Source organism: Silene latifolia, chromosome 6, assembly GCF_048544455.1.
Source record: "Silene latifolia isolate original U9 population chromosome 6, ASM4854445v1, whole genome shotgun sequence".
NCBI lineage: Eukaryota > Viridiplantae > Streptophyta > Magnoliopsida > Caryophyllales > Caryophyllaceae > Silene > Silene latifolia.
The window spans coordinates 103,504,595-103,558,757 of record NC_133531.1 but is presented as its reverse complement, the minus strand read 5'-3'; the positions used below and the strand labels follow the sequence as shown (position 1 = coordinate 103,558,757).

At 39.1% G+C, this 54,163-nt stretch overlaps 2 protein-coding genes across 2 annotated transcripts; both read left to right on the top strand.

The window, feature by feature from the left end:
- Nucleotides 1-29,165: 29,165 nt before the first annotated feature.
- Nucleotides 29,166-32,781, top strand: LOC141587050 (receptor-like protein 7). The gene has a single exon (XM_074408469.1). The coding sequence runs from the start codon at nucleotides 29,273-29,275 to the stop codon at nucleotides 32,663-32,665; it is 3,393 nt and encodes a 1,130-aa protein (XP_074264570.1). The 5' UTR covers nucleotides 29,166-29,272; the 3' UTR covers nucleotides 32,666-32,781.
- A 3,111-nt stretch (nucleotides 32,782-35,892) lies between these two features.
- LOC141588417 (uncharacterized) lies at nucleotides 35,893-41,125 on the top strand. The gene is made up of 8 exons (XM_074409861.1): nucleotides 35,893-36,209; nucleotides 37,000-37,081; nucleotides 37,391-37,586; nucleotides 37,670-37,746; nucleotides 38,291-38,567; nucleotides 38,730-38,774; nucleotides 38,894-39,096; nucleotides 39,290-41,125. Exons 1-8 carry the CDS (start codon nucleotides 35,893-35,895, stop codon nucleotides 41,123-41,125), a joined length of 3,033 nt encoding a protein of 1,010 aa, XP_074265962.1.
- The last annotated feature ends 13,038 nt before the right edge of the window (nucleotides 41,126-54,163 follow it).

Genomic DNA, 54,163 nt, shown 5'->3' with positions numbered 1-54,163 from the left:
AGTAAAGGTCCCAGGAGTCTACATCAGTTTGGAGTATATCCTCGTCTGGAAATGACCAAGTGTCTATTGTTTGTGCGTCATTGATGGGATTGTCTGCGAAAAACTCGGCGACGGCGCGACCTTTTATAACTTTCAGTGGAACGTATTTGAGGTCGAATTCTGAGAGCATCAGGGTCCATCTTGCTAGGTGTCCGTTGAGGACGGGTTTCTCGAAGAGGTATTTGACTGGATCCATTTTGGAGTATATTTTGACGGAGTAGCTAAGCATGTAATGGCGTAGCTTCTTCGTTGCCCACACAAGAGCAAGGCATGTCTTTTCGAGTTGTGAGTATTTGCACTCGTACTCCAAGAACTTCTTACTAAGGTAGTAGATGGCTCTTTCTTCACTTCCTACAGTTTGAGCCAGCATGGCACCCATGGTCAAGCTTTTGATTCATCGTGAGATATAAACCAAGAGGTTGATCTCGTTGTGGTGGCATGAGCACTGGTGGTTTAGCCAATATCTCCTTGATTCGGTCGAATGCCTTTTGACAATCATCATCCCACATGGTGTGGTCCGTTTTCTTGAGTTTCTTGAAGATAGGCTCACAAATCATCGTGAGTTTCGATATGAACCGACTTATATACTGCACTTTTCCCAGGAATCCTCTGACTTCCTTTTCTGTTTGAGGTTGTGGCATTTCGATCAGATCTTTGATTTTGGAAGGATCTATTTCTATACCTCGTTGGCTAACGACGTATCCCAGGAGTTTGCCAGATGTTACCCCGAATGTGCATTTCTGAGGATTGAGCCTCATGTTGTACTTTCGTAGCCTTGCGAAGAACTTGCGAAGGTTCGCAATATGCCCCTCTCTTTCCTTGGACTTGAAAATCATGTCATCTACGTATACCTCAACTTCTTTGTGCATCATGTCATGTAAGAGTGTGGTTGCGGTGCGTTGATATGTAGCTCCGGCGTTGATCAATCCAAACGGCATGACCGTATAGCAATAGGTTCCCCATTGGGTGACGAATGCGGTCTTATGCATATCTTCCATGGCCATTTTGATTTGATTATAACCCGCATACCCATCCATGAAGGATAGTAACGCGTGGTCAGCGGTATTGTCCACCAATATGTCGATGTGAGGTAGAGGGAAGTCATCTTTTGGACTTGCTTTGTTTAAGTCCCTAAAGTCAACACAAACACGGATTCTCCCATCCTTTTTGGGTACGGGTACTATGTTAGCTACCCAGTCAGAATACTCGGAAACTTTGATGAACCCGGCTTTGAATTGCTTGTCAACTTCCTCCTTAATCTTTAGAGCCCATTCTGTCCTCATTCGTCGAAGCTTCTGTTTTACAGGTTTGAAACCTGGCTTGATTGGAATCCTGTGTTCGGCGATATCCCTGTCGATCCCTGGCATGTCTTTGTAGGACCAAGCGAAAAAGTCTTTGAATTCATTTAGGAGGTCTATGAAATCGGCCCTTTCGGTAGAGCTCAAGGTAGTCCCTATCCTAAGTTCTTGGGGTTCTAGTTCGGTTCCTACATTGATGGGTTCGGTGTCCTCTATTACTGGTCCCCCTTCCCCTTCCTGTAGTATTTCTTTGGCTATGTAGGGAGGTATTTCGATCGAGTCTGGGTCTTGGTCATCCTCAATATCATCGTAAAATGCACTGCACTCAAGATAACACAAAGAGTAAGTTTAACCTGATTTATTCATATTAAGATTTGAGTAAAGTTGAAACAAAGAAGCCAACGATCCATGGTCGGTGGCGGCAAAGGACAAATGGTTGGGGCATTTCCGAACTATTGTGACTACTCGAGGCTAAGCTAGGAGAAACAAAGGGAGTAGGGATGACGACAGGAGGAGACTCTCTAATGACTTCTCTAGACTCCGACTCTGACTCCGATTCCGACTCGAACTCATCGTCTTCTGGTTCTCCTTTGAACATCTCTCCTTCTCCAGTGGTGAGCTTGAAGAGTCTTCCTTGATTGTTGGTCTACTTGATTGATTTTCTCCATCCTTTCTGCTGTCTTGCGTTGGTTTCTGTGATTAATAAGGTGGGGTTGAAGCGATCGTCTTGAAGTATCATGGTAATGATCTCATCCTGCGCGGCCCTAACAAATCAATCTTCTCCAAACAATAGGCTAACAGCTTGTTCGTCTAAGCAAGGTGCTTGACGGGTTTTGACGGTAGGAACCGTTTCTGGAGGGATAAAGTAGCAATCGTGAAAGATCTCGATTCCGGCTAGCTTCCTCTCGAGATAATGCCAAGGCTCGGGAAATCCGTGAAAGAGTTCTAGACTTCCTTCTTGAACAAAGTACCCATTTAAAGTAGGGAGATAGGGTCTCATTTGGATTCCCACGTGCTTGCGGTTTTGGACTTGGACAAGCATTTCGAGAACCTCTTCTTTTGTGGGTTTGTACCCTAGTCCAAGTGGTATCCTCTTTGAGTTGCCTTCCTTGTATGGTGCGAAGGTGTTTCTTCGAGTAGGGTTCAAAGGCATTCCAGGGAAGTATCCCTGGGTTTTGAGCATGTGGTTGACCACCAAGTTGGAGTAGGGATCATAGTATAAGGGTGCCAACTCACTTTCTATGACACTTACACTTTGGAAGCCCCCAAGTTCGTATACGGGATCTGCAAGGACTTGATTGTTCGACTGTTTTTCGATTATTGCCTTGATGGGTGACGAAGTGATCGTCACTACTTTGGCATTTAGTGGGATTTTGATCTTTTGATGAAGGGTGGATGTTACCGCTTTAGAAGCGTGAATCAACGGCCTTCCTAGAAGTATGTTGAAGGAAGCTTCGATGTCCACTATTTGGAAGTTAACCTTTCGTTCAATTGGCCCTGTGGCTATGGTTAGGTTAACAAGTCCTACTACCTTTCGTCGTGTACCATCATATGCGCGCACACCTTGATTGGTAGGGGTCCAATCCGACTCTTTCATGCCTAGCTTGTATGCCGTTTTGAGGGGTATGACGTTGACTGCAGAGCCATCATCTACCAAGGTCATTGGCACGTTCTTCTTTAGACAAATGACAGTGATGTATAGAGCAAGGTTGTGACTAGCGCCAAAAGGTGGCAAATCTTCGTCCGAGAAAGTAATAGGATTGCTTAGCTTCGGTGATTCTTGGAAGACCAAGTTGACTACATCTTCAGGAGTGGAGTTATGTGCTACATTTAGTTTGCCCAAAGCTTACAGTAAAGCTTGGCGATGTGGGAATGAGCTTGCTACCAGTTGCCAGACTGAAAGATCAGCCTTCGTCTTCTGTAATTGCTTGAGCAAATGGTCAGTGGAGTCCTCTTCGTTATCATTTGATGTAACAATGTTGGTGGGAGTGTTTTGAATAGTGCTTTGATATGGATGACCTGAGCGAGTTAGGTGGTCTACATCTTGGTCTTCACCATTTTGGACTATTTCTTTGACTAGGGAGTTTTCATGAGATACTCGTCCTCATCGTCGTCGGCCCAAACCCCATTGATTGCAGTTAGTTCCCTCATTCTCATGATATCATCTTCTAGTCGTATGATTTGGTCGACTAGTTTATCAACTACGGTGACTATTTCTTGCATAGTGGTATTTTGAGAGAATATTGGTGGCACATGTTCTTTGGTCGTTGCGTTGGGATTGTGTAAAGTTGTCACCACGTTCTCTAATTCCCAAACTTATCTATCCACACTCCTTGCCCATGTGATGAAGTCGGAAATGGTAGGGGAGATAGTAGAGTAGAGCCCTTCATTCTCGATTGCATAGATTTCATTTTCGATTGGAGAAATGAGGTGTGAGCAATCTAAGGTAGATTCATCACTTGTGATCACTAGAACTCCAAGAGGATTCTGAGTGTTGTTGGGTTTACCTCCCGGTGGTATTGGCAATCGGCCATCTTCAATCATGTCTTGAAGCACATTTTTCAACTTGTAGCATTTTTCTGTGTCGTGTCCCTTACCCCTATGGTATTCACAGTACGAGTTCTCATCCCAGAATTTGGACTTCCTTTCGGGTTCGGGAGTAGGTCCAATGGGTTGGAGTTTGCCTTGCTTCATTAACCTTTTTAGAGCGTTGGAGTAAGTGTCCCCAAGCTTTGTGAATTTCCTTGGTGGGGTACTTTTCTTGGATGGCTCGAGAAGGTTAACTTCATCGGTCTTGCTAGTAGAGCCGTATGAACGACTTGTTGAACCTTGATATCCTCGACCTACCGTTTTGGACAAGAGTCCTTTACGGATGTCATCTTCAATCCTTGTCCCTAGTACGGTTAAGTCCTTGAAAGTTTTGATATTTTGGTATCTCAAATGATTGGCATAGATGGGTTTGAGATTATCCACAAACTTCTCCACAAGGGTAGCTTCATCCGGGCGTTCAACTAGTTGGGTACTAGTCTTCCTCCACCTACTTAGGAAGTCGGTGAATCCTTCTTTGTCATTTTGGGTAAGAACCTCTAGAGTGCGCATGTTGACTTGGATCTCGGCATTATCCGCATATTGTTTAGAAAACTCGATTGCGGCATCCTCCCAAGTACCGACCTTCTTGTGATCTAAGGAGTAGAACCATTGCTTTGGGATAGTGTCAAGAGATGAAGGAAAGATCCTTAAGAACATCTCGGGTTTGATGCCTTTGATAGACATGTAATCCTTGAAGGCACGGATGTGGTTCAAAGGGTTCTCATGCCCCTTGAATTTAGGGATATCCGTCATATTGAAGTTAGTTGGCAATTTGGAATTGACGGCCTCATACTTGCGATTGTTCTCCCTATAAATGTCATCCCCCTTAAGGTACATCAATTGCTCCTCTAAGTATTGGAGTCTTTTCTCGGCTACAGTCATCCCCATGAGAGGATTTTCATCCTTGGACTCATTATCGGAGTCACCTAGTACTTCACTTTCATGAGGAGGCAACCTTCCCTCTACGGCATAAATACGGCCCTCGATGGGCTCAAGGCGGTCATAGACTTGGTCTTGGGTAACTTGCATTTGGGCTAGCGCGGCTAGGATTCGATCATTACCATCTTGAAGTTGGTGGAGGTTTGTTTCGCTGGATCCAGGCATCTTGAAAACTGGATAAGAGATCGACGACGAATCAAAACACGATCGACCATTCTACCCACTTGCTAAAAGAAGAAATGTTTTAACTCGTGAAGTGGGTGTGTGCCACTTGTGTTGGGTGAGTTTTGAAGAAAGACAAGGTTTTTGAAAATGTGTGTCCTAGTCAACTATAGTGTAGTTGTAGGAGTGGACTCGAAGTGAGGTTTTGAAATGGGCTTGTGGCCCGAATTTTGACACGACAAACGGACAGAGTTTTGACCGGATTTTGCGCTAATTGAAGGCTTATTTCGAAATTTTATTGAAAATGGGTTTTGATTTTTGAAAAATCGTCATGGTTTTGTTTAGAAATGGTGATCACGTAAGGGACAAACACTTACACAAGCATTATAACGGGATGCTGAGTGCATTTAAAAGGGTTTTGGTTTAAAGGGTGGGTTGCCATACCGAACCATCAAACCCGAAGTCTGTGGAGAGGCTCGTACCAAACAAGAGTAAGGCCGATTCCTAGTCCATTTCCTCAAGTAGTGAAGGCCCTTGATACAAACAAGAGTAAGCATCATGGTATGGATGACGTCAATCGCTATCCATCCTTAGGCCCAAATAAGAATTAGGACCGTTTAGATGGGACGATTGGTCGAATGGGTTGGGTTGGGCCTAGGAAGGCCGAATAAAACGGTCTAGGAAGACCGAGTTATGAAAACCGACAATTGTCTTGTACAAACTATTCCCTAACCTTGTTCAAGTTTCACCCTTGCTACACGTAAGTGTATTATCCCCAGCGGAGTCGCCAAACTGTGGACAGCGGGCCGCCCACGGGGGCGCTTGGGAGGAAAGAGAAACAAGCGTTTGCATTTGTGTATGGAGTCGCCACCAATTTTTATGGGAAATTGGAACCGTTCGAATATCTCGTGTCATGTCAAGACACAAAGTAGAGACATGAACACTAAGCAATCGTTACCCTTAGCATTCTATGTCTAGAATGACTCTCGTGGATGCCAATGAACACGGGTGCTCACGGAGATCTGGAGTAAGGGGTGAGGGTACGTATTAGGAAGCTCTTTTGATCGAACACCTAATCCCGCCCGCCTCGATAGCGGCCTCTACTAATGATTAGGGAAGTTATTCGTACTTGATATATCGTCGGCTATATGCATGCAATGCAACATCCAAGTTTTAATCCTAGCATGTGAGAATTAATACTAAGTCGGTGAACAATTAATTAGCATACAATTAGGTCGAAGTAGGATTTAATGCTCAATTACATGTGAAAACATACAAGCAATAAAAGAAATACAATAATGAAAATTACAATAATTACATCGGGATAGGTGATTTATGTCGAAAATACCTTTAAAACGGAAAATTTGAGAAAAAGAATGAATTAACGAACAAAACAGAAGGCGATAATATGATTAATAGTCAATTATACGTAAACTAAATAAACTAGGTCAAGGCAAAAACGGAGTTCAGGGACAGAATTCAACCCGGAACAGGCGTAGCAGAGCTGCGTCCTTTGGAATAGGCGCAGCAGTTGCTGCGTCTGTTCCTGACCTGAATTCTGGCTGTGAAGCCGGAATTGCGTGTTGTTAATACTCGCCGGTAAATTTAATGATTGATTAAATTATTTACTCGGATGAAAGTGATTAATAGGTTATTTAACATATGATTAATGGTCATAAAACAATGATAAAACATGAATAAGACGGAATTAAGATGGATTAATTACAGGAGTGAACGATATTAACAAATTGAACAAACTAAATCAATTAATTAGGTTAAATATAATGGATTAATGACGAATATGTGATAAATACGACGAAAGACAGATGAAAACTATATCAAAGACGAATTCCAGAAACTCAATATTGATGAATTGAATCTCTATAACCCGAAATTGAATTTAATGACGAAAACCCGCAAATATTGCTTTATAAGGGATTTAAGTCGGATTTATGATGATTAAAACATGTTAAAGATGATGATTATAAATATACATGTGAAATTGTATGCTATTATGACAAACAAACGAAACAAAAAACAAGAATTTGACGAATTGCAGAGGACAAAGGAAGAAGAAAGGAAGCAGGAACTGCGGCAGCCTCACGAAGAGGCACAGCAGGAACTGCGCTCCTTCAAAGAGGCGCAGCAGTTGCTGCGTCCTTTCTCGACGTTCAGTCTACTGGAAATCTGTAAAAAGAGGTTTTAAAGCATGGTTTAGAATCGGTTTTAATGAGGTATTTTCGACATAAACCTTATAATTGTGATACAATAATTAAAATACAATAAATAAAAGAGAGATTATACACCCTCAGACTTACATGTTGACGAAACGAGAAGGACTAAGATATCGATTAGTGATGCTCGACGCGAATGCAAAGAAAGTGCCCTCGTAAGAGGAAAACGATTAGATTAATTAAGTTGATTGATGTGGAGTTGGTCAAATTGGTCGGTCATGCAAACGAGGCTGGTACTCAGAAGGATCCGAGCTTACGTGGTCGAATGTTCAAGCACGTAGACGCCAAAAAGTAAGAACAAAGGTCTAGAATGCAAAGGGAGAAGAGAAGGGCGGACACTCGCGTGAGAAATATGAGGAGCGAAGGCTCCTATTTATACTAATCACGTGAAGGAATTAGGGTTTCGGAGACTCTTTGGAAGTGAATCTCGGAAAGATATGAAATAGATACGAAAAATACGCAGAAAAGGGCTCGGGAAGAGGCGCAGCAGCCCATCGCGTCTCTTGGAAGAGGCGCAAGACTGGGCTGCGTCTGTTCCCAAGGGGTTTTCTCCTGCGGAAGAAAGATTTCCGTGTTTAAGTTATGGTAGGACGGAAATAATTCGGTTTTCCTTAATATCTTATCTGAATATTACGGGAAATTGTTTACCAAAAGATAAAAATTATGAAATATGGAATAGAAATATCCGGAACATTCGAAGCGATCGACTCGGGATTTAACGGTTATCAGAAAATGAAGACGGTTTTAGGCCCGGACTCCAAATGTACTCTAGATACTGTCAAAACGACCGTATCGGCACGTAGATAACAACTAAGAGGTAGATCTTAATGTTTGAGCAATCACTTGATGATAATCTTACGAACTGTCACAAATCGTTCCGCGTACCAAACATGCGGCCCAATCATCACCGGGTGATTTGCGAGAGGTGCAGAAATGAGGTATCTACATAAATAAGGTTATTTATCAGCAAAATATCTCTTGCCTTAAAACATATAGGTAACATGAATAATAACAAGAAACCTCAAATGATCATACTGATAAACTTAATCTTGACCCCATCAATCCAAATTAAAGTAAAATCTTAATTCTAACAACATTGTCGAGAGTAAGGGTTAGTTTCCGTTGGATTGTGGATTTTTCTAGAAGTGGGGGGTTTAGTTTGTCACTTGGTTGGATAAATTTGAGAGAAGTTTCGAAGACAAGGATCGATCTTTCAATTCAAGGGATGCGATTGTTTTAGATCATGTGTGTGAATAGGGAAGAAAAATAGGGTTCTGCGTGAAGTATTTTGTTTCAAATGAGAAGATGGCGGCAAGACTATTGTTATAGGGGGTGTCATAAGCAGCCCCAGCCATGTAGTATTACGTTGGAATTTGGTTCACATTCAAAGGTACGTCTATAGTTTGACCGGGAGATATAACATTTAACTACCTGTAAATGTTTTTACGTAACTACCATTTAGCCCAACAATGATTAAATTATGGTTGTTATTTTAAAGAAGGAGATTTGTTGCATCATTGAGTTGATTATGCAAAGTAGATATTATTGTTTTCCTTGACCAATTGAAAAACAAACAAGTATTAATGAACAAATTCTAAAAACCTATCAGTCTAAGTATCATATATATCTATAAACTTCATATTGGTTTTATTTTCCTAAAAAAAACGTATTTTATTAATCAAACACTTTTTTATTCTTATGTCAATATTATGTTAAGTGGAATTATTTGTTGGTTATGCGGCATACATAAAATCTTAGACATGAACGATGTACTATATGTCTATATTCCATTTTATTGTGAAATTTATCACACATTATTTTAATATCCGTGCAACGCACGGGCAAGAAAACTAGTTATTTCACTAATTGGAGAATTACAATCCATTGTTCAAGTTGGAGTTTGAAGCTCTTGTTGCCACTATACTATATTTTTTTTTCTAAAAATGCCATTATGAATTATTTTTTTCTATAATTGCCCCTTTATAATGTATTTAACTTATTTGATTTCCATTAGGTAACCTTTTACCTACTTAGCATGTAAACCAAAGCTAACCTTATAATTATTAATATTAATTAATAATATTAAACAAAACCTAAAAAAAAATCCAGCGTATACCTACACTACACTACATGCCCTGTGAAATCCCCTTTGTCTATTTTTAATCAATTGATTTTATGCTGCGTCAATCCTCTTTTCAATTCCTAAATCAATTGATTTTGGCCAAGTGAAGGTACACGCACCATTCTTTCTCTTATAATTGCTTCTTTACATGGTATCACGAGTCTAAATCGATCCTCACGGTCAATCAAATAAAACCCGGTCTTCTATCTTGTTCACGAGTCTCAGTCACGTTTTCCTTCATCTTTTTTTTTTTCTCTTTCTCGTCCCAATGGCTGGTAACCAACTTCAACTCGCCAATTCCGCTGAACCCAACTCACCTCTTACCCTCGTCACTTTCTCAAATTGTATTCAACTCAAAGATACGATGTCCTTCCGTCAATGGCGGTTCCAAATCTGTGCTATCATGAATGGTTTCACTACTACAAATACAGGCAACCACAACGGCCCTTTAACAACGCTTATTCACGAAAATCATCAAAACACGTTGTAGAATTTATTCCGCGAATTTTACCAAACTTAATTACAACGGTTATGTGTTGTTAGCCGTTGTTATTGGTTTTAACAACGGGTCATACTTAAACAACCGTTGTTAATGAAAAAACTAATAACAACGGTTAAATTTTAACCGTTGTTAATGGTTTGGCGCCAAATTAGTGAAAAGTAATCACAACGGTTATATTAGAACCCGTTTTTAATACGTTTTAACAACGGTTGTAGACTCAATAACCGTTGTTATTAATATTATGAAAATCTTAAGAACAACATATTGCTTTATTCTGCTATACGCTACAAACACAAACACAAGCTAATACTGCTACTATATCATCCTCCATTCCTCCCTGATCGTCTCTCTGTCTTCATCTTCGTCACTGTTGTCACGTCTTCTCTCCCTCATCGTGTTTATCAATCAGGTATATATATGTTTCTTAGCAACGCTTATAACTAGATATAGGATTTTTTGGGTTATTATCTAATTTGTTGATAATTTAGCTTAATTGCTTTCCTGAATTTCGTTTATTGGTTTGCCTATTATTGTATTTTCTGAATTAGTTGCCTATTATTACGAATGTAGAATAATGACTCGAACTTGGATGATTGATGCAAATATGAGTGACCGCACCTACAAGGATGGTTAGCTCAATTTTATGAATTCGTTTCGAACAATTTGAAAGGTTCTTCTAGTATTGCATGTCCTTGTGAAAGATGTGGTAATATTAGCTATATGGCTTTTCCGGACGTTAAAATACACCTAGAAAAGTGGAGATTTAGTCGATCCTATACACTTTGGATTTTTCATGGGGAATCATTAGAGGAAGAGAATAACTCGGAAGAAGATGATGTTGAGGTACACGAAAGGCTAATCGATGATCCCGAGTTTGCCGAGTTTTTGAGTTGGAAGAGTTGGAAGTAGAGAAGGTGAATGTTGGGTCTATAGATAATGAAGAGAATGATGATGAGTCCATTGCTTTTGAAGATGTAGGTGATGACACTAGTAATTGGGATGACCTTAACAACATGTATGAGAAGTTGTGTGAGTCTGAAGCACCTCTGTATCCTGGTTGTAAGTTCACAAAAATGTCGGCTGTGGTGAAGTTGTATAATATCAAGGGGGCAAATGGGGTGAGTGACACGTGTTTCACTAGTTTTTTAGCCTTGATAAAGGAGTTGCTTCCTGATGGTAATGTTCTACCTGTTAAGACATATGAGGCGAAAAAACTAATAAGAGGAGTGGGTATGAAATATGAGAAAATACATGCATGTCCAAATGATTGCATATTGTATTGGAAATTATATCAAAACTTAACCAATTCCCCTAAATGTTTGGAGTGGCGTTATAAGGATAAGGAAGGGATCCCGGCTAAGGTGTTGTGGTATTTTCCATTGATACCAAGAGTCATAAGGATTTATGCGAATCCCGATGATGCAAAAATGTTAACTTGGCATGAAACAGGAAGAATAAATGATGGAAAGCTAAGACACTCGGCAGATGGTAAGCAATGGAAATCGTTCGACGCTAAGTATCCCGAGTTCGGCAATGAACCTAGAAACTTACGTCTAGCGCTGTCCACTGATGGAATGAACCCACACGGAAACATGAGTAGCCAACATAGTACTTGGCCAGTAGTGTTGGCTATTTATAACTTACCTCCATATGTGTGCATGAAAAGAAAGTATTTGATGTTGTCGTTGTTAATTTCCGGCCCTAAACAACCTGGAAATGATATAGATGTATATTTGGAACCTCTTCTAGATGATTTGCGATTGTTGTGGGATAGTGGGATAGAAGTATTTGATGCATATAAGAACGAAACTTTCAATTTGAGAGCGATGTTATTGTGTACAATAACTGACTATCTGGCTTATGGCGACCTTTCTGGGCACACAGTTCATGGGAAAGAGGCTTGTCCATTGTGTGGGGAGGATATCGAGTCTGAATACTTGAAGTCTTCTCGTAAGTATGTGTATATGGGAAATAGGAGGTTCTTGTCTCATGACCATTGTTATCGCAAGATGCAGAAAGCATTCAATGGAAGACAAGAACTTCGTCAACCTCCTAGAATTTTGAGTGGGCATGAAGTTTAACAGAAAGTAAAGCATATTAAGATAGATTATGGGAAGAAGAGCGACTCTAAATTGTCTACTCGTGGGTATAAGAAAAGATCCATATTTTTTGATAAACTTCCATATTGGCCCGACTGGAGGTCGCATTGCCTCGATTTCATGCACATTGAGAAAAATGTCCGTGATAATATTATCAATACCCTTCTGAATGTTCCTGGTAAAACAAAGGATAACGCCGCAGCTAGGGAAGATATGAAAATGATGGGTATTAGGCTAGAGTTGGCACCACAGAAGAGAGGTAATCGTACATTTTTACCGCCAGCAGCTTTTACCCTTTCACGGAATGAGAGAAAAGAGTTCTGTGCATGCTTGAATAGAATTAAAGTGCCACATGGTTATTCGTCGAACATCAAAAGCCTAGTGTCGATGCAAGACCTAAAACTCACCGGGTTAAAGTCACATGATTGTCACACTTTGATGCAACAATTACTACCTGTGGCTATTCGTTCCATTTTACCTGAAAAGGTAAGATATGCTATAACTAGATTCTGTCTCTTCTTCCAGTCCATATGCGAGAAAGTCATCGATCCCGATGACGCGGATTCATTGCAGGACCTCGTTGTAACCTCTCTTTGTCAGTTGGAAATGTATTTTCCACCCTCTTTCTTCACTATCATGATTCATCTGACCATTCACTTGGTTAGGGAGATTTTGTACCTTGGGCCCGTGTACTTGAGATACCAGTATCCTTTCGAAAGATTGATGAAAGTCTACAAGGACTATACATCTAATCGGTATCGTCCGGAAGGTTGTATTGCTGAACGCGCTATTTTAGACGAAGCTCTTTCATATTGTTACGCTCATCTCTCCCCTGAGGAGTTGATTGGCGTTCCTAAGAATCGTCATAGTGACTGGATGACCGGAAAAGGTATTAGGGGCCGGGTTGAAAAAATTGTGACACGTGAAATGTTGCATTTAGCACACATGTATGTGCTAAACAACGAAGATGAGGTGCAACCTTATATTCAACAACACAAAGATGAGCTCAAATACGATCACCAAAACAAGACCGAGAAGTGGATTGCGAACGAGCATACGAAGACGTTTCCAGTGTGGTTTAGGAATATTGTCTTACGAGTATCGATCAAACCGGGTGATGACATCTCTCCTAGGTTACTACGTCTTGGTTTAGGTCCAAATGCCAGGGTCACCTTTTACAACAGTTTTGCCATTAATGGATATACTTTTTACACCCGCGAGCAAGATGAGGTGAGCACAATGCAAAATAGTGGTGTGAGTTCAGAATTTGAGGCAATGCACTTTGCTACTTCAAAAGATAAAAAGCCTATTTGGGGAAAATGCCTTTATTATGGTGTTATTCAAGAAATATTGGTACTAGATTACATTGATTTCACAATGCCTTTGTTTCGATGTAACTGGGTTGATAACAACATCCATTGTGTCCGAAAGGATAAGATGGGATTTACGTTGGTCAATCTGGGTAAGGTTGGCAATAATAAGGATGATCCTTTCATAATGGCATCCCAAGCTAAACAAGTGTTCTATGTCACCGATCCTATGGATAAGAAGTGGTCATTGTCTGTAATGTCTATAAGGAAAAGAAGGAGTAGTCCATCCGATAATGGTGATGATGATCAGGATGTCGTTTTTGAGGGAATGGATCAGTCTACCACTGTATCTTATTTCGACGATGTTGACACTGATCATGAGGACACTGAAAGCATCTATATGCGTGATGACCATGGTGAAGGTATTTGGGTTAACGAAGAAACTATGACATCCAAGAAACGCCCCGATCCCGAGATAGTTCATCGAGGACACAATATGCATGCATCTTTGGTGTTGTCTTATTTTCTTGATCTTATTATTAGATGTGGATCTTTGGTGTTAAAATTTCTTTGAATAATGTTGCAAAGATATGGTGCTACTTTATTTACAAATATGTATTGTTACGAGTTTGGACCGTAATGGAATTATAATTTTAAAAAAAAAAAAAAAAGAGGTTCAACAATAACAACGGTTATATTTAAATTACCCGTTGTTAATACTTTCAACAACGGGTGTAGTACCTCTACCCGTTGTCAATTATTTTTTTGACATATTTCATTTTGGCGCAAATTTGGTGAAAATATATTACAACGGGTATATTTTAACCGTTGTAATAAACTTTTGACAACGGTTGGCTTTTATTGACCCGTTGTTATTAACATATAACAACGGTTCTTCTCTGAGCACCCGTTGTCAATAGTTTGTCTTAATAAAAAACTAATTTAGAAACCCATACAGCATGCCATACACAAACACACACAACATTATTAGTTCAACCGTTGGTATCCTGTGTTAATTCTTCTCTCTTCCTCGCTTTTTCCATTCTCGTCGTCGGCCGTCGCCCAGTTTCCGAAGCCCAGATTCCGTTGCCTTCCCTTATCATCCTGCTCGTTCTCTTTATCATCATCATCAACAGGTATGTTCACTTTAATTTTGTGTTTCGTCATTAGGGTTTTAAGACGATCATCATCTTGTTTCTTTTTCATGCATCTGTTTGTTTTTCGTCTTCTTTGTTATCTTTATCATCCCGCATCATCTACTTTACTCCTCTTATCAGGGTTTAGGATTTTAGAAGCTCAATCTGTTGTTTTAAATTTTCATTCCTATTAGGGTTTAGGGTTTTAGATAATACTCTGCATGTACGTTGTTAAGTTGTTCATTTCCAGCTATATCATTCATATTTGGGTTTTAGGATTATCATGGGTGAAAAACGTAAAAGAAGTCAAAAGAATAATGAGCCTGGTGATAATAAGCCTGGTGAGAGAGGTGCTACGAAGTGCAAGAAAGTCCTTGCAGCTATAGCCGCTAAACAGTCGTTCCAAATAACATGGAGTGAGATGGGTTTCCCTCTTTGGTCCAAATGCGGGTCTTTTCTCCAGTTGGATTGGTGCTTGCACAAGACAGTTTGTGTCTATCCATTTAGATGATGTTAGAACTTTGAATCCAAAATTGGCGGAGTTATACTTGGCTCGTGTAAAGGAAGGCTTTATTATACCCGATAAAAGCCATGATGAGTATTTAATGCATAAGGCCGCGGATGTCCACAAAGCGGTGGAGGTGTGGCGTTGCTAGGGATTGGTTGTATGTGGACAAGGCAACGGGGGAGATGCGTAAGAGCCCACCGAAAAACAAGTGTCCCACCATCAAGCAGGAAGAATGGGATCTTTTCAAAAAATGAGAACTACTGAGAAGTTTCAGGTTAAATATCCTCGCCTTTTAACGATTTACCTATCATTTTTTTAATTAATGAGTCCTTTATATAATCTTTTTATTATCTCATCTACTTGCGCTTTTATATAATTATTTGAAGGCCGTTAGCAGAAGAAATCGTGCTAACATTTCATGCAAGAAGGGGAAATTCTATGGTTCTCGAGGCGGTTCTGAGAAAGATAGAAGAGGACCTCGTAAGTAGCATGCATTATTCCCCTGTGAGACTTTATTTTTTTAATCACACTTGGACTTGCATTGATACACATTTACGTGTATAAATGTTACCATGTTAATGTGTAGGTGGCAAAGGGAGTGAAAGAGGTGGATCGGCATGTAACTTATAAACAAGGGCACACGCCTAAAGGATCCCTGTCGTCGCGTGACAAATATGATGAGGAAGTTTTGGCCAACATAGTAAGCATTATTTTATTAAGACGAGTTCATTACTAACTATATTATTTTAGTCACAAATATAATTTGAAGTTTATTTAATATATTATAGGACAACGTATTGAAAGAGGTAGAAGAAGGGAAATTCACTCCCAATGGTCGTAATGACGTTCTTGCTAGAGCGATCGGCCGACCCGAACATCCATGTCGTTTGAGGGGCGTCCCGTTACAGGTTGGAGTAACGAAATATTATGGGAAAACGCCCGGATAAAGAAGAAAAGGAAGACTAAGTCCGAGAAGGCCGACATGGTAACATTTATTCTATTATTTTCATTTAAGTTCAATTCACATGTTATTGTTGGGATAAAAATTGCCGACACATTACATTCTTGGCAAGCACTTGATTAATGGCATCCGTACTACTAAAGCTGAATGTTGGAGGTAAGCTTTCCGAAGAAGAAGTGAAGATGATGGAGGATGTCATTTCTAAAGGGGTAATAATAAGGTACAACAGATTGGTCAAGAGGCCGCTACTACCTTGGCAATACATGAGAAAGAAGTATCGGTCAACGAGATTGAGAAAGATCGGTACCTAATAATGCTTCTGAAGTTGTAACAACTAAAGCCGATCGGGTACCTAATACTTCCTTATTTTTCTTTTCTTTTTTTTGGGTAAGATCGGGGGTGTGTTCACCGCCGGCTCTAATGCTATAACCGACATGGTGCCATTGAATTGGTTAATTTTATTAGGTAAATAATGGGTCTGAAAAGGAGATGCAACTTGAGAAGACGGCTGATGGAAAACAGCATACATCCCTTTCAAGTCAGTTCCCTGTTTTCAGTAAGGTATGCATGAAGTGTTTAATTAGTTAAATTTATATGAATGCTGAAGTTTTCGCAAAAATCGGCCCGAGACAAAGCGTTTTGCAAAATCTTTTGAATTTGAAGCGTTTTTGCAAAGATATAATAATGTATGTGTATATTCTTCAGGCCGTAAACAAGAGGCCGTTATTCTTGTTGACCCTTAAACCGAAAAGCCACATGTGCGTGTTGGCGGGGTCTCGTAGAAACCAAATCTGCGAAGCAATGAAAGCGTAGTTCATGGCGAAAAACTTTTGCCGAATCATAGAATAGTAGAGATAATTACAGTCTTTCCAGGCCATGAAAACTTTCAACTGCCTGTCCCAATTCATGACGACATTACCATTCTGGGAGATGCGCTTGGAAGTTTCATCCAATGGCCTGAAACTCACATCTACTTGGCGAAGATATCTCCGCCGCCTCAAAGAAATGAAAGCGTTGGGGTTAGAAGAAATACCTTTATATATATGTTACATTTTTAATTGTTGAATGTTTTTATATGTTAAATTTATATGTTATTTTTTTTTGTAGGGAACAAAAAAGACGGCTTTGGCGGATAAGCCTAAGTCCACAGACATGCCAACGACCTCGACTTCACAACAACTTGATGAGGTATTTAATTAACTTCTCCATTTTTTTAAAAATTAACCTCGCTCCCTTTATTTATATTTTGTCTGTATTTATAAAAAGTATGGTAATTTTGTGTAGGGGACAAAAAAGACTGATAAGCCTAAGTCCCAGTCTTACTTGCTACTACTACCTCATCATTGAAAGAGCAGGTTGACGAGGTATTTAATTAAGTACGCTTTTATTTTTATTACTCCAACTAGGATATGTTACCTTTGGATTTTTTATTATTTTAATTATCTACTACATGTGTAGGCTGGTGGTAGTAGCACAAAATCAAAGACTCATTCTTTCCGGACTGAAAGTTAGGAGTTTAAACTCCACACAATATAAAGGGAAGGATTACATGCAAAAAGTAAGAACGGTGACGATGATGAGACCGCATGAGGAGGTGGTCATCGCACAGCCACAGAGCAAGTGATAGTTATTCCGCTCGAGGAGGATATTCTAGGGGTTGAGCGCCAAGCGCTTATATCATGGGATCTGCTAGCCGTATGGGCTGGCCTAGACCAGATTGATATATCACACATATTTGTTTGGATGAAGTAAGTTTCTTAATAAATAATTTCATAGTCTAATATTCTGACTACTAGATAGTGTTTTAAATACCGGAATTAATACCGTAATAATGTAGGATATTGAAATTGAGAGTGATCCCCGAGAAGAATATTCCATCTGATCAATACGGATTCCTGTGCCCCTATGTTTTATCTTTATTTATTCCGGATTTCTCGTTCGAACAACGGGTAGATTATATTGCTCAAAGAATTGGCGACAACCAAGAAGCTGATTTTTGACGTTTATAATGAAAAAGGGTAATAAACAAATTAATATTACGTTTCCCCCTACAATTGCATTTTCATAACTAATATATGTACTTGTTAATAATGATGATGTCTCTTGATGTAGGACTCATTGGGTGCTAGCAGCCATCATGCCGACAAGGAATAAAGTTTTCTGGTTGGACTCTTTACATCATCAACCAAGCGAGACTTTTAAGCACTTGATTAATATGTAAGTTTATAATACTGATTTATTTATAATAACATTTTCATTTTTTATTTATAGAAAAAAGCTCTTTCATATTTTTGCCCCTAAAAAAATTAGTTTCTGCCTCCTTTTTTATTTTTTAAAGGGTTTTTTGTCAAACACAACCTTTAAAAAACTTTTTTTTCCAAACACCACCTTTAAAAAAAAAGTTTGTGAAACACAACCTTTAATAAATTTTTTTTTGTTAAACACGACATTTTGGCTAGAGTTTGAACACTTGGAATGGGGTGACTTTCAGTCGATATTTGAGATAGCAAACGAAGTCGATTTGAGGTGTTCTTGGACTCTTTAGAAAGGTGGGAGTACAAGCTTTCCGGGGGTTACTAATACGGTGGTGATAGGTGGCCTTATGTGGGGTATATTGGTGTGTAAAGTAAGGCTGGTCAAGGAGTAAGTTGGAGGTAAAAACAAATCAGAAAAACACCAATTCACTCCTTGACCAGCCTTACTTTACACACCTATAGACCCTAGATAAGGCTACCTATCACCGCCGTATTGATAATGCCTAGAAAGCTTGTACTCCCACCTTTCCAACGAGTCTAAAAACACCTCAAACCGACCTCGTTTCCTATCTCAAACATCGATTGAATGTCACCCCATTGCAAGTGTTCAAACTCTAGCCAAAATGTCGTGTTTAACAAAAAAAAAATTATTAAAGGTTGTGTTTCACAAACTTTTTTTTTAAAGGTGGTGTTTGGAAAAAAAAGTTTTTTAAAGGTTGTGTTTGATAAAAAACCCTTTTTTAAAAAAAGGGCCTTTAAGAAGAAAAGAGCAAACGAGCAGGATCAACCCACGGAAGATTCTGATGCTGGCCCTGATTTTATTACGATAACAGGGGTACGTGCTCAAATACAATAACATTAAGTGCAAAATCTGTGTTTAATACTAATACAATACCTAAAGTTCAAGATTCTGATGTGAGCCTTCTCTCGTCTGTTTTTTTTATGTAATAATAGGCCCCTCGCCAGCCAGATAGCATACAATGTGGATACTACGCTTGTCGGTTCATGTTGGAGATTATTAGGCGAAGATATCTCGTTATTCCAGACAAGGTTAGTAATAATTTAAACATGTGTTTATTACTTTTTTTTTAAATTAGAGCTAATGTTGTCTTGCTTGCTGCTATATATACCATGATGTTGCTAATGTTGTCTTGCTTTTGTCGCTATATATACCATAATGTCTTCTCTTTGTTTTTTCCGCAGTATGCAATCAACCCGTCACAACAGATTGAGCAGTACTCAAGTGTAGATATAGACGAGGTAAGAGACATGTGGGGCAACTACGTCTTAGAATATATTAGAAATGCATGATACTCAGAGTTTAGATCAACTTATTAGTAAATTTTTTGTTGAAGTTAGGGAATGATTAGTTCATGTAAATTCAACTCCTTGTAAGTATATATATATATATATATATGATGCACATTCTTGTTGTGGTTGAATTGAATCTATTGAGTTGATGAACCCAAAGTGTGATTTATCTTTGGTCTTGGTATATGGTGTTCGACATATGCAGGTTTTTGAATGGCATGAAACAAATTTATTTTTTCAAAACATTAGGAGTTTGTAATAAAAACGGTTACTAAAAAAAACCGTTGTGAATACCTTTCACAACGGTTAATAAAAATAACACCGTTGTGAATGACATTCACAAATAACCGCGCATAATATTCAACAACAGGTTTTAATCGAAGAACCGTTGTTAAAAGTCTTCACAATTTTGGAGGTAAAATTACAACAACGGGTATTAAACAAAGAACCGTTGTTACTAAAAATTTTAACAACGGGTATGTACCATAAACCCGTTGTCAAAAGACTTCACAATTTTGGAGGGAAAGTTACAACAACGGTTATACATACGACAACCGTTGTTATATTATTCCCTCCAAAATTTTGAAACACTTTCCATAACGGAGAACACCCAACAACAACGGCTTTTAACCGTGGTGAATACTTTAGACAACGGTTTCACTAAATAAGCAAACCGTTGTAAATACCTTCTACAACGGCCGTTTTAACAACGTCCGCTTTTTGATTTTACAACGGTTTTTACCCGTTGTTATAGGCTGTATCTGTAGTAGTGTTTGCAATTGTTTTCCTATCTTGATGGCACTAATCCCGCACCTCCACAAACTCTCACTGTCCAACTTGTCCCTCCTGCCACCGAAACCACCACCCAAGCAAACCCGGCTTACTCGACTTGGTATCGCCAAGATCAATTGATCCTTAGTGCACTCACCGGTACCTTGTCTTCTCCCATTGCTGGTCTCATCGTTAATGATGCGACATCCCACGATGCCTGGAACACCCTCATTCGCACCTTTGCCAACTCTTCTCGTGGTCATCTTTTGCAAATAAAAGACCGTCTCGACAATATTTCTCATACTGACGATATGAGTATTACTGAATATATGACGGCCATTAAAGCTTGCACTGATGACCTCGCTCAACTCGAGCACCCAATGGACGTTGATGATATCACTGCCAAAATTCTAAACGGCCTTAACCCAACAAAATACGGTTCCGTCATTGATGTTGTTCCTGCCCGCGACACTCCCATATCCTTTGAATCTCTCCACGAAAAATTAATCCAACACGAACTCTGTCTTAAGAACACCCCGCCTGCTCCTACTCCGTTCCAACCATCTGCTAATGCGGCCACCCATTCTCGCTCTCATTATCATAATCAATCCTACCACAAATCTGCCTCTTCCTCTCCTATTCTCCCGACCCCTCCTGCCACCAACGAGTCCCCTGATTTCCCTAAACCGTATCGTGGCCGCTGTCATTTCTGTGATACAGTCGGACATGTTGCTTCCAAATGTCGGCTGCTCCAGAAATTATATCCCAACGTTGTCTTTCCCACCCGTCAATCCCGTGGCCCTCGTCCTCAGGCCAACACCGTTACCCCAACCTCTACTCAACCCCCGCGTTCTTGCACTGTTGATAGCGGGGCCTCGCATCATATTACTGATGATTTAAACACGCTTTCCCTTCACCAAGCCTATGAAGGGCCTGATGACCTTCTTATTGCTAATGGTTCCCCTCTTGAAATCAGTCATACTGGTTCTTTTACTATCCCTTCCTCATCTCGTTTACTTACCTTTTCTAATGTCCTTGTTGTTCCTAAAATATCTCGTCGATTATTTTCCGTCTCGCAGTTTTGTCATGATAATAACGCATATGCTAAATTCTTACCCACTTCCTTTTCTATTCATGACATTCAGACGGAAGCAGTTCTTCTTCAAGGGCAACTCGTTGATGGAATGTATGTCTGGCTTCCCTCCTTACCTCAAGCTCAACTCGCCATTGCCCCCGGCCAATCCTCATGGCATCACCGTTTAGGACATCCCTCTAATAAAAGTATGCAGCTTCTTAATTCTAGATTTCAATTACATGTTTCTTGTTCTTATTCTTGCATTTCTTGTCATATTAATAAAAGTCATAAACTTCCTTTTGCCGAATCCTCGTTAAAATCGTCTGCTCCGCTTGATTTAATCTTTTCCGACTTATGGACGTCCCCCGTTGTTTCTGCTAATTCCTTTAAATATTATGTTATCTTTGTTGATCATTTTACTCACTATATATGGCTCTACCCTCTAAAGCAAAAATCCGACACTGCTTCTACTTTTCTTAAATTCCGTGCAATCATTGAAAAATTCTTCAATAAACCGATTCGACAATTTTACTCCGACAATGGTGGAGAGTTTATTAAAATGACGCAAGGTCTCAATATCAATGGCATTAATCACCTTACTTCTCCCCCTCATACTCCAGAGCATAACGGGTTTGCTGAGCGACGACATAGTCACATTGTCGAGACGGGCTTATCTCTGCTTACCCATGATCGCCTTCCTGTCTCGTTTTGGCCTCACGCCTTTTCTACAGCAGCCTACCTAATAAATCGCCTTCTGACTCCTACATTACAAAATCAATCTCCTTATTCCATTCTCTTCCAAAAAGAACCAAATATAAATAAACTTCATAGCTTCGGTTGTCTCTGCTTTCCTTGGTTACGCCCTTACTCCCACCATAAACTCGAACCTCGCTCTATTCAATGCGTATTTCTTGGCTACTCGAACACACAAAGTGCCTACTTGTGTCTCGACCCTCTCACATCCCGTATGTATACCTCTCGACATGTTCGGTTTTTGGATGACCAATTTCCTTATGTCGATCTTCTTAAGCTCTCTAACTCACCACCACCGATGACTACTTCAGATTGGTGTTCCTTGGCTATTCCCATTCTTCACTCACCTGCCTCCACTGCCTCCTCACCCGTGTCTCCCCTTGGCTCATCTTCCTCCACTTCCCCTGCCTCCACCACTTCCCCTGCCACTTCGCCTGTCACTTCTCCCCACGACATTCCTAATCCGACTCCTCCTCCCATCCCCAATACATCTTCTTCCACTGCCCCTATTCATGCTACCCGACTTTCAAACAATATACGTAAACCGAATCCAAAATATGCTAAACTTTCCACAGTTCCGTCTACTTATATTACTCCAATGACAGTCAAACAAGCTCTCATTGATCCTCGTTGGAGAGCAGCAATGCAATCCGAGTACGATGCCTTAATTCGAAATTCCACCTGGACCCTTGTCCCTCCCGATCAAGCCCAAAATATAATTGGGTGAAAATGGGTATTTCGTATTAAATATAATCCCGATGGTTCTCTGAAGCAACACAAAGCCCGTCTTGTTGCCAAGGGTTTTCATCAAAGACCTGGTCTCGACTATTCCGAAACCTTTAGTCCTGTCATTAAACCTACTACTATTCGTCTTATTCTATCCTTAGCCGTCTCCCATGGCTGGTCTATGCGTCAAATTGACGTCAACAACGCCTTTCTTCAAGTAACCTTGACTGAGTCCGTGTACATGGTTCAACCACCGGATTTCACAAATAATGAGTCTCCTTCTTATGTATGCAAATTAAGCAAAGCTATCTACGGTTTAAAACAAGCACCTCGTGCTTGGTACACTGAATTAAAAAATTATTTCGTGTCCTTTGGTTTTCGCAACTCTATCTCTGATTCGTCATTATTTATTTATGATCGTGCTAACATCCGTCTTTTTGCTCTTGTTTATGTGGATGATATTGTTATCACAAGTCCAAATTCCGACGCCGTTACTACATTTATTTCAGCTATCTCGCAACGTTTCTCTCTTAAAGATTTGGGTCCTTTATCTTATTTTCTTGTCATGGAGGTCACGCCTATATCGTCTGGCATCCACATTAATCAATCAAAATATGTTTCCAATATTCTTGCTCGATTTAATATGCTTGACTACAGCTCCTCTTCTACTCCGATGTTATCTTATTCACCTTTATTTCGTCAAGACGATATGCCTATTGAAGATGCTACTAACTATCGCGCTATTGTTGGGAGCTTGCAGTATCTATCTTTAACACGCCCCGATATTGCTTTCTCGGTAAATAGATTGGCACAATTTCTTACCCATCCGACTGCCGATCACCGGTATGCTCTTAAAAGGCTTCTACGGTTTCTAAAGGCACCATACATCATGGTCTTATTTTTCGAAGAAACAATTCATTTAATTTCCATGCTTATTGCGATGCGGATTTAGGAGGCGATCAAGATAATTATTTGTCTACCACAGGTTATATTGTGTTTATTGGTCAACATCCCATTTCCTGGTCCTCTAAGAAGCAGCGAGCTGTCTCACGCTCCTCGACCGAAGCCGAATTTCATGCTATAGCTGATACAACTTCTGAAGTTCTTTGGCTAAGGTCGCTGCTAACTGAACTACATGTTCTATTGCCCTCTCGTCCTGTGATTTTTTGCGACAATCTCGGTGCAACGAACTACTCCGCCAATCCAATTTTTCATTTCCGGATGAAACATTTGGCCTTGGCTTTTCATTTTGTCCGAGAACAAGTTCAGTCGGCACTATTCGCATTCAACATGTTAACGGTGACGATCAACTTGCTGATACTTTAACTAAGCCGTTACCACGTCCTCGGTTTCTATTACTTGCTTCCAAGATTGGACTCACCCTTCGGCCGTCCAACTTGATGGAGCCTGTTAAGGATATGCAATCCAAAGGCTGCTAGTTCTCCTTATTCTTCTACTTTTCTGTTAATAGTTTGTTAATAGTCTAGTCAAATACAATCCCTAGTTTATAGTAGTTGTTAGCTTGTTTATAGCTTTAGTTAACCTAGTCTTAGTAAGCTACTCTTTGTATAAATTGCTCCTCTCTGTACGTTGCTAATCATCACAATTAATATAAACTTATTCACTTTTTTACAGAAATGACCTTTTACCTCCAGTATGGGGGATTTTTTTTTTTTAGACAAAGGTGTACTATTATAAACAAGATAAAAGTCAAACTTACAAACCTGTTACATTACAAACCTAGGGCCGGTAGAGACCCCCAAACTAGCAGAAGCACAACTAACATAACTAATTTTACAAACAGACCCACCAAGAACAGAAAGACGATGCTTTTTAATCGGAGGATGGTAAAAGTTGTCGAAATGGATTGAATCCTCTTTTCTTTTAGAACACGTGACCATCTCCAAACCTTTAAACCTGCAAAAAACAGAGGAATTTCTAACCATCAACATTGACTTATCCTTGAAATCAGCTCGAACCCGATGCGAACACTGTCGGCTGAAAGTATTCTTCCTGAAGCGGCTCCATGCTCTGCTTGACTGCGTCTTCACAGCTGAGAAAGTTGAGAAAACAAACTGGCTTTGACAAGGCAGGGGGTTGGTAATGAAATTAGCCTTACCAGGCTGGTCTAGAAAAGTGCCTGCAGTCATTGATACTTCGCTAACCTTGCTGACTTGATCTGAAATCCCCTCAGAAGACCAGCGTGGTCTCTTAACCTCATGAGGATTAACCTCATCAGCATCTAAATTATTCGCATTCTTAGCTAAACCAACATCCATGGCAGCATAAAGATTCATTGGCAAAGGAGAAATAGGGGGAACTGCTGCTTCCCTTGAAGAGTTTTCATGGGGAGTTCCCATCGAGGTAGAAGGTTTATTGAAGAGGGGGCGGACTCTCATAGAAGCCCCCGATTTGGGATGAAAAAATTGCAGATTCTTCCCTAGCATCAAGTTCTCGTAATCCTTGGATGAGAGATACAACTTTTTGTGGGCTTGTTTTTTGTTGAAGAAGATGAAATTGGTAATTTCCGGGGCAAAGGAAACGGAAGGGTTACACTCACTCACAACCGACGAGGGAGGGTAAGGCTCATTAAAGTTGGTGGAGTCCATAATACTGCCTGAACTCCTTCACTATCAGCACGGGTCAATCCGGAAGATTATGTGAGTGATTGTTACAGTGTAGCGTCGTATATTAAAGCATACTCCTATCCAATCGAGCCTCTAAACGGTATGAACATGTGGTTACCTAGTGAAGGAGATGTAATTTTGCCCCCCGAGTTCAAGAAGAAGAAGAGAGGGAAACAACAACATAAAAGAAGAAGAGAAGAAGGCGAAACTAGTAGCAAGTATGGGAGTGTAACCAAAGTTGGAAGAAAATTGAGATGTAGCAAATGTGGTGATTTTGGTCACAACAAAAAAACATGTGGAAAGTGAAAGTTGAAAATAATTGGTGAGTTTTTTTTTTAATGTGAATTATATTTTTTTTTTGTTGGGTTAAATATGTAAATTATATATACGACAATGATTTTGGTACTTTAAATCGACTTACAATTTGATGCAGGTGTAGTACGCTGATGGAAATCACTGAAGTACTCTTCAAGTCCGCTTCAAGTTATTATAGAAATCATAGTCTTGAAGATGAATTATCGAGATATTACAAGACAAATCTTCGTATTTATTATCGTCTTTTGTTGGACATCATGTCGTCTTGCTTTTTTTTTGGTGATTAACTATTGAAAAAACATAGTATGGCAATGACAATTATCTTTTGTTGGACTTCATTCTCATTTCAGGTCTATAATTTTATGGAGAATTTGTGTATGAGTTGTGCTTTTGTTAATTTGAAGAGCTCTTTTGGAGGATGCACGTATATTATACGAGCTCAACAAATAGATGCTTTAACATATTCGGACAAGGTTTCGCACAAAGTTGATGTTAGTCATAACCATTGTACGTACATATCTGCTTTCTAGCACCTTGTGACATTACACAAATCACTTTTTTGTTCCAAGTATTCTAAAATCACAAATTCTTATTTCAGACCGCCATATCCGTCTAAAATTTTCAGACGGATATCATTTCCTCTCACAAAAAACCCATTTAGGGTGTGAGTGGGAAAGCATATGGGGGTGTTCCACCACCCATATGCTTTTCACTTGTGAGAGATTTTATTGCGGTCTGAAGCAAAAATGATTGAAAATAAAATAGAGTATCTCATGATTCAAATAAAAGAAGAACATGGGAGATGAGCTTTTGTTTGTTTCGTAAGATGGAATTACAAGCAGAGGCATTGCATTAGATTCGATTTTAGAGAAAAAGATAAATGAGTTTAGAAAAAAGGGTATGATATAAAAAGTTAATAAAAAAATATATATGAAAAAGTAAAATTCATATGTGAAAAAAATAATTCCAAAAGTATCATTTTTCTCAACTAAATATCTTAACATTGACCTAAGACCATCCCCAAGCAAGGTCGCCGACTGGGTCGTGACCTTGTTGGGTCACCTTAATGACACCTTAAATTAGGATTAAGGGGTTAATTTTGGTGACCTTCAACTACTCGGGGTCATTTGGTGACCTTGAGTTGAGTTGGTGACCTTGTTGGTGACCCGCTAGGTGGCACACTCCCATTGGTTGGAAACAAAAAAAAAGGACAACCGTCAAAATAAAGAGAAGGTGACATTTGGTTGAGTATGATGATCTAAGAGGTAGGACACTCTCATTAGTTAAAAAGTGAAAAGTAATTGGGTTGGTGACCTAGGTCGTGACCTTCTGCTTGGGAGGATGAAAGTGGGTCAGGATAATTAATGTGTGATAATGAGGAAAAATATTGGTGATCCGATTAATTCGACCTTCTGCTTGTGGAGTGGGGATCCTCTGTCCCATTTGGTGTCCCAATGTGTGTGTCACTCCAATCACCTTCTAACACATCAACAAATTAATATAATTATTGCAATATTTTAATTTGCAACAAGTGATGTGTCAAAAGGTGAGTGAAGTGGCACACACAATGGGACACAAAAGTGGAACAGAGGATTCTTACCGCTGCTTGTGGATGGTCTAAAGAAAAATGTATCGTACCATTTAATAGCTAGGCCCCACCAAATAATCCAGCAGAAATGGGACTAGCTGCCAAATTTGGAAATTTCTGGCACAAAAGTTGATATTCTTTCAAGTTCAACGAACTCTCTAAAACACCCACTAAACAAATACAATTGGTCTCCCTTGTAACAGGTTACCATTTGTGACGGATATTTTGTGAGATAAAATGGTAATAAAATGGGTTAGTGGAGAAAGGGGACCACATGAATAGTGTTGCAGAGAGAGAAAAAGTGGGTACTTTGTGAGGTAAAATGATATCCGTCTTCAGCTTGTGACGGATATGTCATGTCTTCAATGAGAATTTGTGAAACAAATAAGCCAATCGGCCGACAAAAAGACGCGGCTAATTCGACATTTTGTGGTTCCCTCATACAATGTGTCGTTTACTTTGACGGTTCTTAAATTATTCTGACTTTACTTGCTCAAACCACTACCTTCATCAAGAATTATTGGTGAATTTATGTGAGAAAATTCATGTGAATTTTGAGACAAGGCTCAGTAAATACTTCCTCCATTCAATTCCACTTTATCACTTTGTTTTTTCACGTTTGCCAACGCATGTTTTACGCGTTAAATATCGTTAGCTACGTATTTGCAAATATTATAAAAATTAGATAGTTTTAATGTACTCGTAAAGACGAATCAAACAAGATCCCACATGAATGTATTTTCACTTGTGTATTGAGAGAAAATCGAAATTGAATGTATATTTGTGAATAGTCTAGAAAATAGAAATAGGTTGAGTGGAGTTGAATGGAGGAAGTATCAAAGTAGTAAGGCCCTGTTTTTTTGGATTGAAATTTATCTGATCTGAACTGAACTGAACTTATAGGATCTGAACTGAACTTATTGGATCTGAACTGAACTGAACTTATAGGATCTGAACTGAACTGAACTGAATTTATAGGATCTGAAGTGAACTTAAATTAAGTGAGGTATAAGATCGAATCGAATTGAATCAACTTATAGGATTCGAATCGAATCGAATCGAATTTATAAGATTTGAAATGAATCGAACTTATAGAACCGAATCGAACTTATAGGATCGAATCGAATCGAATCGAACTTATAGGATCTGAAGTGAACTTATATTAAGTGACTTTAAGTCCAAAAGAACAGGGCCTAAATAGATTAACTTGATTGTGTATAGATAGGGGCAGTTTAAGTCGGGTCATTTTAAGTATATTGTACATCTGTGATTTTGGATTTAGGTTAATTTTGGGTGACATGTGGCCGGGTCAATTCCAAGCATTGGTCATTTTGGGCTGGGTCGTTTTGGGGTTAATGGTTAGAACACTATTTTGATTAAGAAATACGAAGTACTATTTTGCATTTGCAACTATTTATTAGAGCCGGTTGTAACCAATAAAATTTTATTTTGACGTATATATAACATTAATATGACTTAGTACTCGTCGTCTCGGTCACTTTAGGCGACTTTAAGTCATTTTGGATCGGCTCGATAATGGGTTGGGTCTTTTCAGGTCGAGTAATCTCGGGATGGGTTAACATGGGGTCAATCAAGGTTTAAATCGGGTCGAATTAATTCGAGTTTTGGATCAAGCAAGTTCAGGTCACTTTTAGATCTTGAGTCAGGCTTATCGAATCGAATCGAATGAGCTTCGCCAAATCTAGTAAACACTACCCATATTCTTTCATTAGTGTCTTAAATATTCCGTGTTCAACATTCTTGGACGACTCCCCTTTTTCAAGGCATAGAAAGTTGATAGAGAGAGAGTAGTTGTGACATACTTTCCCAGTCAATTACAAGACCCATAAGTTTGAAAGATAAGGAGCCAATGAAACTTAATCTCAAAACAATTTCCAAAACTAAAACCATTTATTAACTCAGTTTGATGGTATATATGAGAACAGAATTCAATGAAAGTATCAGTTAATTATTGGCTATTTTGGATACCATTTATCCAATTACTCACGTGCATCTCTACCCAGTTAGCTTCAAACATATGCCTTGATGATCAACGGTCATTGCTGTTACAACTTAGAAACAGCCTTAACTATACTATCTCCGAGTCCAACAGATTAGCAACTTGGAATGAAACCTCAGATTGTTGTCAGTGGAATGGTGTTCTATGCAACAGTTCATCAGGGCATGTTATTGGTCTTGATTTATGTGGCGAATCAATTTCCGGCACTTCTGATGATTTCCGTGCTTTGTTCAGACTTGGGTTCCTCAAAAGTCTGAATTTAGCAAATAATAGTTTCAACAGTCAACTATTTCCAACAGGGTTTGCTCAACTTACTGGCTTGACTTACCTGAATTTGTCCAAAGCTGGGTTTAGTGGTCAAATCCCGATAGAGATCTCGGGATTGGTTAACTTGGTAACTCTCGATCTTTCTAGTGGTTCGTACTTGTTTGGGTTATCTCCTCTGAAACTCGAAAACCCGAGTCTAGGAGGGATAATCCGAAACTTCTCAAATCTCAGAGGATTGTATCTAAATGATGTGGTAATTTCGGAAAATGGATCAGAATGGTGCAACGCATTATCCAATTCAGTGCCTAATCTGCAATTTCTGAGCTTATCTAGCTGCAATCTTTCAGGTGGAATTGATCAATCCCTTGCCAAGTTACATTCGCTTTCAGAGATTCGGCTTGACCAGAACAATCTGGCAAATGTGGTCCCTGATTTCATAGCCAATTTCAGAAATTTAACCTCGTTGACGCTAAGTAGCTGCCTGTTGAATGGAACATTTCCTCCGAAAATTCTGCAGTTGCCAACATTAATAAGCCTGGACTTATCATACAACAGTTTCCTCCAAGGTACTCTGCCTGAATTTCCAGCAGGTGCGTCATTACAAAGGTTAGTGCTGAGCTTTACAAAATTTTCTGGCCAGTTGCCGGAATCTATAGGGCATTTGTTGGAATTACAGAGCATCAAGTTACAGAACTGCAGTTTCAGTGGGTTGATCCCATCTTCACTCACAAATATCAACCAACTTGAGTATGTGGATTTATCGTTCAACAAATTTTCGGGTAAAATTCCCTCATTTTCATCTGCAAAGAATCTAATATGCCTGCATCTTAATAACAATACACTGTCTGGGACGCTTGCCTCAACAAAATGGTCCAACCTCTCAAATTTAACTGATATTGACTTGAGTGTCAATCTTTTACGAGGAAGAATTCCCATGGAAATATTTTCCTTACCTTCACTTAAGATGATGCAACTATTCCAAAATAGATTCAATGGGACACTCGGAGAACTACCAAACATGCCATCATCGACTCTAAATACTTTGGATTTGAGCAACAACCACCTACAAGGTTTGCTACCAAACTCATTGTTTGGAATGAAAGCTCTTAAAATTTTGAAACTTTCCTCCAACAATTTCAGTGGAACTCTCAACTTGAATTTGATAGGACAGCTCCAGAATTTGTCTTCTCTTGAGCTTTCGTTTAACAGCCTGTCAATTGACGCAAATGCTACTATTTCCCCCTTTCCCCGATTGAGGACTCTAAGACTTGCTTCATGCAATTTGGGACTGTTGCCTGGTTTTCTGAAAAACCAGTCCATTCTACAGTATCTTGACCTCTCAATCAATAGCATTAGGGGAGTGATGCCAAAATGGATATGGGGTATTGGTAATGGGTCTCTTTCCTACTTAAACCTTTCCTGCAACAGCTTCACAAGACTTGAACAGCCTTCCTCAGACATATCAACTATAAGTATCCTCGATATTCATGGCAACAAGATTCAAGGAGAAATTCCGAATCTGATATCCCCAAGTATGATTTATTTGGATTACTCCAACAATTATTTCACTTCCGTCAGTCGTAACATTGGTAATGTCATTCCATATGTTGCTTATGTTTCTCTCTCAGGTAACAACATATCTCATGAAATACCCATATCATTATGCAATCTCACTGTCCTTCAGGTTCTGGATTTGTCACTCAATTCTCTGACAGGCAAAATTCCCAAGTGTGTAATCAGAATGACTTCGACACTTAATGTGTTGAATCTGAGGGAAAATAAACTTAAGGGCACCTTATTCGATGAATTTCCCAAAGGATGCAGTTTAAGTACTCTCAACATTGGTGAAAACTCTCTCCAAGGAAAAATTCCAAGATCACTGGCCAACTGCAAGCAGTTAGAGGTGTTAGACATCAGAGAAAATGGTTTCAGTGGCACCTTCCCTGACTCGTTAAGGAACTTGTCTAGTTTACGGGTGCTTGTTCTAAGAGCCAACTACTTTTATGGGTCAATATCATGTCCAGATAACAACATAACCTGGCCATTGCTGCAAATCATGGACCTATCGTTCAATCACTTTGATGGTAAGCTAACGGCTCAATGTTTCTCGATATTCAGTACACTGATGCATGTAGAACCTAACTCAGCTACCAGTCAGTTGCGTGTCCCTGTGCTGCCACTTAATGATGTTTACTACCAAGATATGGTTGAAGTGACTCCCAAGGGTGAAGAGATCACCCTACAGAAGATCTTAACACTTTACAAAGGGATTGATATATCTAGCAATGATTTTCACGGGGCAATACCAACAGCCATAGGAAATTTGATTACACTAGTATTCCTTAACATGTCGAATAATGCCTTGACGGGTCCTATACCATCCTCCATTGGAAATCTGAAGATGCTCGAAGCATTAGACCTCTCAAATAACAGTCTCAGTGGTATAATTCCCACACAAATAGCGAAACTGAACTTCCTTTCACTGTTAAATTTGTCCTACAACAAATTAACAGGAGAAATCCCAATCGGCAATCAGCTTCAAACGTTTGATTCAACCACTTACATTGGAAATCTAGCATTATGTGGGCCCCCATTAACGTTGAAATGTTCATCTTCATCGGAACCCTCAGAAACAGTGTCAATGCAAGCAAGAAAGATGAGTAGTGAATCGGGACTTGATTGGCAGCTCATACTAATTGGAGCTGGATTCGGCACAGGGGTAGCTTTAGTCACATCCCCTCTTATATTTTGGAAAAAAGGGAGGAAGTGGCACGACAAACAAGTGGATAAACTAGTTTCAGTCATTTGTTCAGTTTTTGGGAGTGATCAAGCTACTCTAGATGACGATATCGACCAAGGTATTGGGCATCAACTGTTTGCTTTCACAAGTTCCAGTTTTGAGGACAATATGGAAGGTGTAGAAAACGGCACCCAGTTTTGTTTATTCTGCTCTAAGCTTGATAATAGCAGAAGGAGGGTAATTCACAATAGTAGCTGCACTTGTCATAAATTACGAGTCATAGCATCAGCAGCTCTGTCCACATGTTTTTCAGAGTAAGTATCTTTTGTGGTTGAAGTTCCTGCTTCCTCTTTGTACATGAATATATACAGTAACACGTCGTCAACCCCTTCGGTCAAGGGGATTGTTTCGATTCGAGAATTATTTAGAAACAACCATTGTTTTCGTCTGCATTCTGCAATGTTAACCCAGAAATATGTGAAACAAAAAAAACTTAAAAGGGCCAGTCAGGCATTTCATCAAACATGTTGTGTTCTACTTATCCTCCCCTTATATAAAAGAGGATAAGGAATGTTACTATTCTAAGGAATAGTAAAGTGAATAGTTGAATTTTATTCATAGTTTATTGCTTTGGGTTGTGTTTGTGTCGGTTATTGCATTTAGAGATGTCCTTGGTTTGTCTAGGTTGGTGCATTTCTATTCGTACAAAAACTTCTTTGCGCTTTGTTGTTTGTAGGTCTTCAGCCTTCTTCTTTTCTGTTTTACGGTTTGCAATTGTTGAGCTGGTTCCGCTGTTTGAAGTTGGCAGCCTATTTGTACAGTATCAGTATTTTTTTTTCCTCACTCTTTTTTTTTTTTCCCCTTTCTTCTTGCCTTTTCTTCTTTTAGGCCCATATTTAAGTTGGCCCTTGTTATAGTAGACCCATATTACACATATTTTAGTTTGCCTGTGTTAGAGTTGGCTGAAAAGCTTAATTGCATTTTGAAAGGTGGTCTCTTTGACACTTGATCTGGCTTATTTACCTTCTGATTATAAGTGGGCCGTTTCTCGGAAACCGCCGCTAAACGCTTAGGAACAACGTTTTACAATTTATTATTGGTTTGCAGTTGATCGGTTTGCATAAATAAAGATTACACGGGAAATTTAATTGACAGTCGTGTACCTCGTATAGCATGCGATAACAAACTCATGAGCTATGGCGATTTTCGTAATACGCTGCCAATAAACGTCTGCTAAGTTATTATAGTGTTTACCACCAAACGCTTAGGAGCCACGTTTTACAATTTATTTACTTACAGTTTATCGGTTTGCATAAATCAAGATTCCGCGAGTTGTTTATTTTACAGGCGTCTTTCTCGTATAACATGCGGTGTCAAGATCATGGACTATAGTGTCAAACAAATACAATTTACCCAAAAAGAAAGGAGAAATTGGTTTATGGCTGATTTGCATAGATGTTGCTTTAGTCGTCTCGGCTTAATCAAGGGAAGACATTTGCGTTGAGAACGTAAATAAAAAAAAAAAAAAAGTAGTTATATGATTACCATGGTCAATGGGACTTCAAACAAACACAAAAGGTTTGAGCGATTAGATTGTTTATTACGTGTTTAAGCGGTTATATCGTAAGTTATAGTTAAAGCGGTTATATGATTTATTACGTCTCTACGCGGTTATAGCGTGAATTACGTGTTTAAACATTATAATTAAAGGCACGTGCGGTCCTTAGACCATCCCTGCCAGCGCCAAGTCGATTGCTTTTACGACTTGCTTTGGTCATGGTTAGTAACTTAATTAAGCTACTTAATTGGTGACCAAAATTGCTAATTTGTGACCAAAGGTCAATTTGTGACCTCTGCTTCATTCTTGTGACCTCTTCCATAACCCAGTAGGTGTCAATTTCTGATTTGTTAGATACAAAAAAGGACAACTCTAATGATTGGGTTGATGACCTAAGTCGCGACCTTCTGTTTGGGAGGGTGAAAATGGATCAAGGTTAATAAGGTGGGATTAAGAGTAAAATCGGATCGTGACCTAGTTAGCGTGACCTTTGCTTGGGGATGGTCTTACTGAAAGATGAATTCAGTACATGGGTGGGGGCATTTCGGTAAGGGTATGGTGTTATGGGGTTAATGATTAGTATCTTAGGAAGGATTGTGTGGGGTCAGAGGTGTAATGTCCTATTAGAAAGTGAGGGAGGTAAGGTGAAATGACTTAACCGTGTTAGGGTGGGTTTTCTGTCTATATAAGCATGTGTCTTAAGTAAGTAGGTAAGGTCTTGTGATGTCATTGTACTTGCTTTGAACAGTTGCACGTAATGGCTTTATTTTGGGGTGGTTAGCTTATAAAAGGGCCAGTCTCCGGGTGAGAAAATGGGCGGTTCAATTTATAGTTTAAAGGTGGAGCTCCGAATGTTTGGTTAAATTTAATACTCTTACCTCAGATTAAAATTTAATCGGTTATGTATTTGTTCCTCATTTGCTGTCTTCTTGTTGCAGGGAAATAATTTCAGAATCGCTGAAACAAGCTTACTTCAGAGGTATAATGATTGAAGATAACTAATTTCTTACGTGCAGAATTTGTGTTTTTATGAGTATATCTCTGCTTGTTTAAATGAGATTAATTGGGTGTTGCTTCGCTTATAGTTGTTGCATACATGCTCCGTGTCTTTATGTGTAGAACGGTCCTTATTTTGGCAAAATGGTGTTTATATGGTAGCGTTGTGCAAAAGTGTAAGATGTTGCTATGTATTAATGGTCAGTGTCAAATTATATTTACCATGTTTCTGTGGTATTATGAGTATACTGACTTCGAATATCTGTTTTTACTCCAATAAAATTTTGAAATCCAATAAACTTTTGAAAAAATATATATATATATATATATATATATATATATATATATATATATATATATATATATATATATATATATATATATATATATATATGATGGTGATGACCATGGATTTTACTTTTGGCTTTACGCCTGTACAAGTAGTTTGTCTTTTCAAATACTGGGTTGGTTAGTTATAGGCGTTGTTGCATACATGAGCTTCAAGTTAGAGCATACTGCATGATGTGCTTTTAAGTGGGAATTTATGACATGGCTGTACATGTTGTTTCTGAGATGGCCGAAAAAAGGAAGGAGTTCATAATTTCTTTTTGTGCTTTATTGTCTGATGCTATGAGAGTACTTGATTGGCTTGAACCTAGTTATAGCCATGCAGATGTGGAACTCAATCAGGCCAATTTAGTACTGCGAAGGGGGTGTAGGCCCTGCAGCATGTTTCTTTAAAGGTGAAAAGAAGGGATCTATGCCTGAATTGGAGGAAGAGGCGGCTGAACAGGTTGTGGACTACCTGGTTTAGAAAAAACAGATAGTTGTTGACGATGTCAACTTGAAAAGGCGTGGAATTTATATGGCCTGTTGTGATTTTTATAAGCGGAAGCGGGAGGCTCTACAATGTGCTGAATGAGGCCCATCTAAGGCTGAGTTGGAGGCCCGTGCACAGAAAACAATCAAGGTTCCGGATACGTTACCTAAAATGGTGACTGTTGACCTGTGGGACATCTGGCTTCAAGTGGTAGTGGAATATGATGTTACTGTGGATGCTCTGGACTTCCTGGTCCAGCCAAATGGCCGTTATATTTTTTGTTTCACAGTAACTTGGCCCAAGCATCCTTCTAGGGAGAGGTATTTCATTGGCGACAACATGGAAACTGTTGACAAAGCAAGGCTGAGCTTAGCTAAGAAGGTCATTGATTATTTTCAGACAGTGTATGGCTTCACTGTTAAAGAAGAAAACTTCAACAGGATGAGGTATTCTCAGATTCAGTGTGGCTTTCAGCGTGGGAGGTACAGGTCTGTCCAGGCAAACCAGATTTGCGTGGCCTCTGATCTGGAAGCAGTGCCTCTTTTTTTTTGCGACCGAGTGTAAAACTCCTGAAGGACAAAACAATGGAATACGCGCTGGTTTTACATTGCCACCACCTCCAAAAAAAAAAGGGATGTGGCGGGACAACGTCTTAAGTTCAGGAACAGCTGCAGTAGGCAAACCACTACCCAATGATGGTGGCATGCTGTTTGATTGGGAGGTTGGGAGGGCGGTCGCTGGCAAGCGAAACCTAGAAAAACCTTAGGAAGTTGTAGCTGCTTTTTATGTACTTTCTAATAAAGTGGGCTAGCATGTGATTGTTAGTCCAGTTAGCATAACCCAGACATTGGTAATCTATGATGTCTTTCGCTAGCATTTTGGCGCACTTGGCAAGGCTATTCATTTGAATTGTCCTAAGATGGATATCAACCTTTTGTATTAGTGCCAGGTTTAAATGTATGGAATCATGAATTTTATTTTGCCGTGGAGTGTTAATTGGTTTCTTTTGTAATTGATATCGAATTTGACTGTAAAAGGTTCACTATTCACGTGCGTGTTTGTTGGCGGGTGAACTTTCACATTGCAATATTTAGCCGTGATAAAGTAAGATGGCATCCAAGTAAAATTACATGTACTATTCTTAATGAATCAAATTCATTATTAAAATTCATGATTAGTAGTTCCAATTGTTTTAAAATAATTAGATTAAAGAGGGGAGCATCGGCTAAACATCAGTGTGATATATATGTAATGGAAATTGTGTTTAATTTCTGGCAGGTCGGCCCTGCTTTCGTTGAGTCGTGAAACTGGGAACCTAGAATTATTACCTCTTTGCAAATGGGTGATCCTGCTGAAACAGGTTATTGCTCTTTCGATTAAGCTTTTTCCAAAAAAATAAATGAACTTATTTGCATACCAAAGTCTGGTGGTGCTCTTTCATTCGCGAAGTTTAGGGCCAAATTTAAATTGTCAAGGCCTGCAATACACACTTTTAATACAAATTAAAACTGACTTTTATTGTTGACTTTTCATCAGAAATCGTTAAATTGTTTTCAGAAAATACCCATCTGAAGAGACATATTTGAACATTCAAGTGAACAACGGATGCAAGTCAGTACAGGGTAAGATATTTCCTGCCTTGTTAAAAGGTGATTGGAACTGATAACAGCTAAACATTCTAGGGAAGCTACCAGTTGATGTAAATATAAAAAATGTGAGGAGGGGAAGGCCAACTGGGAAAAGACACTGGGGCAATTCAACCAGCAACCTTCAAGAAACGGTCAGCCCGTCAGAGTTTCAAGCTGTTACGAACCATAGCGAACATGCTCCCACGACTAGCAAACGCCAGCGTAGGCGCCAAAAAGGTTTTTTATTGATGCATTTGATGGGAAGGGTTTGCCAAAAGTCATCGCCATATCTATAACTTGAACATTTTAACAAACTGTAGGTAAACCGTCTACGGGACCCGAGCAAATACCAGTACAACTATATAGATTTCGAAGGACAAACATTTCAGAGGGACTGGCAATGGAAAATGCAGATAAAGGGCACAAGAGGGGCCGTGCTACCAAAAAAAAGTAATAAGTTAGCAATATATCTGACATATAAATCTTTACATGCCACTACAAAATTTATATAACTTACTGGTTAATTTGACAGAAATGCCAGATGCTTTGAGTGACAAGCCTGTGCCATTTGAACCTGTCAAATTATAACCGCCAACCTATTGTGCTCATTGTGGAGCAAAGAAATTTGAGTTTGAATCAAAGGGCCTATGTTGTTGCAACGGAGAAATTCAATTGGCTGTTAATGAATATCCTAAAGAATTGCTGCAATTGTATACTGCAAGGGATGAACAGTCACAACATTTTCAGACACTTTCCAGGTTATATAATAACCTTTTTGTTTTCAGTTCTTGGGGGGGGGGGGGGGGGGGGCTTTTGGATCAGAAACTTACAAAGGGATATACGTGTTCAAAGCACAGGGGCATGTTTATCATTATTTGCCAGATCTAATACCCATGGATAGTATTCCTAGGTACTTATAGCTATATTTCTATGATGGTCAGCATGAAAAGGAAAATCAATTGAGGCTGTTCCCTAATTTGAATGAACAGATGATGACTCTTCTAATGGGAATTATGGATGATAATCCATATGAGAAGTTCTTTAGATCACTCCAAGAAATAGAGGTCACTGAGAATACGAGAATAGTCTCGAACACAGATCCAACCAATGATCAGCGTGTATATAATGCACCCACATCTGACGAAGTCGCAGTAGTTTGGCCAGATAATACAACTGTGCAAGGGAATGAAGGTCCTCATATTATTGCATATGGAAGAGGTTCACACAACCATAGAATTCGACATTTTTATGGGTGTTACGATCCTCTACAGTACCCACTTCTATTGCCAAAGGGAGATAGTGGGTGACATCAAGGATTGAAAAAACTTTCCAGCCCAACATTTAACACTGAATCAAATTCATCATTTCCGATGTCCGCAGTTACCGATGACATGCCTGAGTCTCTTATTGAGGCAGAAATAGCAAGTAAGTTCATGTTTTGGGAAATGCTATTTGTAAACCAACAATTTGTCTCGTTGCCTGGAAATTTGCAGAATACATTCAAGTCGTTTCAGTTTTATAATCTGTTCATTAACATTTTGCAGATGCTGCTAGGAGGCATACAAGAGCAGATAAGCGTATTTCTTGTCGGGAATATTACGCATACAAATTCCAGATAAGGCCGGGTAACTTTCTGCTGAGAGGAGGGAGGATTTTTCAGCAGTACATAGTAGATATGTATGTGAAGATTGAAAAATACACGGTTGGACTTTTTACGATTGAATCAGGATACTATACGAGCGGACCTGTATCAAGGGATTCTAGATACATTACAGCTTGGAGAAAACTATGCACGTAATGTAGGGAAAAGGATAGTACTCCCGCCTTCCTTCCTAGGGGGGCCAAGAGATATGAGGATAAGATATTTAAATGCAATGACACTTGTGCAAAAATATGGGAAACCTGATCTCTTTATAACTATAATGTGCAATCCAAACTAGCCAGAAATAAAAGCAGAATTGTCGCCTGGGGAAGAAGCACATAATAGGCCAGATCTGGTTGCCAGGGTATTTCATGCAAAGCTAACAATGCTTAGAAAGCAGATCAAGGAAAAACAGATCTTTGGGGAAGTTGCGGCTATGATTAATGTGGTTGAGTTCCAAAAGCGTGGCTTACCACATGCACACTTCCTCATCATCCTCAAACCCGCATACAAAATTACCGCCCCTGAAAAGTTTGACAGATATGTATCAGCAGAAATACCTACAAATGATAACCCACACTTAAGAGCAGTTGTATTAAAACACATGATGCATGGGCCATGTGGCACTGATTTCCCAAAATGCGCATGTATGAAAGTTAAAGATAAGCAAAAAATTTGCGAAAAAAAATATCCAAAAAACTTTCGAGAGTTTACCACAAATGGCAAAGACTCATATCCATTATATAAGCATAGGGATACTGGTGAAAAAGTTGTGGTGAGAAAAGGCGAGCTCGATAACAGATCTGTGGTTCCTTACAACCCTTATTTACTTGCCATGTTTGACTGTCAATTAAATGTAGAGGTTTGCTCTAGTATTAATGCAGTGAAGTACTTGTATAAATATGTATACAAAGGTGAATCTTATTCAATGTTGCGGACGAGACTGCTTCTATGTTGGTGGATAAAATTGAAATATATCAATCTGGTAGGTGGGTGTCACCTCCAGAGGCAGGCTGGCGAATTTTTGGTTTCAACCTATTCGATAGATACCCACATGTACAACCTTTGCCAGTTCACACACCCAATGGCCAGGTTTTCAGAGAACGAAGAACTGGCAGACGTCATTGATGATGAAGCAAGGGCCAAAACCATGCTGACTGAATTTATCATAACAAATTCAAGCATAGAAGGAGGCCAAAGATATCTGTACAGTGAGTTTCCCGAGTATTTTGTGTGGAATGATAAAAAGAAATTTTGGAAACCAAGGGATCGTGGAGTGGTAGTTGGAAGGGTTGCGCATGCTTCTCCCGGAGAAGGTGAGCGCTATTACTTAAGGTTACTTCTGGCGCACGTTAGAGGCCCTAAGTCATTTGAAGACCTCAAAACAGTGGACGACATTTGTTGCGTCTCATTTCAAGAAGTGGCGTTAAAAAGAGGAATTCTTGAAGATGATAACGCTGCAGATATGTGCATGGACGAAGCTGTCCAAGTAGAGATGCCAAATGCTCTTAGGAGACTATTTGCAACTATACTTATTTTCAGCTGCCCAAACAATTCTGCTGAATTTTGGGAAAAATATTACGGCCTACTCTCGGAATATTTTCGAAAACAGTTCCCTGGGGATCATGCAAAGGTGTTGCAGCTAACAACAGGGAAGGTGGAGCATTTTTTAGAAGGCATGGGGAAGACGTTTACCCAGTTTGGTTTGGACCATTTACACTTTGAACAAGAAACAATATTACAGTGTACAAGGGATATCAGTGATGCTTTGAACGCTCTAGTGCTCCTTCTACAGCTCACCTCTCGAAAAAAGTTAAATGTTAAGCAACGCACTGCGTATAAGGCAATCATTGAACATGTAAAGGCTGCAAAAGGAGGAGCATTTTTTATAAATGGACCAGGTGGGACTGGGAAAACTTTCTTGTATGGAGCTTTGTATGCGAAGGTCCGTTCAATAGGTAAAATATGCTTACCAACAGCTACCTCTGGAATAGTTGCATCAAATTTGCCCACTGGCAGAACCACCCATTCCATGTTTAAGATCCCTCTTGATACTGAAGAGACGTTAACGTGCGATGTCCCTAAACAAGGAGGGTTATCGTGCTTAATAAGGGAAGCTGCATTGATCATTTAAGATGAAGCTTCAATGGTGAAAAGGGAGAATATTGAGGCTGTAAATATGCTATTCGAAGATGTATGCAATAGTTCACAGTTATTTGTGGCAAGGTAATAGTTTTTGGGGGAGACTTTCGCCAGGTACTGCCTGTTCTTCCAAGGCGTACACAACAAGAAGCAGTTGAAGCAAGCATTGTGAGTTCTCCTATCTGGCAACAACTAACCAAATTTCAGTTAATTGAGAATATAAGGGCAAGGGAAGACCCTGAATTTTCAGAGTTTCTACTGAAGTTGGGCAATGGGGAGTTGCAAACAGAGGAAAGCAGTTTAGTGTCGCTGCCACAAGTTCTTGAAAAAAAAAAGGTGAACAACCATAACAGACCTTGATTGACAATGTTTTCCCAGAGATTAGGCAAACCACTTTTACCCCTGAATTTTTCAACGACCGAGCCATTTTGACTCCATGTAATGTTGATGTTGAGTCTATAAACAGCATGCTTATTGATCAAGTTCCTGGGACAAAGCACATTTATCATAGTTTTGATAACGTTGTGGATGACAACTCAAATGTATATCCAGCTAAATTTCTAAACTCTCTCTGCCCCGCTGGAATGACACCACATGAATTAATTTTGAAGGAAGCTAAGATTCTCCAGTCATATTATTACACAATTTGGATCTTGCAGCGGGTCTATGCAATGGTACGCGCCTCATATGCAAGCATTTTTTTCCAAATATGATTGAGTGTGAAATTTCAACTGGATTTTATAAAGGAGAGCGTGTTTTCCTTCCTAGGATTACACTCAAACCGTCTAAGAATTCTAGATTTCCAATTAATTTCCAGAGAAAACAGTTCCCTATTAAGTTAAGCTTTGCTATGACAATAAATAAAGCACAAGGACAGACCTTGCAACGCGTAGGTGTGTACCTACACTACTATAGATACAGGGTATAACAACGGTTAAAAACGGTTGTTATATAAAAAAGCGGATGTTGTTAAAGCGTCCGTTGTTAAAGGTTTTAACAACGGTTGGTTTTTCTAAGTAACCCATTGTGAAAACTATTAACAACAGTTTAAAGTAGAAAAAACCATTGTGGAAAGTGTGACTAAATTTTGGTGGGAAAGTTATAACAACGGTTACAATAGAAAAAACCATTGTTATAACTAAAGACAACGGGTTTTTTTTAAAAAACCGTTGTTGATTTTTTTTAAAAAAAAAGTATATTATATATTACTAGATGCATGCATTATTACTGTCCCTTATAATTCCGATGCATGCATTATTACTGCCAAATCCCTGTATATGAAAGGACAATATATGGAATGAGAAGGGTTATAAGATTTGAAGCAGATATGATGGCACAACTTCCTAAACATATATTAATTAAAAAACAACTCAAACGACACATTACTAAGTATAAATTCATGCATTATCTCAATAACCATTCCATTATCTCACTATCTCCACGTCCTAAACTACTCCAAACCCTAAATCTTTAAAACAAACTCCAAACCCTAAATCTTTAAAACAAACTCCAAACTTCCTTCAACAATGAATGATACCATCTGTAATACATGCATTACGACCGAGTACAACAAGAGTTTCATCCGTCGGTTGCTGGACTCGAGGGCAGGTTCAGGAGCTACCTTGAGGAAGCTCGGATCGCACTCAAGGACGCCAAAAAAAATGGCTTGACAGAGCAGCAGATATTGCAGCTATATGACGATATAGCAACTGCGGAACGAAACCTCCAAATAGCAAAGGAGGAGAGGATGGATATCATAGAAGAGAATAAGACTCTCTATGCATATCTAAGAATTGCATTTTTAGCAATGTAATTCATTTTTTATGTATTTATATATATTAATTAATTAAGTTTATTATGTATTCCTCTCCATCATCTTCTTCTTTGTTTTATTTTATTTAATTAGTTTTACAAGCTAATAAACGCAGAAAAACAACAGTGACAAAACTAATTAAGTGAATAATACTTAGAGAAAGATCAATAATGATCGATAAAAACACATGCAAATGAAATAATTAGAGAAAGAAAATAATAACGGAGATGACAAAACCTAAAACCATGCATATAAAGCGATAGATATTTACCTGATAATTAGAGAAAGTAAGACACGATGACAACAACAGTGACGGAGATGATAAAGCGATGATGAGAAAGAAAGAAATAGACGATGAGAAAGTGTGTGTTTGTGTTTGTGTATGTTTGCGTTTGTGTTAGGTTTGTGTTTGTGGCTGTAGCTGATCTGTGTTTATGTGGTTTATATTATGGAAAGTATTGACAACGGTTTTTACACATAAACCCGTTGTCATTAGAGAATATATTAACAACGGGTCCTTAGAAAACCGTTGTTAAAAAGTATTAACAACGGGTTTATATATAACCGTTGTAATTACTTTTCACTAACTTTGCGCCAAATTATTAACAACGGTTATAATGTATTACAAAATAAACTGTTGTTATTACTTTTTATATTAACAATGGTTGTGCAAGTTTGACCCGTTGTTAAAACCTATAACAACAGTTATCAACATATAACCGTTGTAATTAATTTTTGTAAAATTCGCGCCATCCATTCTACAACGTCTTATGGTGATTTTCGTGAATAAGCGTTGTTAAAGGGGCGTTGTAGTTGCCTGGATTTGTAGTAGTGCTACCTAGATCCTACTTTTCACATGGACAGTTATACGTTGCATTATCACAAGCACGGTCAGCTAAGGACTTGAAAGTGCTGCATAATCCAGCCGCAGGTGATGTTAATGGAAATTTGGTGCGGAATGTGGTTTCATTTGAGGTACTGAGAAGAGCAGGGTTTAGGGAAAATTGTCAGGTAATGCCTAGGACTTTTGGTTTCAGCTTTGGTTTCAGATGGTTTTTGGGGTTTAGGATGTAATGTTAATATATTTTGAAACTGTATCAATGTGGTTTCAGGATCTATAATTGTAAGGCAAACAGAATCCAAACATTGTGTATTTTGGTCTTGAAAATGGATGGTTGATTATCAGTAGTTTGGCCAAAGAAGAACCATATAGCTTTACTTTTTGCCTGTGCAAACGAAGAATACTATTACAAGAATTGCACTATAGATTCGCTATAATTTGGAAGGTCAAAATACGCAGGGAGTACCTACTAAAGAGTAACCTACCCTGAGTTACCACGAAAAATCATCTGCGTCGAAAAATGCATATTAAGTGAAGTTGCGAGCCTAAATTAAAATGGTCCAGCCGGTAAGATAATTAACAAAATTAAATATTAATTAGAAAAGAAACCAATAGTCCCACAAAAAGCAACAAAGTACTATCAATTTATAATTTTATAATGTAAAAAGTAAGATATAATGGGTTGTACTGCCTTATCTAAATTTCTAGCTTTAGAGAATTGTCATTTTCATCTAACAAGATGAACAAATATTCAAATATGCCTTTAATGTCATCATCACTCAACAAAATTTCTGACAAAGTTTGACATATCAAGTTAGTAAAGGGATTTATTTGTGGATCAATTTAGAAATTGAATAAACACCAGTTAAATGATTTAGGATTCCGTTCGCTCCGGTAGAGTAGTTATAATAATGCTTAAAAATAGATTGATAAGATTATCATGATAGTGATCAAATTAGATTATCCTTAGAAAGTAATAGATAAACCTATTACTCCATTAAACCGGATCCAAAAAAAGTTAGCAAACTGATCAGACATCAAAATACTTAAATGAGAAAAATCAATTGTACAATCGTACTATGAAATGACAGTAAACAGTTCAAGGTATGGACAATAGATTTCAAACGATCCTTGCCTATCCAAAACAAGATAAATTAATAGGAGTCTGTACTTTGAACAGTCAGATTATAGAAAAGTAATACTAGAGGTACTGAAGAACAGTGAAAAGGATATACTGCAGCAGAATAGGGAGTGGTGTGGTTGTTCATTTCGTTGGCAACACGCAATCAGACTGATAGTGGAGAAGCCTTACTGCACTGAGCTGACAACTGAATAATAACATTCAAACAAAATTGGGACACCCAGAAAAAAGTCACAACAATGTTCATATCATCTCAAACCATAAGAAAGAACTAAGGTTAGCAATTGTATACTAGCAGACAACCCACCACCCCAGGAAAACATCAAAAAATGATTTATGTATAGTAGTGATAATATATGGATGATAAAAGCTTCCAAATGAAACATGTTTGGATTATAAATAGCATTAATGTCAGACTAAGCATTACCAGGCTTACTGCGTTACTAAACAACCTCATTTATTTGCAGGAAATATGAAGCCTGAGAAAAAGATGGTGAAGGACTTGAATGATAAGGTCGGGCCATATTCAGTTCGCCTCAAAGTTATTGAGAAGAGCAACACACAAATTTCGCCCAAAAGTAAAGGCCTCAATTACCAGAGAATTGTTTTTCAGGATGAAGAGGTAATTCCTAAATTGCATTTTACTTTCAGTGAGATGAAATGTCAAATGATGTAAGTAAATTAGATATAGCACTTGAACTTGATACTATTTAATCACAGGTATATTAATGTAGCAATCCATGAAAATGGTGAAATATTATCACATTTAGGCAGCAAGTATCAATGTTAGTATTTGAGATTATAATTAGCTTGCTGTATAAGTCCAAAAATAAGTTCATAAGAAATTTTTATGACTTCGGAAGCACTCAAACAGCTTTAATTTAGGTTAGTACTTCTCAGATAAGGCATTTCTGTTAATTTCAAATTGAGGCAGTGTTAATAAAAAAGTTTCCAACATATCTTCCGACTATGTTAAAAAAGGGCTTTCGTATCACACCTGCCTCTAAATTATCCATTGGAGATGATACACATTGTAATTCTAATTTAATTAATACAAGGTGGAAGGATAAGAACTACGCTGTATGACGATAAAATAGCAGTGTATGAAAATATAATTTACGATAAAATGGAATATGACATTTGCAATGCAAAGATCAAGCTAATGCCTGAGAAGTATCGTCGCAATACTGACCATCCATATCAACTAACCTTTGGTGCTCAACCATCATTACGCCCGTTGAAGGGTGCAAACCTCCTACGGGTCCTGACTACATCAGCATAGCTGCAATACCTAGAATTGTGACAGCTGACGATAGATATGGTATTAAATATTTCCCTTATTGCTGATGGTTCAGTATATTTATATAGGTTTAACCCTTTTCTTGTGTTTACTAACTTAGGTAGCAATTGAATATTAACTTGACAAATAATCACTGATGTGTAGATATTCTGGCTATACTAATCCATGTTGAAGTGCTGCGAGAGGTGCCACGTCCAGATGGAGCAGCCTTACCTGTGTGTGAATTAGTTGTTATGGATCCCAGGTTAGATAAAATCATGATCAGTTGCATAACACAAATTAGATTTCGTTTTAAATTGGTAAATTAATTAGCTGATCAAGGGCATTAACCCATGCAACACAGAATAGCCACGAATCATAACAGCTTGGGCAGAGATTGCAACTAGAGAAGGCGAGCATCTTAAAGAATTGGTTGACACATTCCCAGTTGTTGGTTTCACTTGTCTAAAGCCCTCATATCACAAAGTTATACAATCATATATGTAATTAACATTCATGACAATCATTGTAATTTCAAAACTACAATTAACTTTTCTATTCATACGAATTTAATAGGCTTCTCAGTTGCAACTACTTCAGCAACATTTATCAAGTTCAATCCTGATGGAGATAAGGCCGACAGCCTCCGTGCTTGGTAAGCTTAATAATCTGGATGCGTTAACAATTAAAAGGGTCAATGAGGTTCCATAAATGTTATATGTTTAATGAGTGAAATTAGGAACAACGCAAATAAGGCAGCAATATCTGCTAAACACCAACAAGTCATGGAAACTCGTCAACCTGAAAGAAAGCGTATACCAACAACCATAAAAAACATGCGGTCTAAAAAGGTATGCAGTTCTATTGAAAGGCACCAAAATACTTACCAAAATAAAATAATGTGGCCTAAACATCTAACCAGGTAAAGGAAATACATGTCCAAATGTTTTCAGTACTAATTAGTGAATTATACACATCAAAGCACCTAAAAAAAACAAATACAGAGGTGTTGATTATTAGAATTTGGATGATGAACACAGGCCCCAGATACATTACAAGACGAACGTCACTGGCTTCATATATCTATTTCTGAATTTGATCGAAAAGACGTCCGCTTCTACCTCGGATGTAGTCACTGCGGTACAACAAGCAAGAAAGAAAACATTGTCACCTACAACTGCGAAACATGCAAGAGGCAAAGTGCCAACTCCATACCTAGGTAATAAGCAAATTCATTTACCAAATAACCCCCCCCCCCCCCCAACCCCCCAAAAAAAAAAAAAAATATATGCCCTACACAAAGCTCATATGATATTTTTCCTAATCATGAACATAGGAAGACCATCACATTCGAAGCAATTGACAAAACAGGATCATTCATGTTCACTACATTCAATATCGATTCCGAAAAACTGCTGGGAAAAAATGTTGAGGAATTATACAACATGGCGGATGATGCGTGTCATTTATATGATGTTTTACACCCTATTTTACACGCATTTCAGAGCTCAATTATGTAGTTTTATGCTACTATTTGCTCCATTTCGTCTACTTTCGTATTTTTATGTAATATTGCAGATTTATGCGGAAATAAGTAGAAATCGAGCCGAATCCGTCCCCGAGTACCTTGCATTGCATTTGACGTGAAGTATTTACTCAAGGAACGAGCTTGGTGCGCATTTCGAGGCCCAAAAGACAAACCTACGAGAATTTAGAAGTCAAGTATCAGCTACTTCAGTCGATCGACTGCTGCCCTTAGTCGATCGACCAGACCACGAGTTCCAGTAGCTACTGTTTAGCGAAGAGCAGTCGATCGACTGCCTTGTGTGGTCGATCGACCATATCGCTAATCTGACGCAAATAAGAAGATCGAGGAATCGAAAGCCCATTGTGTTTTAGGTTTTGAGAATAAGGTTACGTGATATTTCTATATAACGTAACCTGATGCTTTGAGTTTATCATCGAGTTTTATTATCAGAAATGATTGAGGGTTCAGAGCTTAGAATAATTTCCTTCAATAAAGTTACTTTCGCTTTCGGTTTTTGATCTTTCTTCTGCAAATCCTCTACACGGTATTCGTTTGCTTTAATATTCAGTTTGTCTGCTTTCATTAGTAGTATAGAATTGCTAGGTTAGATCTCCCGAAACCAATTTATTGTTTTATGTTAATCGTTCGTTTAATCAATTTAAGCATGAATTCGAATGTTTTAATTGTTAAGTTTATTGTTGTTATTATTTCCAGTATGAGTAGCTAAATTCATTGTGCTAGGATGTAGGGAATATGTAGGTTAGGTGGCATTAGAATTAGGAAGACCTGAAATCGCGTGCCGGTCGATCGACCGCCTTACCTGGTCGATCGACTGGCCGCGTGAGGATTTATTTCGTTTTAATTAATTTAATTGTCATGTTTGACGAATCGAGTGCACGCGACTAGTTGAATGCCTAGGAATTGACCGACCCAATAAAGATCGAAAGATAGGGAAGGGAAATAGCCTACCTAATTAGGACGAATAGATTAATGGGATCGAAAGATGAGTTAATTTATCCTTTTAGTCACTTTTCAGGACGAAAGTTAGTATTAGTGATATTACGGACCTGTAGCGAGAACGAAAGATGCTACCTGTAAGAATGGACCGAGAGGACTTCTTATTTTTCCGTCTCACGTGTTTGTTTTAGACCTACCTAGTATACTGCCGCCGAAACTATAGTGAACCGACCATCTAAGCACCCTTTTAATATTTGTTTTCATCCGTTTAGCTAGTTTATTGTCTTTTATTGCCTTTAGCTATAGAACAATTCAAATCAAACCCCCACACACTGTTACCTTTAGGACTTAAGTAGAACAACTATAGATTGCATTGCCTCCTTGTGGTTCGACCCTGACTGCCACTAGCTAGTAGTAGTTTGGAAAATTATAAATTTAACTTTGATACTAAACGACGGTATCAAATTTTGGCGCCGTTGCCGGGGAGGCATTGTTTAAAATTTTTAGTTGTTTTTATTTTTAGTCTTTCTTGTAGTTTAAGGGACATCTGTTCCTTAAACCATTCTTATATTCTACTTTTAGTTTCTTCTTATGCGCAGGTCACAAGGTGGTGAATTACTACCGTTTAATCCTGAGATTGAGAAAACTTTGCGCGAGTTGAGGCGATCATCTAGAGTATTGCCGACAGAGGAAGAGCTGAGTACTCTGTCTAGTTACTACGAGAACGCTTTATTTGAGGAGGATCCACCTTCATCTCCTATTTCCACTTCTTCAGCTGAGACCGTCACATCTCCAGATTTTCCAGTCATGGCCGAAGAAGCAAGTATAGCCAGTCACTCGGAGCCGACAGTTGCGAATCTTTATAAAGGATTCGCATTACCCGGGGAGGACGGAAAATTCGAACCGAAGCCTTCTTATATTAACTTGGTTGAGAGAAACCAATTCGGGGGAGCTGCAAATGAAGATGCAGCCAAGCACATGGAGACATTCATTGATTATTGCTGTTCCATACCCCCACCAACCGGTGTGACCCAGGACCAGGTGAAGGAAACTATGTTTATATTCTCTCTTCGTGATGCTGCAAGGGAGTGGTACAAAGACCTGGATCGAGCTGCTAATGGGATCACTGACTGGAATTCTTTGGCCCTAGCATTCTACAAGAAATATTTCTCTGCCTTGAAGACTAATGCCACTAGAGCTCATATCACGAGCTTTAAACAGGGTCCTGATGAGAACTTTCATGAGGCATGGGTCCGTTTCAAGAAGCTGGTGCGAACCATTCCGCACCATGGGTTTGAGAAATGGAGCCTATGCAATCAATTTTATAATGGGCTCTATGACGATCAGAGGGCTATCCTGATGCGGCAGCTAGTGGCAGATTCCAGGAGAATGTGGGAGAGACTAAGGGGTGGAAAATTATTGATGATTTGGCCACCCACAAAGCTGAGTATGGAAATTTCAGGGGAAATCAAAGGAGAAGTGCTGAATCTCCTTCTGTAGCTGCATTAGAGGCTCTTACGGTGAGATTTGATAAGTACGAGTTGGGAGGAGCTTCGAAAGGAGGGATCTATCATGTGAATACTGTTTCAGACGGTCCTTTCGCCTGCAAGAGATGTGGAGCTGAGGGACATGTTTCAGACAACTGTCCTAGTCCCTTTGAGTCTTGTGTTGCCTTTCAACATTATAGGCAGACAAACACTTACTATGAGCCGAATGTCCATCCAAACTTGAGGTGGAGTAGCCAAAATGTCCTAAATCCGACTCCACCTCCACAACAGCAGTAGCAGAACTATGTGCCTCCTCATAAGCAGCAGCAGTTTCAAAAGCCTCCTTATGTCCCTCAGCAGCAGCAGCAATCCCAAGGTTCTGATTTCAATGAGTTGAAAAACTTGTTGCTGAAAGAGTCTCAAGCTAGAAAGGCCGGGATGAAGATGTTGGAGAGCCAAATTGCTCAATTGGCTAGCAAGAATACAACTCGAGCTCCAGGACATTTACCGACGCAAACTGATCAAAAGGAGACCTTAAATGCAATTACCTTGAGGAGTGGGTCTACCCTTGATGGGCCCGCCATGGTCGAAGATGTCACTGAAAAAGATGAGGCGGAACCGAGTCAGAAGAAAGCTGGAACGAACAGTGGAAAGAAAAAGACGATCAGCAGGTATGTCAGTCGATCGACTGACATACCCAGTCGATCGACCAGTCCGCGAGATAAAGTAGCTTCTAGTACTGTAGAGGTCAGTCGATCGACTGACATTCATGGTCGATCGACTGACAGCGCTGCTGATGGTGAGTCTTTTCGTCCTCCAATGCCTAATAACTTGAGGGACCACTTGTTTCGGGGTACGACTACTCCGAAAATATTGAGGCAAGACCCAAGTGCTGATGGGTCAGTTCCGGTTCCGAAATATGATCCGACGACGATTAATGGTTCATTTTTTAGACGATCTGAAGAGGGTTCGAGCTTCAACAAAGAGAAGGTAGTGGATTTTCAGTCTAAATCCACCGATGCCGGCATAAGAGATTTAAAGGAGAAGGCTAAGTTACTTCTTATAGCCCCTTATCCAGAGAGATTGGTGCCGACGAAGGAACAGGTATCATTTAATAAGTTTTAGAATGTTATTCTTAGCTTAAATGTACAAGTTCCCTTTCTTGAGTTAGTTAATCAAGTGTCTGCTTACATGAAATTTATGAAGCAACTTTTATCTAAAAAGAAGTCACTTGAAACTGTGCATACTGTCGCACTAACTGAGGAGTCATGCTCTTATTTGACCCACACTGCACCTCACAAACTAGAAGACCCATGTAGTTTTTCAGTCCCATGTAGTATTGGCACCTTTACTATTGAGAAGGCCTTATGTGACCTAGGAGCCGGTATTAGTGTAATGCCCTTGAGTCTTGCTAGAAAGCTGAAATTGATTAGGTTTATAGTTACCAACAGGACAGTACAGATGGCGGATCAAACTGCGGTCCAGCCTATAGGAGTCTTAGAGGACATTCTTGTGCAAATAGGAAAGTTCTTTTTCCCTGTTGACTTCGTTGTACTAGACATGCCCGAGGATGCCCACATTCCTATCATTTTGGGTAGACCATTTCTGCACACTGCTGGTGCAGTTATTGATGTTGGTTCAGGGACTTTGACCTTCAAAGTGGGGAAACACTCTATTGTCTTTGCCCAGACAGCTAAGAAGAAAGACCCCATGTGGCCTGTCACTTGTAATACGGTTTCTGAAAAGAAATCCTATTTTGTGCTTTCTGATATGCCTGTCTCTACACCTATTCCTGTTATAACACCTCCGCCCCAGATTAGGAGCAAAATGGAGGACGATTCTTCTGTTTTGGATAATGCAGGAGCTGGTTTGGGGAAGGAAGAGCCGCATGTTGCTCCAGTTGTGAGGGAGCCAGTCGTTTCAAGAGGCGGCTTAGGATTTCTTAGCTATGACACTGATGAGGAGCTTGAAGATGAGCCAGTCAGAGTGAGAGAGTCTGACTTGGATTTTGATGAGCCAGAAGAGGTCATTGCTTGGGAAGATGTTGAAGTTGTTGATCCGTTGAGTTCTGCGGATGTCGGAGCTGAGATGAGTGCAGCTGAGAAGATGAGCACTGTAGAGGCTACTTCTTGTAGCTAGAAGCCGACCAAGTGGGCCATTTCGTGGCCGTTCTTGATTAACTACAAAGTTGATCAAAGACTTTACAAACACTTTATTGCTTTCGTTGAACTTTTTTATTTACCGTTTTTCGTGTGCGCGAGACTTTGCGTTTTAATAAGTTTGCTTAGGATTTTATACACTTTAGACTATTACCTTGGGTTTTGTGCAATTTTAGGCGCGTTATTTTGTGTATTTGCAGGTTTATAGACCTTGATAGCTCAATTTATTGAGCTAATTGAAGAAATCAGAAAGTTACAGCAGGTTTTCCAATCGATAGTCGATCGACTGAGCTGCGATTTCCAGGAGCTTCTGTTCCTGACATTATGGTCGATCGACTGGGTGAGGTGGTCGATCGACCGTTGCCCGCTGCTGTATCTGTTTCCGATCATTCCCCTGCTGTGTTTGGTCGATTTGCGGACTTGAGGGAGTTTTTTCTCCACTCTATTCTCCGACTCATTTATGTTTTCTTCGGATTTCCTTATTTTGCACATAATTACCGCTTCAACTTTTCTTTCTCGGAATTACGCGTGGTTTTGTTTGTCTTTTCAGGTACTTATTGGTAGCACTGCTGGCTACTGAAACCTCCTAGCTCACGCTGGTTTGGGGAGGTTTTCTTTTGCTGCGCTTAAAGTCTTGTGAGTTTTTCCGAGTTCTTACTTCATGTCTTATTTATTTTATCGCAAATTCCCGTTTCTCTTTTATTTCATCATATGATTTTGCACAATGGGGACATTGTGCGATTTGGTTTGGGGAAGGGTTTTGCGTTGCATTTCATTTGCTTGCATTCACGTTTACAATTTTGTCTTGCATTGTTATTTATTTTCCCTTATATATACAGAAAATTCAAAAAAAAAAAAAATTGGAAAATTTCAAAAAAATCTCAATAAAATGCACGTTTATTTTAGCATATAGGTCGAGTCGGAACGGTAGTATTTCAATGATGACATTGCATTTTCATCTGTTTTATTGCCTAAGCCTTGCTAATTGACATGATATTAGTAGAATCATATGCATAGTCTACGAGTTTTCGTTAAATTTCTCGCTGAACTTTGAGACTTGACTTTGATTTTTGGCAAACTACTTATATTTCTGAGGTTTAGAGCCTATAACTGGTGACATTCATGACCGGTTTATCTAGGATTGTGAGTAGTTACTCCTTATAAGACATGTTACATCAATTTGCATAAATATGAACTTAATCTGCTTAATACCTGTATGCATTCGGTTTGTGGTTTGTTGACACATGTGGTAGAGGTTTTCCTTTATTTATTTTGCCCATAAGCTCCATACTGCCAAAAATAGCCTTTGTGTCCCGTTACTACATCCTACATTTAGCCTGCCCTTGTCAAGCTAGTAGTTTATGTTCTTGGGATTGTTACTTCGTTTTTGGTGGCATATGCTCGTTTTGAGATGATGTTGGGAAGATGGAAAAAAGGAAAGGAAGAAGGAAAAAAATAGAAATGAAAAAAAATGATTCGAAAAAGAAAGAAAAAAAAAAGATACGTGCTGTACTGTAGCTGTGGTCGATCGACTGCCCATCTTGGTCGATCGACCCATGCCCTAGAAAAGGAAAAAAAAATCAAATCGCATAATTCGAAGTCTTTATTAAATGGCGATTTTTGCTCCCATGTTTCATTCATATCTTATGGGGAGTTGATTATTATGGAGATTGCGAGATTTGTGCTTGATAATTAGCACCGTTTCGATTGAAAAGCTTGAGCAAGAAGTTGGATGTTGTTATAATTTGGTTCCCTTAGTTACTAGCTTGGCTTTTAACTCTGTTTTTATCCAAATTTATTTTAGCCTCTTCTTACCCATTACCTC

What these genes read in the sequence shown, in the direction of transcription:
- LOC141588417 (XM_074409861.1), top strand. Translation starts at nt 35,893, where the DNA reads ATGGTGACTGTTGACCTGTGGGACATCTGGCTTCAAGTGGTAGTGGAA. An exon ending in GGGTGATCCTGCTGAAACAG is followed by an intron (nt 37,082 to 37,390) that starts GTTATTGCTCTT and finishes AACTGATAACAG; the next exon opens with CTAAACATTCTAGGGAAGCT. An exon ending in TATTATTGCATATGGAAGAG is followed by an intron (nt 38,568 to 38,729) that starts GTTCACACAACC and finishes CGATGTCCGCAG; the next exon opens with TTACCGATGACATGCCTGAG.
- LOC141587050 (XM_074408469.1), top strand. Translation starts at nt 29,273, where the DNA reads ATGAAAGTATCAGTTAATTATTGGCTATTTTGGATACCATTTATCCAA.